The sequence below is a fragment of the Manis pentadactyla genome, chromosome 10 (genome assembly GCF_030020395.1).
Source record: "Manis pentadactyla isolate mManPen7 chromosome 10, mManPen7.hap1, whole genome shotgun sequence".
Lineage (NCBI taxonomy): Eukaryota > Metazoa > Chordata > Mammalia > Pholidota > Manidae > Manis > Manis pentadactyla.
The window spans coordinates 60,388,148-60,460,236 of NC_080028.1; the positions used below are offsets into that span (position 1 = coordinate 60,388,148).

The 72,089-nt window shown below is 40.0% G+C and overlaps 1 protein-coding gene across 3 annotated transcripts; it reads right to left on the minus strand.

Moving 5' to 3' along the window:
- Positions 1 to 25,396: 25,396 nt before the first annotated feature.
- On the minus strand, positions 25,397 to 55,602 carry MDM1 (Mdm1 nuclear protein). Of its 3 annotated transcripts, XM_057486852.1 has the most exons (15): positions 55,447 to 55,602; positions 54,352 to 54,466; positions 50,139 to 50,512; positions 48,956 to 49,090; positions 45,213 to 45,377; positions 43,962 to 44,065; positions 43,784 to 43,883; positions 39,101 to 39,130; positions 38,598 to 38,773; positions 37,271 to 37,570; positions 36,406 to 36,518; positions 36,204 to 36,313; positions 29,384 to 29,633; positions 27,697 to 27,756; positions 25,397 to 26,473 (listed from the first exon to the last, which is right to left on the minus strand). In XM_057486852.1, the coding sequence occupies exons 1-15, from the start codon at positions 55,462 to 55,464 to the stop codon at positions 26,361 to 26,363; spliced, it is 2,163 nt and encodes a 720-aa protein (XP_057342835.1). In that variant the 5' UTR covers positions 55,465 to 55,602; the 3' UTR covers positions 25,397 to 26,360. The 3 variants fall into 3 exon arrangements, with proteins under 3 accessions (XP_057342835.1, XP_057342836.1, XP_057342837.1); XM_057486853.1 differs by lacking the exon at positions 39,101 to 39,130 and having other exon boundaries at positions 25,398 to 26,473; XM_057486854.1 differs by lacking the exon at positions 54,352 to 54,466 and having other exon boundaries at positions 25,398 to 26,473; positions 55,447 to 55,578.
- Positions 55,603 to 72,089: the final 16,487 nt, after the last annotated feature.

The window sequence follows — 72,089 nt, forward strand, 5'->3', positions numbered from 1 at the left end:
AAGGTAATTGCTGGCATTTGTTCCACCAATTTTATGGGAGTGGTTGAGGCAAGGACTTGATTGCTATGGATTGGACAATAATTTGGGGATAAAGAACTGGGGCGAGAGGAGACAGAATTGTTTTAGGAAGCTTGGTTGAGGTGTTCAGAGGGGAAGACATCCCACGTTGAAATGGAAGCTGTGTGAGGGTAGGGGTGTGCTCTCGTGTTCATTGCTGCTTCCTCAGTACCCATAACAGTGTCTGGGACCTAGCAGATGCTCAAACCAACCTGTTCCCAATATCCCTGGTCTGATAGAGCTGAGAAGGACCTTTGAGATCATGTGCCTATTCCCCTAAATTTACAAAGAAGAAATCTGAAGCCAAAGAGCCTGAACAATTTGTATACAGATAGTCCCATAGCTAGCCAGGGGCAGAATTATGCTAGAAACCCAGGGCTTTTCACTCTTACTTCAGTGTTCTTTTTTCCTATACCATGGGGCAAAAAAATACAAGAATGGCAATGAAAGGGAGCAGAAGTATTTCATCTTGCCATTATAACAGGATTTCAACACATGGAGAGGCTGGGTAGCAGGCTTCCTCAGTGAAGAAAACAAACTGCAAAGCAGTATGGATAGCATGACCCCATGTTAGTTAAATGAGAAGAACAATCTAGGATACCCTTTTGAAAGAAATTGGGAATCACTACACTGTTAATAGTTTTCTCTGCAAAGTTTGATTGAAAGGGACCTTTACTTTTAACAGTATGTACTTCTGCAGTGTTTGGATGTTATCTAAGGGCATACATTGCTTTTGTTAAAAGAAAAAAAAAAATAAAAGACATTATTTTAATACCTGTAGAGAAAAGTCCACTCCTATTAGAACTGTACAATGCCATCTAAGTAGGAGATTTTTGGCCAACATGTAGAACAAGTTTTGTGATAACACCTGCCACAGCCTGGAACAGCTGTTGATGTTTTCTTCAAATACCAGAGGGATCTAGAAGAAAAATGGGGGAAGAAGATAGAATTAGTACTACAAAGTGGGAGAAAGAGAAGGTGGTGGGAAGAAATAGGGAGGCATTCCCACTACAGGGGGACAGGGGGCGAAGGTATGCTAAAAACAACCTCAGATTATCTAGGAATTAATAACATGAGCACCTACAGAGAAAGAAAATGACTCAAAGGTTTGCATTATTACGAACAGAGGGTTTCCTGCCCACTCCCACCTCTTTGCCTGCTCACATTCACACATGCATGCCTAGACTCTGCCCGGCTCCTGCCGCCTGCCCAGTTTGTAAATTGCTAAGTCCCCTGGAGCTAACCTCATTAAGGCTGCCTGAGGCTCCAATGAAGTGATGCATGCAAAGAGCAAAGTACAGAGCAGACTCATAATAAGCAATGTCCTGGTGGCCGAATGGAAAGGCAATAATGCATACACCTTGGGGAAATTCACAGATTTATTTCAGGCTACACATACATTTTCTCTCAATTAACATCACTCTATAGCATCATGTGGAAGTGGGAAATGCTGGGCGTACATGAGTCCTGACTGAAGATGCTGCTGGGGAGGTTCCTATGCAGTGGTTCTGCTTTTTGGGAACCTGGTGGGCAAGAGATTATATAGAGGCTTGTTAGTCCAAGTGCAGGGGGCACTCTCTTTTCTTTTCCAGGCTCTAAAGTAATAGGATCTTTTTGAAAGTTAGTGAACAGAAGTTTAGAACTCAGACAGCTTTGAGCATAAAACTTTCTGCTTAGATACTACTTAGTAGTAATTGGATACTGCAGATATGTTTCTCAGTGCTCCTCCAATGAGGTCCCTTTCCTAGAATTGTTTCAAAAACCCAAGTAGAACAGGACCCCAACTCCGCTCTCTCCACCAACCCCACACACTCCTCATCTCCTCACCCCCCAAATTAGGAAGTGTAAAAGAGCATTGTTCATCACCCAGCTCCAGGCCCATAGCAGCCCACTGAAGCTTTCATGACAAGGTGAGTTGGTATTAATATACACTGACACGTGAAAAGGTAAGACTTTCACACTCAATGTAATGACAGAAGCAACTTGCTTTCTTCAGAGGGGAAGAAACACTAAGAGGACTTCCTTTGTTCTTTAAAACAAATATCATAAATTATTAAAATATGCTATAAAGCCATAATATTTAAAGCAGTATGGTACAACTAGATGAATAGAAAAATGGAAAAATGGAAAAGAACAGTCAGAATTAGAACCAAATTCCTACAGGGATTTGGTATATGACAAAAGTAGCATCTCAAAAAAAGTTTAATAAAGATGGACTTTTTAACAAAATAGTGCTGGGGCAGTTGGGTGGTCACATGCCAAAACACAAACTTAGATCCGTAACTAACACAACAGTCATCAGAATAAACACCAAATAAATCCAAGATTTAAACATGGGGAAGAAACAGAATAAACTGTAAAAATACAATAAGAAAACACAGGTGAATCCATTTGTAACATCAGAGTAAGGAAAGCCTTTCTAACTATGGCTAAAAGTCTAGAGGTTATGAGGGAGAATAATGATGCACTCAATCCATAACAAACAAACAAAATCCCTCTGAATGGAAAACAATAATAATAAAAGTAATGGTAGCAATAATAATAATACACCAAGAGCAAAGTCAAAAGTTAAGGGACAAACTTGGCAAGACATTTGTAGCTCCTAGCTCAGGAATGTAATCTCCCCACTATAAATTTTTCACAGAAAAGGAATATAAAGACCTTTAAACACACAGAAAGTTTTCTCAACCTCAGTCATAAAAAGACAACTGTAGATCAGAACTACATTAGGAAACCATTTCTCACCTTCCAGATTGGCAAAGCTCTGATAGCGTGATGACATGCTGTGTTGGCAGGGCAGTGGAGAGAGGCTCTTAACACAATGCTGGTGGGAGAGTCCTGTGAAGGACAATTTGACAGTAACCATCAAAAACACATTTACCTTTCAACCTAGCAATCCCAGTTCTGGGAATTTCTCCCCAGAAATAGTAATAGCTACATGAGAAAAAATGTCATTTGTACAAGTTTATTCACTGTGGTGTTGTTTATAATTACAAGATTTAAAAAATCCTAATATCCATTGAGATTATTTTAACACCCTAAATGTTTATTAGTGGTGGCTGATTAGATAAATTATGGTATCACTAAAACGTGGAATATTATGCAGATGTAAAGAGTGAAAAGTGAAACTTGCAACAACTAGTAAATAAGTCCTAGAAGTCTAATGTGCAGCATAGTGACTATAGACAAAAGTATTGTATCATCAAACTTGCCAAGAGAGTAGATTTTATTTTAACCACTGAAAAGAAATGATGATGTTACATGATAAAGATGCTACTTATCACTACAAGGCAAACATATTACAATATATAAACATATCAAATCAACATGTTGTCCACCTTAAATTTATCAATGTTATACGTGAAATATATTTCAACAAAAAACAAAACACATGTAATAAAAAAAGAGCATTTATTCTGTATACTGATATGGAAAGATCACCAGGAATGATATTGTGATGTAATAAGAAATATATATATTGGTCCCTGGTCCCTGGCAGAGATCTCATCTCCTAAAGCCCTCATAATTTCCTGAGTGGCAAGAGTGACAGGAGCATCTTTTGTTGCATTATCTGGCTTTTGTCCCTGGTTCCTGACACAAGAGCTTCTAAAGATCCTTGGATTCTCCAGAGTGATGAGTGTCTTATTGCATGCTAATGAAAGAAATGCCTCTAGGTGGGCCCCTCCAGGGAGCGGGGAGAGGCTAGAGATTAAGCTAATCACCAGTGATCAATGATACAATCAACATGACTATGTAATGGAGCCCCCATAAAACCCCTAAATAAGGGGTTCTGGGAACTTCCAGGTTGGCGAATGCATCCATGTTCCTGGAGGGTGGTATACTCCAAACTCCGTGGCGCAGAAGCTCCTGTACTTCAGACTCTTCCAGACCCTACCTTACGTACTTCTTTATCTGAATATTCATTTATATACCCTTTATAATAAACCAGTATTAATAAGTCAGTTGTTTTCCTGAGTTTGTAAGCCTTCATAAAAATTATCAAAACTGAGGTGGCCATCCTGAGTACCCTCAAATTTGTAACCAAGTCAGACCACGCTGTGGATAACCTAGGAATTGGCATCTGAAGTGGGGGCAGCCTTGCAGGACTGTGGGGTATGCACTAACTCTGGCAAGTGTCTGAATTGTTTAATATGAGCAAAAACCCCACATATTTGGTGTCAGAACTGTTCTTGGGGTAAAAACAGATCACAATAGTATACTGGGAAATTTGTTGAGGAGAGTGAAACTTTTGTGTGAGAAAGGAGAATATAACTATATTTCTGTTTGCTTATATTTGTGTGAGAAACAACTCACTGGTCCGAACTTAGTAAGTGGACACAGAGTCAAAAAGAACAGCAGAGCAAGGCTTTAATAGCGGTCTTGCAAGATCAGGTTTCTGGTGAACAGGCCCACTCACAGGATTACAATAAGCATTTTATTCCGTAGCCTGTGAGTCCTCCCCTGGTTCCTCATTGGCTGAGTACTACAAGGTTCACATTATTTCCCAGATGTAGCCTAAGCCAGTTACATCCGTATTAGGTTTTCTTTACATTTGTCTTAATTTTATTGGCTGATTCAAAACTTTCTCTGCATTTTTCAGAAGTGATGCCCAGCCCACTGTTTCTCAATCTCCCTCCCCCTCCCAGCCTGAGTGACTCCCTGGTGCATGTTCTGACATGTAGGCTTCTTGTTAATACCCTTCTCTTTGGATGTTAATTCCTCTGGGAATAAGCCACATTTACTTTTATGCCATTTCTATCAATTTACATTTAAAAAGTATGAGATGAATACACAAGAAACAAAAATGCTTAACTAATTTGGAAGGAGAGTCAGAGTGGATTTGGGGACAAGGGTGGGAATAATAGAAATATATACAAGTACATATGATGTTGGGGTTTGAGTTTGTTCTCCTCAGTTCTTGCCCCACCACAACAAAGAATTGAAGAGCAGAGACATAGTAGTAAAGCAGAATGAAAGTTTTATTCAAATATACTCCAAAGGAGGAGCAGGCTAGAGTCAAGGTAGATAAAGGCAGGTTTATTTGATTACTCTCCAAGGGAGGAGTGGACCAGAGTCAAGATAGACAAAGGCAGGTGTATTTAAGGCCAAAATGTGCGTACTCAAAGAAAGGGGACTGTGGGCAACCTCAGAGAAGAGGTGCATTTAAGGGCTTAGAATTCTGTCTTTTAAGGCTTTTAAGAATGGGATAAAGGTAAAGAATTGGGGAGCACAGGCTTATCATTCAGTCTCATGATGTCTATCTCTGGTGAGAGATAATATGTCATTATTCATAGTCAGTCCCCTAGATGATTCCGTAGGATAAACTTCCTATTCTTCTCTAAGATAGTGGCTACCCCCAAGCACTGGGAACTTATCAGTTAAGACTGCTTGACTTGCAGTTTTAAGTTGTTGACTGATTACCAAAGAATATGTTAGGAATCTAACTCCCCAACTCCCTTTTAAAATAGAATCTTAGCCTTAAGATAAGTCCCTCCTGTTCTTATTATGCTATTCATGCTACATTTTTAGGAAAAATAATCGTGATGCTTGCCACATATGTCTGCCCTACCTCACCTGTATTAGCTAGAGCAAGTCTCAAGGCCAGCACAGATTCAAAGCATGTGGAATAAACTCATATTGCAAATGGTGTTGACTATGTGAGTCCTTTCTGGCTCTCTGGCTTTATCAGATTAATTCCCTGAGTTCATGGTAGGTCCCACCCTCTTTTCATCCCATTTCATATCTAACACACACACACACACACATATATATACTCACACATATATATATATATACTCACATATATATGTTTATATATATACATAAACATATATTGATATATGAGTCATAAGAAATACATATTTAGTCATTCATATAATGAAATATATATTTCCCAGGTATATTTTGTCTTCATCCATAGTTCCTGAAAACACTGCAGTCTTAAAGGTGAAATGGGTGTTTTTTCATGTTAATGAAAGACTTTTGGACCCCCACCCAAGGGCAGAAGCTGGAGGCTGAATCAGCCAATGGCCAATGACTTAGTCAGTATGACTGTGCAATGAAGCCCTCTCAAAAAACTCTTAGAAGAGTTTATCAGTGACTTGGATCCTGTTTTTCAGTCAGAGAGAGCTTCTAATGCTTGGGGAACCAGAACACCTACATGTGCCACCGAGCCAGGCCCCAAACTCCATGAGGATAGAAGCTCCTTTATTTTTGACCTTGCCTAATGTATCTCTTCACCTGGCTGTTAACTTGTACCCTTTATTAAACTGGTAAACAGAAGTATTTTCCTGTGAACTGCAAGCCTCTCTGGCAAATTAATCACAACAAACCTAATGGGAGGTCACTGGAAGCTCCAATCTGTAACCCTTGAAAGACTGGCATCTGGAATAGGGGTGGAAAGCAGTCTTGTAAGACAGATCCCTTAGCCCAGGGAATCTGGTGCTGTCTCCAGGCACATAATATCAGAATTGAGTTCTCCAAAACTCTGGGTTAAATTGCAATATTTCCAGAAACTATCACATGGCCTTAGTCCATCACCATATAAATAGGTGATTACAAAGAGGGTGGGGAGCTTATGCACCAGGACCAGAGAGGTTTGGTGGGGTCCTTTTGTAGGTGGGTCACAAGCTACACAGGTAAGCAGAAGTAGACAACTGCTTGTTAGCAACAAATGGGTTAACCCACTTTATTTCCCCCTTTAACTGATTCTAGCTTCAAAGGTTATTTGTCCCATGGTAGGAACATATTTTACCTCTGGAGTTACACCTGGTATAGTCAGCAAAAGCTCTGAACTTGAAATCTGTCTTCATGGGTATGATGCTTGAGTGGGCTGCTCCTAGAAATGGTGCGGAGATACCCAGAAACTCCCTTATGGATTGTGGGGAGGCTCTGGTGTCTGCTGCAGTGGGGGTGTGATAACTCACCCTTCCCTCCAGCAATGGTGGATGGTGTAGCTTCATCCATCCAGGAACCCCCTATCCATGGGACTACCACTTGGGGAGCCCTTAGTGGGAAATTGGTCTAAGGTAAAGCACCTCCTAGATGGGTGGGCTCTTCCCCAGAACTGGGGGAAGGTGGAGACACCAGAAGCAGTGTAATTAGCCCTTAGCAAGATAGAAGGCTGCTTAGAGGTCCTAAGTGGCCATGTGGCAGCTAGGATTGTGGGATGTTTGTTTCTCAAGATAGTGGAAAGGGTTATCAAGGAGAGAGACACACTTTGGTGTTGCTTGTAGGAACTGGGCAATGACATGTGATGTCCTTAAGAAAGAGAGACAGAGAGAAGACAGGTCTTGCTCCTGGAAGATACACTGGCTGCAAAAGAGGAGGCAACAGGAGAATCTGCACTGCAGGAGGCTGTGGGGGAGGGGGAGGAAAGAGCCATGCCTTCAGCCCCACAGATGGCAGAGGAGATGTCAGGGGAGGATGATGGGGTAGAGCCAAGGGCAGAACTGTTCAAAAGGACACTGTCCAAGGCACCAGCCCCTCCTGTATTAAAGACCTACCCAGTTGTAATTAAGAAAATAAAAACACAACTGTGGGCTCCTCAGGGAGAGGACCAGCCCCCTCCCCAGGTTGTGGAGCACTCCATGCTCTGCCCCTCTACCAGGAATGAGCTGGTGGAGATGAGCATCTAGTTTAGGCAGAAGCCATCAGAACCTCTGCCTATGTGGCTTTTGCATCTCTAGGATATGGGGGTGGAAAATATTGCTATGTAGGGCTCTGAAATGGGTACACTGGCTTCTCTGATGACTCACCCTTCCCTCCAGCGGTTGCAAAATGCCTGTCATGCCTCAGGGAATCATGCACTACTAGATTGGCAGACAGCAGCCATGAGGGAAGTTTGGCATAACCAGGGTGATTTACCATACTTACTCACTAGCTGGAAAACATATGCAGAGCTCCAGCAGGTGTTATGGGAGTTCAGCATGAAAAATATCATCTATAATATGAACCCCCAGGGCCCCATTGAGGAGTTGTTCACCATGGGAATGAGAAATTTGGTGCTTCATACAGCTCCCCCATCTCTCTTTAGGTCTCTAGTGACTATTCTTGCCCGCCCCCACATAGGGCAACCCGTAAGTGAGGTACTCGTACTTTAGCAGAAGTAGGGAAGGTTGACACAATGAGAGCATGGAAGGAAGTATGGGCCCATTCCACAGGAGGCCAATAGTTGAACTGGTAGAGAGTTCAGTGCATTCCTCACATGGCAGCCGCAGCCAGGTGGTGGATCCAGGCCTCGGGGACTGTAGAAGAAAAGAACCTTAAGGGTGATAAGATATGTGTTTTAATGACAACAGCATAGGAAACTCTTGTCCATCAGGTAAGATGCATGCAGACGAGTGGTCCTGTGATAGGACAGTGATAGGAATGGGATCTCGTCCTGGTCTAGTATACCAGACCTTCACCCCCATCCCTGTGGGAGTTACAGATGGGTCAATATATAGGGCTATGGGAGGTACATACACTGGCCATAAAGATAAAATAAAACTTCCCCATAAGATGCTCTTACCTCCTGGACATTTTGGGTACACTACTGTGATTTTGGGGGGCCACTCCACTGTTACTCCAAGAACACACAGGAGGCCAGCTTCCAAGCCTTTTCCCCAAGGTGCCAAAGGGCCAACCCTCACTGGTCCATGTGTTGGAATCTCCAGGGCCAAGTCCACTCAACAGAGTTTTCGGAGTTTAACCCAGTTGGGGCTGGCTGCAGATTGCTGCTCTGCTGGCCATATCCTGGCTTCAATAAAGCCTCTTAAGTTTTCACATACAGTTGTGTAGGAGAGGCAACAATGCATGTTAGCATATCCACAGGGCTCAAAGCTCATTTCGGGGCTTCTCATTCCAACACAGTAGCACTGTCTATAAGCAAACTGACCAGCTGCATAGACTATAGTCTCTGACCTCAGGCCAGATTTCAACAAACCATTGTTTCTCTCCATCATGCCTGCCCTGGTAGGATTATATGGTACATAAAACTTCCACTTTATCATTAATTCTGCATCCATTCTTGTAATGCATGTCCATTAAGGTGGGTGACTTGATCACTCTCAATAACCTGCAGCTGGCCATAGGCTACAAAGAGACACTCTAAGCCCTTTTGGTCATTTGCTGATCTGCACGACATGCAGGAAAAGCAACCAACAGTCCATTAACTGTGTCCACACAAGTCATGGCACACCGATATCCTTCTGGTATGGACAGAGGGCCAATACAGTCAGAGGCCGCCTGACAAGGGATATTGGCCCCTTTAGTATTGTCCCAAGTTGTTGCAGGACTTGGTGTAAGTCCCTCTTAGACCACATCAGGCACTCCTTCGGGGCTCTGCTGACTTCTTCAAAGGTCAATGGCAAGCCCCACTGACAGGCTACAGCCCAAATTGTCTTTTGTCCTGCGTGCAATAAATGCTGATGTAACCACTGGGCTACATCAGAGGCAGGCTTTCCTTCTAGCCAACACACCTGGGCCAATGTGTCTGCTTCATCAATACCTGGGATGCCAAAGGCAAATGGCCAGTCACATGATATATGGTAACTGCCTTAGTCTGACCAGAGGCCCATAGATTTTGCCACAGCTCTTTCCCCCAAAGGGACCTGTGACCATCCAGTTGGCATGGTACCATGTTGGTAGCCACAGGGTCAAGCCCCAATAGACAGTCCAGCTGTCAGTGCAGACAACTATAAGGGAGGGCTTCTGGGTGATTATGAGCCATACTGCCTGCAACTCAGCCCATTGACTGCTCTTCTCCTCTCTGTCCTCCATCCAAATTGTCTCAGTCTTAGAATGGAAAGCCACAGTCCTCCACTTTGGGGGCTGCACATGACTGAAGCTATTTGTACACAAGGCATCTTCAGGTATAGGGGCTTTTTCCTCCTGATAAGGACTCTCAGCTACCAATGGCTCAAAAGCAAGTTCTTCCTGCTTTCCACTGGTATATGTCACTGGTCCCAATAAACACTGGAGTTTTCCACTTCAGAGGCTAGTAGAGAGGGCAACTACACTGCTGTTAAGTATATGCCCCATTGGTGATGTGTGACTCTGTGGCCTTTGGGTCCAGTCTTGCACCCAATTTACAATGAGATAGGTTGTTATTACCTTGGTCAGTACTGTTCTGGGATGGGCTCTGTAGGCCATCAAGGCATGGTAAACAGCAGCCAGTTGCTTCTCTGTCAAGGTGTACCAGATCTCTGCTCCTTTCCATGGTTGTGACCAGAATCCAATAGGTTGGCATGTCCATTCAAACTGCTGCTAAATGCCCCATCCATAACCATGTGAACATCTAGCTCACAGGGCCTTGATGAGTCCATTACACTCAAGGCTTGTACGGCCATGATAGCTCACTTACCAGCAGTAAAAGGAACTGTACATGTTTCATCCCAGTTCCACCTGATGGCCTTTCATACCAACTGGTATAAGGGCTTCAGAATTTGTGCCAAGTGTGGGATAAACACTCTCCAGTAACCCAAAAGACCCAAAAACTCTTGTAATACTGCCACAGTGGTAGGGTAAGGAAAGCCTGGACCTTGTCTATTACTGTTTCTGGGATAACTTTAGTTTTACCCAACCAGACAACCCCCAAGAACTTCACTGACAAACAAGGTCCCTGAACCTTGGTGCTGTTTGCAGTCCATCCTTTCTTCTGTAGATGTTGCAACAGTCTAGGAACTGCCCCTTCTAAATCTGCAGGAGAATCAGACAAGAGTATAATATCATAATGTAGTGATACAGCCACAGGTTTATTCCATGTGGCCAAGTTCTGGGCTGCAAGTCCATGACAATGGTGGGACTGTGGAGGTATCCCTGTGGAAGGACACTGAGTGTCCACCGCCGGCCTTTCCACATGAAGGCAAACTGTTCCTGACTTTCCTGCTCTATGTCAATAAAAAAGAAAGCATTAGCAAGATTCATGACATAATGATACGTTCCCAGTTCATGGCAGAGTGTGTCCATAGGGCTGCTATAGGGGGGACAGCAGCACACAAAGGGGGTGTGACTTTATTCAATTCCCTGTAGTCTACAGTCATACCAGGAGCCTCCTGGCTTTTTTACTGGCCACACTGGAGAATTAAAAGGTCTATGAGTGGACTTTATGATACCCACCATCTCCAAGTTCTGTAGAGTTTCTCCAATTTCCTTGTGCCCCCCAGACAATTTATACTACTTAGTATTTGTCACCTGACAAAGTACAGGCAGAGCTACAGGTGGGTGCTTAGCATGTCCCCTCAGAACTGCCTTTACCACACGTACCCTTAGTCTGAACTCACCTGCAGTGGTCTATAACCACAGGCCCTGCAGGATATCAATCCCCAAAATATATTCAGGGATGGGACAAATGTACATAGTGTAGTCCTTTGGAGGTAACAGCCCTGTCTCCAGTGGAATTTGGGCTCTCTTCTAATTGCCTTACCCCAATTGCCATGGATCACAGCAGGGGTCCCAGGAGAATGCTCAGGGTTGCCATAAATCAGAGAACATTCAGCTCCTGTGTCTTCCAGTGCCAGGACATGTTGTACATTTATCCCCCAAGATGGGGGCCTTGACCCCCTCTCAGTCAAACTGCAGCACCCAATCATCCTCCTGTGGGGGTGAGGGCCTAGGTGGAGCCTGAGTACTGTCCCCCAGGAAGTCTTGCCAGGACACAGGCCAGACATGGGGCTCTGACTTTGTGTCCTGGACATCAGGGGCTGGAACTGCTACTCTGGCTTTAATTGGTGCCACAGTTCTAATAAGATCCTATTGGGCTGCCCATCAAGTTGTTTTTTTTTCACCACCCCTGCTTTTATCAAATCAACCCATATCTGGGTCCTCAAGACCTTCAAGGAGCCCTTTGCACCTCTTCTTTCAGTCATAGCCCATATTTCCTTCTGTGCTCTTATTGTTTCAACCTCCCCCAGATATGCTAAAATACGAGTACCTCACTTAGGGGTTGTCCTATGTGGGGGCGGGCAAGAATAGTCACTAGAGACCTAAAGAGAGATGGGGGAGCTGTATGAAGCACCAAATTTCTCATTCCCATGGTGAACAACTCCTCAATGGGGCCCTGGGGGTTCATATTATAGATGATATTTTTCATGCTGAACTCCCATAACACCTGCTGGAGCTCTGCATATGTTTTCCAGCTAGTGAGTAAGTATGATAAATCACCCTGGTTATGCCAAACTTCCCTCATGGCTGCTGTCTGCCAATCTAGTAGTGCGTGATTCCCTGAGGCATGACAGGCATTTTGCAACCACTGCTGGAGGGAAGGGTGAGTCATCAGAGAAGCCAGTGTACCCATTTCAGAGCCCTACATAACAATGTTTTCCACCCCTATATCCCAGAGACTCAAAAGCCATGTAGGCAGAGGTTCTGATGGCTTCTGCCAAAACTAGATGCTCATCTCCACCAGCTCATCTGGGTATAGGGGCAAAGTATGGAGTGCTCCACAACCTGGGGATGGGGCTGGTCCTCCCCCTGAGGAGCCCACAGTTGTTGCATTTTTTCTTTCTTATTACAACTGGAAGGGCCTTTAGTATGGAAGGGGCTGGTGCCTCAGGCGCAGGCCTCGGCAATGGTTCTGCCCTTGGATCCTCCCCCTCTTCCTCCCCTGACACCTCCTCTACCATCTCCAGGGCTGAAGGCACCACTCTTTCCTTCCCCTCTCCCACTCCCTCCTGCAGTGTGGCTTCTCCAGCTGCCTCCTCTCTTGCTGCTAATGTATCTTCCAGGAGCATGACCTGTCTTCTCAATAACTGTCTCCTTTTCTTAAGGGCATCCCATAGGTCATCACTCAGCTCTTCCAGGTGACACTGAAGTGTGTCTTTCCCTGGATAATCCTTTCCACTATCTCAAGAAACAAAAATCCCACCATCCCAGCTGCCACATGGCCACTCAGGGCCTCTAAGCTGTCTTCTATCTCACAGAGGGATAAATTCCACAGCTTCTGGTATCTCCACCCTTCCACAATTCTGGGGTGGGCCTTCCTGTCCAGGAGGTGCTTTACCCTAGACCAATATCCCACTAGGGCCTCCCTAAGTGGAAGCCCCACAGATAGGCGGCTCCTGGGTGAAGCCGCACCATCTACCGCAGCAACCATTGGGCATCCACGAGTCACACCCATGAAGACAGATTTTGGGTTCAGAGGCCCTGCTGACTGCTGCCAGGTGTAACTCTGGGGGGGAAATAACTTCCCAGCCCCGGCAAATTACCTTTGAAGCCAAAATTAGTCAAAGGGAGAAATAAAGTGAGAGAAACCCATTTATTGCTTATAAGCTGTTGTCCACTTCTGCTTGCCCCTGTCTTTCTCAACCCGGCTGCAAAAAAGGACCCCACTAAACCTTCCCAGTCCAGATATACCCTCGTTCCCCCAACCCCTGTAATCACCTATTGATATGGAGATGGACTACTTCTCTCCACCCCTTGGAAACACCTATTAATATGGAGATGCACTAAGGCCAGGCAAGAGTTTCTGGAAATACTGCAATTTTACCCAGTCTTTATTAAAGTGGATTGTGAGAGTAACCAGTCTGGGGCTGTGTCTTTGGTTTTGAATGCTTCAGAGTGGAAAGGCATATTTGGGCTGGTGCAAGACACACAGCTCACTATTGAACAATCACAGATTGGCTATATGTGGTCCCTACACACAGTAGGTTACTCCTGAGAAATAGCCAGGCTGGTAGACTGGATAAAAGCCACTGTGAGGTCTGTTAATCCTGAGAAGGGGGACTGCCCAACTCCCCCTATAAATGCCAAATGGAACACCCAGATGAAGTAGTTAATATGCTTCGTATGCAAGCCATGTGATGTTGGATTTATGCTGATTGAGATATCACCCACTAAATATTCCTGTCACTCAGGTTATGGTGAATGCTGTGATTAAGGGGTCCCCTGTTATGTGGGCATCCCATGTAACTTACTGCTAGAATGAACAACAATTCAAGAAGCATTATCAGATTTGTTATCTCAGCTTTCCCATATGGGTCTTGCTGATACCAAGAACATTAAAGTAATTAAGAAGATGGGGAGGAACAAAGGGGAGAGTCAAGGGACTCTTCCCTACAGAGTGGAAGTCTTCAGATGGTTATTGAAAAATGGGATGAATGAAGCAGACATTGATCGGGTTCAAACAAAGGTGTTAATGCAGCACTACTGAGAGGCTGGGTGGGCTAATGGGTCCAGCTGTTGTTCCCCCAACATTACAGAGGCCCAAATTTGCTCTGTTTACCCCAGACTGGGGGGATTTTAAAAGCCTGGAGGTCAAGATTACAATGAGAAACCTGACCAGGAACACCCTGAGGTGGTGGTCAGACAGGTTAACCAAGTTAAATTGACAAAAGGGCCAGAGTCTTCTGGCCACACCCCAGCCAGGGACCTGAGGCCATTTGAACATGTCTGGATAAAATGGCCAGGGAGAGGTGAAGAAACTTACCTGGGCCTCCTTGATACTGGAGCCCAGTGCACTGTGATTCCAAAACCCATTGGTGAAGTCTTACCAGGGGCTAAGGTTAGATAGGGAGCATATGGGGATGCAACAGCTGATGGGATTAAAGTGAAAGTTTGAATGAAATTTGGGGTATTTGAGCAGATTTTGTGTGAGGTGGCTGCATCTCTTTTACCAGAATGTACATATACACACAAATTGCACACATATTAATAAACATTTTGTGTTGTTTTGATTTTGAACCATGTAAATATATTAGTTATTCAAAAAAGAGATCACAATTTTAAATAAAGATTACATTGGCACAGAATAAGAAATAAAGACTGAAAGAAACCCTATGCTTCTTTCTCCTCTCCTTATTGTAACATGTAAATCACAGCCTCCTATAAAGCTCTGCCCAATACCTGCAGAATATCTTGTTTGTACTTCTATCACATGACCAAAGGACAGGAGCCTCCACTGCAGGACAGGCTTGTTCAAGGATCCTCAGGCACAGTGATTAAAGAAAGACCATATATAAAGGACGGTCAGGACATGGGTGTGTAGTTGGGGGTGTAGAACCACTGTAATCCTCCTCCCAAGAGAGGGAATCTAGGCTGCCTCCTGCAGGAGTGCTAACAAAGCTGGACCCTACAGTCAATGGATGCAACCAGTGGATCCAATCTCACTGCTTATTACTTACATTTTCTGAAAGGGAATAAACTATAAGGCTCAAAACTGAGATTGCAAGGTCAGCCAGGTTCAGATTCCAGCCTCAAGTAAACCATTTATGTGGCATGTGAACGTAGCTAAATTCCTCCATTCTGTAAGCCTCAGTTTCCTCATCTGTAAAATACAGGTGATAAAAGGGAAGGTTATCCATAGACGGCGCTGAGCACATTATCTGGCGCATGGTAAGGGCTTGGTAAGTGGTATCATTAATATTATTATTTGGCCTGTGCTAAAGGGGGCTTGTTGTCCTGTATCTCACCAGGCAAGATACCATGCAGAGGCACTACCGTTTTGAAGAAGGGCTACCAAATATCTTCAGTGTCACCCGCTCATTTTATTTTTTATTTTGACTCATATTTAAATTGAACAGTAAAGCCTTCATTGTTCGGCTCTTATTGGAGCCAAGCATGTAAGGTGTGAGTATGAGTGTGGCAAGTCTTCCAAGTGAACTCACTTTTTATGCTGTGGGCATAGAGGGCTACACCTTACAGCAGGAAGCAGGCCATGTCTAGCAAGTGAACCACGTGTGGAAGAAAATCTTGACTAAGGTGGGAGCACTTATCTATTTATCTTCTGAGACATAGCAAGCTCTCACAGGCTGGTGCTTATCTAGGAATCCCATTTAGGAAAATTCAGCATATTTAACTCCAGTGATATTTTATGGCCGTTTTGCAATTTTAAGAAGGGGAATAAAATTTAGTTAAGACCTTTGTTGGAATCAATGCACTTGATTGGCCTAGTTTCACAAACTGTTTGGCAATCCTGCATATTCAAACATCAGCAGCATTTGCAATCAATGTGCATGCAAGGTTGTTTATCAAGTCCTGAGCAAGACTGACTGAAGCATCAGAGAGGATGGGGGAGGCTGCTTTGATGGGGAGGGGCAGGATGGAAAGGGCAATGAAATGAAGTAGAGGAGCTTTGTAGTTACCCACTGAGCCCAGAACTGATTTAACTGCATTTCCAGTTCCTCCTCTGCCTCCTACTAGTTTTGAGAACTTCAGAAAATGTCTGTTTCTCTCTCACCTCAGGGTCCTCCTCTGCAGAATGAGAAAAACAGTAGCAGTTATCTTACAGGTATTGAGATCATTCACACAGAGTATTTAGTACTAGGCTCAGAATTGCCATATTTAACCTGATAAGGTTTTCAAATAGAAATAATACCTCTTACTTCACACAGTTATTGTGGTACCAAATGAGTTAATTTGTGTAAAACACTTAGACTGGAACCAGGGGCATCATAAGAGCTCAGGAAGTATAGACTCCTGTGACAACGAAGACCCTGCTCCGCCTCCCATAATTACAACCCAGTCCTACTTGGGGGAAGAGGAGAGGCTAATCAGGTAGTGAAGTTTTAATCTACTCGATAGTTCGGCTAATATTTGTTGATTTGGAACCTTCAAAAGTAACAATGTCTTATGGTTTGACCTGATAATTTAATTTGAGCCCCTTTTAATTTAAACCTTGCTGTCTCAGAGAAGCACGTGGAACTATCCCATTGCAACCCAATCTCATATGAGATGTTACAAAGTTGTACATTCAAAGGCTGTACTTTTAAACTGCTCGGGGGCTGGGTGTTTCCATCTAGGTCACCACTTTGACATTTAGGTGGCTGCTACCAGGTGAGTGGCTGCGTCTCAGCGTCAGGCTCCAGGAGCAAACAGCTGGGCTTCCCTCAGACATGGCTGAAATATAGAAGTATATTATACACTTAGTAAAATTATTTTTACCAAGCTCTAATTGCTTATTGAAAACAAAGTGGTATGTAATTTAGAATAAGATATTCAGATACTTGTTTTAAGTAAAAATAAATACATGGGGCCACTCTAACTTCTCCCTTAAACTGAAACAGTTGAACTGCTATCTGTACCTTTTTGACTAACCTTGGTTGTCTTTATTCTTCCCTAACAAAAGCCTTTAAGTTTTTGACTTATATTTCAAAGGTCCTGAAGATTTTATGCAGCTCCTCCTGATTTTAAAAACGAGGTTCTCTTGCATTTAACCATCTGCCATTTAACTATCAGTCTGTTGCTGATCTGAGAGAAGGCTGTAGGTGTCCTTTGTCCATTTATCCATGACAGTGGAAAGGAAAATACATGGTTTTGGTGTTAGGAGATCTGTGTTAGGATTCCAACTTATCTCAGCCTCAGTTTTCTTACTGGCAGAAGGAAGACAACACTCATAACATTGTTCAGAAAATTGAATCAAATAATGCAAGTAAAGTATAAGTCACGTAAAATACATTGATTACAAAGGGGAGGCTTTGCAACACAGAGAAGACAAGTAGTGATTCTACAACATCTTACTATGCTGATGGACAGTGACTGTAATGGGGTTTGTGGGGGGGACTTGGGGTAGGGGAGAGCCTAGTAAACATAATGTTCTTCATGTAGCCAGAGGTTACTGAGTGTTTGCTGTGTACAGGGCACTGTGGAGGAATCCTAATGGGCCTACTCATTTAATCCTTGAAGGAGGAACTAAACACAGACTTAGAGAAACTCAGTAACTTGCCTTGAGAGGACATCAATGTCAAAGTAAAGTAGGTCTAACTTCACAGCTTATATGCTTATATGCTTACCCACTGCATCCCTTATGGAGATGTTTTTTCAAAAAGAGATCATGAGTTGGTTAATACTGTGTTGTTTATCAAGTATTCAGAACTTTTAAATCTAAAAGACATGGAGAAGTGGGTCTCAACGAGTTCATACAGAGATACTCCAGATGGTATTAGGACTTTTCCAAGAATTCCAGTGGTGAGTATAAAGTTCCGGCTGCAAGCTCAGGTGCACAAAAAACACAATTTCACTTATTTTATAATGGAATTCATCTTTCTTTTAGGATATTAGTTTGGCCAACTTACTGAAATTTAAGATGCATACTCTCTTTGATTCAACAATTTCTTATTATCTGTATATGCCTTTTATGTATAAACTTGTGTCCCCTCAAAAAATTCACATGCTGAAGTTCTAACCCCCAATAACCCAAAATGTGACTCTATTTGGAGATAGGGTCATTAAAGAGGCAATCAAGTTAATCAGGGCATCTGGGTACTGGTTTCTCAGAAGAAACCTACCCAGCCAGTACCTTGATCCCTGACTTCTAGTCTCTGACCGAGAGAAACATTTCTGTTTAAGCTACCTAGCATGTGGTTCTTTGTAACGGCAGCCCTAGGAAACTAGCACAATACCCTAGAAAAATACTTGCCCATTTTCACAAGGCAGGTATTTGTGGGACTTCATGGACTCAGGATGGCAGAGCAGGGAAACACAGTACTGCTGCAGGCACTATGAGCACCCCTGTGCCTGCTCCCCAAGCCCTTTAGTGCATCCCTGCTGATTGCCATCTGCAGCCCTGCTCTCCTTGGCTGGAGGGACTTCTCATCACTTCCAGAGCAGACGTTGCCAGGGCATTACTGCTGTCAATGCTGTTCACCACCCTCCCCACCCCCGCATCCTCCACACTGACTGACGGGAGCTCCCTCATCCCTCGGGGCTGAGCACGAGCTCAGCTGTGCTGAGCTCCAGTTAGTCAGCATGGTAGCTGGGTCAGTGACACAACCCTTTCCCAGACGCTCCTCTGATTAATCTCCAGGGTACATACATTGCTGTACATGCAGTCTTCAGGGTGAGGAAGCACCCTCTCTCTTTGTTCTTTCTTCTAATTCTCTTTCAAGTCCCATTCAGGTGGCGGTAGGATGGAGTCAGTGGAAAGCATACTTGCGGTGCAGACCAAAAGATGCCAATGCAAGCCCACCGTCAGGCCTGCCAGGGTTGCCCTCCTGGCCCTTAGGCCACTGCTCTACTGCCTTTCTCACTTGCTAATTAAAATTTCTTAAAATACTAAGTTAAAATAATTTTTATTCCTCCCAGCAACCCTCACCTCCTTTAAAATAGAGCAGTTTTAGGAAATGTGATAGAAAATAACAATAATAGCTACAATTATTAACTTTTAACTATGTGCCAGCATTAAGCACTTCATGGGCATGAAATTATTTCATTTTCACAACAGCCATTTGAGACGACTTACGATGATCATCCCTACTTAATACACTCATGAACTGGAGCTTGAAGAAGTTAGGTAACTTGCCCAGGATCAAACAGCTAACAAATGGCAGAACCAAGATTTAAACATTCTCTTGTCAGCCCCAAGAGCACAAGCTCTGATTAAAATGAACACTGGAAGGTTATTGGTTTTTCAGCTTCTTTGTTGTCTTAAGATTGCTAAAGAAATCTATCATAGCAAGACTTGTGGCAATTGAATCATTTACCTAGAGAAGAATACGGTAATATGCTCTAATACATTTGTTCTTGTATCATCACTATGTCTGGATTTGAGATGCCTGCAGAGGCCAAAGAAAAGATGAGTTCTAGAGTCATCAGCGTCTTGTGCCCATGGAAAACCAGGAGACCGATATGGCAAATGTTCTTTAAAGCAGGCAGTTTGGGAGAGGGATTACCATACAAGATTTGTAATATTTTTATTTTACTCTCAGTGAACTGTGAATGACACACAGCAGGCAGTGTGTTGGTGTTTTCATGAACACAAAGGTAAACACACACTCATGCACACACACAAACCATGCATACCACATTTTACTGTAACTTAAAGCAATGTTTTGCTATTAGAAACTAGGGAAGAGAGTTTTAACAAAGAGACCCTGACCCAGGAAAAAGGAGGCTTGTTGGCTGGCCACACAGCCCTTCAGAGAGAAGGAAATGAAAATTGCTTGTCATAGAAAATTTGAAAATCCATGAAGCACAAGTGGAAAACTATCTTTCTCCTTACACAGAATTAACAAAAAGCAATAGCTAAATCTAGTATATTCTTTGTAGCTTGCAACTATGACTTGTTTAAGATTAAGTGGGTTATGACCTAAAGAGACACTAAGATTAATGTAATATAATATCTAATTTTTGCATGCAGTTTTAATGAATGAATGAACATAATCACTAAAATTATAAAATAAGGTTATCAGATGTTTTTCTAGAAGCTTTTCCAATCAAAAGATTTCAGTTTCTCTGTTTTATTTTTATTATGTTATTTAAGTAGTGACTAAGGAATTGTGCATGTGGACATCCTAGTCCTTGCTACACTGTATTGCTATGTTTCTTCAAATTAGAAAAACAAGTCTGAGTAGAATTTTTTTCTTAATCCCCACATTTTGATTCCAATGATGAAAGAAAGTGATAAGATCTTAGAGCATTGATCCATGATGTTTGTAAAATCTTAGCAGCTACAATTCTCAGTAATTAATTTAAGTCATCAGGCTAGAGAGTTCGTTAATGCCAGATTCTACTCTCTAATTAGTAAAGCACTTTGGATGTTCCATCTTTGCAAAGTTACAAGTTAAACTTTATATTATTGGTTCTTTATGAAACTAAAGTGTTAGTGTTGTCATACAAAAACCTATTTTCAATTTTCTCTGGTTCCTCCAGAACCTTAACTGTGTTGACCTGAATAATTTTTAAAGGGAACATTGAATGCTAAGGTACTCACTGCAGCTGGGCAAAATTTTCTTGAGTGACATATCCCAACTCTGTCATGAATTTATGTGCAAAGCTTCTACATTTCCCATAATGTGTAGCAATTTTAGTTTATATTTTTTTCTTGAAATTATAAAACTCTGAGTTTCACTTAATTCATCTTTAAAAAAGTAATAACTTGTAACAAACATAGGAAATCTTTGCTATTGGCCATACATTCATTCAGGCACAACCTTGTCTATCTTTCCTTTCATCAGCAATTATTGTGGGTCCTTTATCTCCACATTGCCTGACTCATACCTGATAACATCTCCAAGTCATGGTTACACTAACACAGTTTGCATAGATCAGGTAACTGATTCCACCTTTTCAAGTCGCTGAGTCACAACACTGTAGTCACGGTCTTTTCTGCTCTACCACGTATTGGAAATTGACAAATCATTTCAGCACCCCTGCCCCCAGCTGCCTGTGTGTGAACTGAATGTAGGTCATCACGGACAGGGCTATGATGTGAGATACCACAATTTCAGGACACACTGCCTCCTGCTTTCAAGATTTAAACTGAGTCTTTCTAAAACATGCCTTTTCCCCCATTGTTTTAATTAAAATGTGCCTTCAACACAGCAGAACTGACATTTTGGACTGAATATCAGAATGGCATACAAGAAATTCCTGTACTGACCTTAAGTCACTGCATCTTAAATCTTACAGATGAAGAACACAGGCTCAAAGAAATTTAACCAGCTTGCTCAAGTCGAGTTGGAAGGTGACCATAGGTTACTATAACCCCAAAGCCAGTAGTTCCCAAATGACCTGAATATCTGAGTCACATGGAATATTATGCATACAGATTCCCAGGCCCCATCTCTGGGTAATTCCATGAGTGGACTGTGGATGGTCTTCCTCTACAGTCTTATATGTGCTATTTGTGGCCTGTTTTTATTTTCTAGGTGGACTTCAGCCGAGAAATGCTCTATTTTTAGAAGCCAGGGAAGATGTGCATGGTCTGTAGCAGCTTATCTTGAGCAACTTATTCTCTCCTTTCTGAACTAGACTGTTTCCTCCATCAGGTGAATGATGCAGATAGAAAAGCAGAGATGGGTGCCGTGGCTGCAGTGGTGGCTTTCACACTGCACCTGGTGGGTTCGTGGGGAGGAAGCCCTGATGTATAGCTTTCCTGATTTCTGTGGTGTAAATACCCCCACCACAGCAAATTTCAAACTCCTGAGGGTTTAACAGCCCCTCTAATAAAATTTCTCATAACAACTGACCCAAAAGCCAGCTCCAGGGTACACCTGGGTATTGAGTATATGGGGGGAAAGTAAACAATTTCCCAACATTATCTAAATTGTCCATTATGTGGTTAGAATTGGGTGTGAACCCCCCAGACATCACTCTCTCCCCTGGCCTCACACTCTGACTTCCATGGGTGTCTCAGGGCCCACAGTGCTCATCTCTCACTCGGATTCCAAGGGCATGTTCTATGTGGGGCTGCAGCACAAGGACTAGTGGATGGGGCTTTCAGTGACAGAGCAGTGTGTGCCCTCGTTAGGATGACTGCTCTTTCCCTCCCACCTGCCTTGCAGCAAGGTTGTACTATGGGCAGGTTGCCCTCTGCTTGAGAGAGGCCGCCAGCCTTAGTGTGCCTCGTAGGGCCAGGGTGGGAATGAAACATAAAATAGGGCTTAAGGGAGTTGGCTGTTAACCTGAGTGGGAAAGAAAAGGGCAGGGTCTTTAGGTGTTTCTGTGTCTTTACTCACAATAGGAAAGATATACAGTCAAATCAAAGTGTAGGGTCAACATTAGATTGCAGTCTACTAGGACAGGGCTGAAGTTACCACTGGCCTGCTTTTAATCCACAAGTTCAGCTAGAGGCGCAGGCTGGCTGCTCAGACCCTGCGCATGACCAGGCCCCTCGGGGCACAGCCACAGCTAGTCCAGTGACAGAGACTGTTCCTCTGCCGGGAAGTAGCCCTTGTGCAGCTGACTCATTTTGGGAAACTGAGTGCTGACAGCGTTTTGATAAAGACTGGGCCCTGAGCATGCTAACATGACTAACGCCACCACGTGTAAAAGTACCAAAAACATATTCCAAAGCCAAATGGAAATTATTCTAGGATTACTTACTAGTTTATTATTATTTGTTCCTTTGGTAAATTTCCATAAGTCAGGATCAGTGTTTTTGGGGTGACTACAGCAAAGGTAAATACTCCATCCTTGAGCTCCCCGGGTAACAACACTGTGCTGTATGTAAGGACAAACTTGTTTTGAATGTTAACTTATTTTCATTCTGGTTGAATCCATTTGTACACTAATTTGATGCCCATATACTCTTTTCCCTGACTAAAAAAGTAGACATTTCATTCATCTTCTAAGATGGCAAAGTTAAATTGACTCCCAAATGAATCAGCCCAAGAGAGAAGTAGTGATCACGGTAGGGCTCACCATTTTAGCAGAAACACTTCTGAGAAGGCAGCATGGGTAGATTTTGAGTGAAAAGACCTAGATTTAATTCACCAACTATTGGTCCAGTTATTAAATCTAAGAGTGTTTTCTTGTCTGAAAAATAGATATTTATGCTTAAATTTCATGATAGCATTTCTTACCATGTACTAAGTATATTTATCATGTTCTTTATCCTTAATCCTCAAAGTCATCCTTCAATAGTTCTTAACTTGCAGTTCAGATTCCTGCAGAGATCTAGAGATGAGACCAGAAATGAACATGCAAAGCCTCTTCCATATGTTTATTTGTGCATTTGTCTGGGTTTTCAACCAGGAACACATGGGAATCTCAGCATCTGCAGTGAAGATGGGAGGAAGAAAAGCATAGGAGTGTGCGTTTTAGAACTCACCCCCCACCCATGATTCTGATGTCCCCGTCCCAGTCTAGCTTGTGAGATACCAGTTGTGACAAAAAGACCCAACCACCAGTTTATAATACTGACTTCAGTGCTGTGGGTAAAACTGCAATATTTCCAGAATCTCTCACTTGGCATCTCCTTATCAATAGGTGTCTCCAAGGGGTGGAAAGAAGTAGCCCATCTCCGTATCAATAGGTTATTACAAAGAGGAGCAAGGGAATTTCTGGACTGTAGAGGTTGGGTGGGGCCCCTTTTTGCAGCTGGGTCACAAGAGACATGGGCAAGCAGAAGTGGACAACTGCTTGTAAGCAACAAAGGGGTTTCTCCTACTTTATTTTTCCCTTTGACTGATTTTGGTTTCAAAGGTATTTTTTCCTGGGCTGGGAGATAGATTTTCTCCCCAGTTACAAGTATATACTGTGTACTCAAAAGTAAAATTATCTTAAAAGATGAATAAAAATTGAATTACTTAGTATTGTCTAGAGAAATCAAAGCGTGTGTCCACACTAACTTGCACACAAATATTAAAAGCAACTTTATTCACTATAGTCCCAAACTGCAAACAATGCAAAAGTCCACCAGTCGGTGAATGGATTAAAAGGGAACATACATGTCAAATATAGATGATTCTCAAAAAAATGCTCAGTGAAAGCCAGTTGTAGAAGATAGTTACATTTATATAAACTCTTGCAAACTAGTTTATACTAACAGAAAGCAGGACAGTGATTGCCTTGGGAGGACCTGGCCTGGAAGGACAGACTGAACTGCAAAGGGAAAGATTTTTAGGATTGTGTAAATGTAATGTGCCTTGGTTGTAGTGTTGGTTTCACAGATATATACATTCTTTCCAAAATCAATGAGCTGTAAACTTTTTAATGACTGAAGTTTATTAAACATAAAAGTATGACTTAGTAAAACTGATTTAAAAATTAACAATCCCAGCTCCTAAATGCTAGTGAATCTCATGCAACATTTCTCACGTAAGTAAAACTACTTACACACCAACTCAAAATGTCCTTTGAATTGCTCTTTCAGTACGAGTGATGGGCCAGTACTAATCTCTCAACACTATTCTCTCCCCTGTCCCGTTGAGCAGGCCTTTTAGGAGCTGGTCAGCAGTATACTACAAGGCTGAATTGTCATGCAGAGGCTGGGGTGACCTCGGCCTCATGAGAATCCCAAGCCATCTAATACCTGACAGATCAAGTTAATGTGGTCTGACTTATTCTAATGGCTGTACCCATATTTTGCAGTCAGTAGCTTAGGTAAGATAGGCTGTGAATTATACAGAAGCCCCCACAACTAAGCAGTAATTCCTTCTCTACTGTAGACCAATTGTCAGCCATTGAAAACTCTGTCCTGAACAACTAATCAACTTTTGAGCAAGACCAAGCTTCTAGAGAGACAGTAAGTTCCAAAACTATTTTACAACTAATATGCCTAAGTATATGTGTATAGAATCCAAGATAATTTGTGTTCTAAAATCCAATTTCACACTAACTTCTAATTTTTGTTTCCAACTTTAATGTCTTGGTAACTTTTTTTTATCAACACACTATTTTTAGAAGTCAGTGAGATGTAAGCAAGTATTTATATGCCCTTAGTTCTTTATAACCTCATGATAATGATTAAGATCTATAACAAACTAACCTACTGTGAATCAGTGATTTACAAAAGCACTTCCAACCAAATAAAGCACTTTAAAACAGATGGCCCATTTGTTTTCAAACTAATAGGCATGAATACTGTTTATCTTCAGTACCTTCTACATATTTAGATTTTTATGTAATATTTATGAAATGCATATTTTTTAGAAAGTCAGATTTATCATGATTTGTAAGAATAGAATAAGACAACAGTAAGTGAAGAAGAGAAGTCAGAAAGTTTGTGTGAAATTTTTAAAAATGAGTCTGCCTTGGAAATTCTGTATTTTTCCTGTTTATGAAAAAATATTGTGGACTCAGGTTCCATGCATTTGGGCAGCTGCAGAAGTGTAATATTTGACTAATCTATTATGAGTAGACTGTTTCTAGAAGATAATAACTTGTTCCAAATAATAACTTTCTAGAGAAGCCAAATACTTGTAACATTTGAAACAGAACTGAAACCCTTGATCAATTTTTATTTCAAAATGCTAGTTTTAATTCTCCATTATACAAATAAATTTTCAAAATTCAGACACTATTCAAATATAAGCCAAAGTCCTTATATAAATACACACAAAGATCAAAAATATACAGTCTCTCAGCAAATTTTGTTACATATATAATAAAAATATATACAGCTAGTATTTTCAGTCTAAAATACAATTATCTTAACACTGAAACCACACACAGAAGGTGACTAAAATAAAAAGCAACACATGGCAAAAGTTATAAGGAACAACACATTCATTTTATGATAGTTACTATTATGAAGATACATAAAACCAATCTTTGCGGTAAATATACTTCACACTTAAATCTTAATTTTTATTTCATTTTATTCATCTTTTAGCATGTTTTCTGGATAGGTGAAATCCACAGTTCTACCAGCTATCCCTGGCACCTCGAACAAAAGTTAGAACATGGGAAGAACTATATAATCTATCTCTTTGTACTTAAGGATCAGTGTGAAAAAAATTCTTTAAGTTAAATTTTTTGAATCTGTGTTAAAATTTTGCCAAGTGAACTGAATTGGCTATTGAAAAGTCAAACAGTTTTTTTTAAGTAGGAAACATCAGAAAACAAAAAATCCAGACACTTGAAGAGTCTTAAAGTAAAGCAATAAAGGAAATTAACGCCAGTGGTTCTCAAGACAAAAGCAACTCAACTTGAAGTACATTTAATCATGTTTTGCCCCAGAAATTCTCCTTCCTTTTCTGAGCTCGTGCCAGAGTTTGAAAAGCCTGAAAACTAGAAGCTGCAGAACGTGCAGAAATCTCAGATAATCTGTCCTCATCTGCAATGAAAGAATTATATTTAGTGCAAAAGATGTATCTGATAAAATACTGTTCTATAACATTAACAGAAAATTAAAAGCATCAAGCATTGTAATGTCAGTATTGACCATCTATTAAAATACAAGATACTAACATTTTCAGGACAGTTCACAGTAATTTTCCAAGTTTATCATATTTAAAAACCAAACATTAAATGTTAAATGAGCATTGTTTCCTTCCTGAAATCCCACAATGTTATTACCTAAACTCATGGCCTACGATTTCAGCATTACTTGGAAACGTCTCATCATTGTACTATCTTGTCCTACTTTAAAGGGCACAACTGTTTTGAGCAAAAAGTTTTTTTAAGCTTTTTAAAAAACAGAATGCTATACCTTAACATGGTACTTACATCATATTTCTAAAATACTCTAACTTAATGTAGAAATAATGTTTGACTCTACTATGCCACCTTCATTATTACTGAAATTCTTCATTCTGAGTAATCAAATCTATTATTAGATTATCTGTAAACACTGTTCTTCCATTAAAAAGAAAACAGAACTGGATTCAAAGTGTCCAGATACATGCATTTCAAAACATAACTTGATTTTAATATGTGTGAACTTGTAATACATAAAGTATTAATTCAAATTTACTTTCAAACTCTAAATTAATAACTTGAGAAATTTCATACTTCTTAGAATGAACTAAATTAGTAATTTCTATTTTTCACATCAAGAATTCAAAATTCATCCTTTGCTATTATAAGCAAATGAATTTGTCAAAATGAAAACTACACAAGAGAATAAAAAACATTTTCCCTAATCATGTATTTTAAGAACTGAAAATGGACAAGAATATATATATATATATAGGCATTTGAAAAAAAATGACAGATATAATATTCTGAGCCCTCAGAGCCCCAAATTTCTGAGCTCTCAGTTCTCCAGGGTGGAAAACAGAAAGAGTGCTGACCTCAGCTGAGATGCCAGGCACAATCTCTTAGCATCTGCTTGCTCTAGAAAGATTCTTCAAGGCTTTAGTTCCCAGTTTACTCATTTGTAAAATGGGGATAATTTTACCCCATTAGAGTTTCAAGGACCAAATGAAATAACATCTGTGGAAGTACTTTGTAAAATATGAAGTGCTAATTGACTGTAAGGTCAATATTATACTATTATAAACTACTACGTAATAAAACCTCATACTTTCATCTTGTGTTAGCTGACTACTGAAATACCTTCATCATTAAAGGCTTCATGCTGAAGCAACTGGAAATCATTCATCCTTGTTTTTCCCACTGGAAAAAGGAAAGCAGAAGAAATCATCCTTTAAAGCCATCCAACAGTGTATCTTATTTACAGTAAACTCTTAGTGAAAGTATGCAGTCAGAAATTTCTAGTTCTTTATCTTTAATAGAAATTACTACCAAAGAGTCATTCATTAATTTACCATGTGCTTATTAGCAAATACATAAATAAACAACAGAAAACCTCCTAGAATTCTTTTCAATGGCAATATTGATCTAATTCTAACTTTAAAGAAATATAGTAGGCTTATGTTTAGAGATGATAGACGGCCTACCCACATTTACAAAAATGATAGAAACCCATTGTACAAAGAAACTGGGAAACAAGAAAAGAGCAGTAAAATTTCAGAAAGTTTTGTTGAAAATTGTGAAATTGAAAACAAATGAAAGGGCAGTGAATGTGCTATCATCATACCTAAGCAAGCTGAATCCTCTCCAGCAGAGGGAAACCAAGAAGCAATCAATCTCTTTTCCTAACGGCCCAGGGTTTAGTACTGACTATCACTGACTGTTGGAGTGAAGATAACACTGAACCAGGAAACTGGCTGAAAGTTTTTTTACAAAGTCTGCCAGATCCTTCTTTAAATTTGTATAGCTGGGTAACTTCCCTTTCCCAAAAGAGGAATGGAGGTTTTGTCTCTAAGGAAAATTTATCAGAGCTACTTTGAAGGACACCAGTTTTAACTGAGGGAAAGAGTACCACATTCAAAACATGGAGACTATATATATCATTTACCTCTTCAAAGAGATAAAACATGCCATCATGAAATAAGAACAGGATGCTGTATAAAAGGTGTATGCAGTGTTAAAAAAAATTATTAAAAATTAAAAATAAAGTAAAAAAGTTTTTTTAACTCAAAAAAAGGGTAGAAGATAAAAATTAGTAACCCTTCAAAATTCAAATAAAAAGAGATAGAAAATAGAGAAGTAAAATAAGAAAATAAGATCATATTCAACATGTCCAACATCTGAATAATAGGAATGCCAGAAAAAGAGAAAATAGAGATGGAAGAGAGGAGGTTACTGACTAAATAATTCAAGAAAATTTCCCAGAAGTAAGAAATTGAGTTTCCAGATTTAAAGGGTTGAATGAGTACTAGCAAAATGAAAAGAGATCCACTTTAAAATTTCAGAACATCAGATATAAAGAGACAATCCCAAAAGCTGCCAGGAAAAAAAAGCCACATACAAAAGATCAAAAATAAACAGCATTAAGCTTCTCAACAGTAATAGCGGAGGCTAGAAAAGAGCAGAGCACTGCCTAATAAAAGGAAAATAATTTATGACCTTGAACCACATCCAGGCAACACTGGGCAATGTCTGAAGACATTTTTGGTTGTCACACATGAGGAAGAGGTGCTACTGGCATCTAGGGTTTGTCTACGTGCACATGGGAAAGAGCTTGAGACACTTTGCATTTACACAAAAGTGAACTGAGGTACGGAACAGTTGAGTGTTCCAAGGATATGATTTTTCCTAGTTAAGAAATAGATTACATTAAGTAAAAAATTAAGTAAATAATCTGTTAACCCATATATAGTAAATGCTTTTAGCCTTTGTAGCTACCAGTATAACATTTTCATTTTAAACAACAGAAGATTAAAACCAAACTAAATACCATTATGCTGAAATTCTGGATCTTTCAGAGAGCCCTGAATTCGACGAGAAGGATGCCAGTAGGACGGAGCATAGGGTGGAGGAGACTGCCCAGGTGTGTTTGTCGGATATTCTGGAATTTTTGAAACTGGAAGCACTGCCTCAGCAAATTTAGGGATATTGATTTCAGAATCTTCCCTCAAAGGCAGGGGGTCAACTGTTCTTATACCAGCAGGTGGAGAAGTCAGAAGGGATATAGCACGACTTTCTTTCTAAATGAGAAGAAAAAAAAAGATACATATGTGTGTGTACATATATAAATAAACCAAACATTTAAATGCAAAAGAATATAACCATAAAAGAAGCAGGGGATAATATGCAGAAAATACAGGTAACCCCCAAGTGGGGAAGATTTTATAAGCCTAACAACCAATATAGATAAACATATTTAGCTATAAAATACATACATACACACACACACACACATATACACACACACTTAAAAAAATAAAAATTAAAAATTTGAGAAAAATATACAACTTACATGATTGATAATAAATTATCATTGTTACATAAATACTTCTTTACAAGTAATAGGAAAAAGTAAACCTACTTTAAAAGTAGGAAAGGGGCATGTATAAGCAATTCATAGACACACAAATTCCTTCTTAATAGTACTAATTAAGGTACTAATTTTACACTTGCCAAATTATAAAGATTAAAAAAACCAAACTATAATACCCAGACATGGCAAGGATGTAGGAAAATTGGCACCTCACACAGTATTGAGAGCACAGTCTTTTGGGAGAACTGGCAAAACAGCAAAAGCCTTAAAATTTTGTGTTCTTTGACCACACAGTAACACTTGGGGAGTATTTACAGAAAAAGAGATAATAACAGCATGAACAAAATGTAACTAAAGGATGGATTTATTTACAGAATTTTTTCAAAATAGAAAAACTAAAAAATAACAATATGCACCTAGTTTTAATAAATAGTTTTCAACAATAAGCATCTGATTAAAAAAACTACTGTATAATACAGGTCACATACCATGTTGGTATTAAAAATTAAATTATAAATGATATTTAATTATATGGAAGTATGTTCACAATATACTTCTAAGTGAGAAAAACAGATTGTGAAACCTTATCTACAGTGTAATAAGCAAAAATATGCCTAAATAACTCAAATTATACAGATGTCTTTGAATAGTAGGTGTGACATCATTTATTTTTTTTAGTTGGTAAGTATTTTCTATGTACCACAAGGATAATGTATCACTACCCTAAAAGTCCTGTAATTTTACTTTTTGGGAGAATGCAAATCAGTAAAATCATATATAGTTCCAAACTTTCCTGATTATTCCTTTTAACTGTTGCCTTTAGTTATTAACTTTACAGTGCAATATTCAAAACATTGCTTTCTGACCTAGGGTAACATTTTCTGCAATCAGAGAGCCTACAGTTTCAAAGTGAAGATGGCCTGGGGTCTTTTCCCACAAACATATTTTTAAATCAGAATCTAAGATAAAACCACAGATCTTCTCTCGGTTGCTTCAACTACAAATTTCACTTTGAAAAATTGCTTGACTTTTCTTTTTCTATATATACAGAATTTGAGATCTCTGTCAAATTGGCTTTACTATTGCTAAAAAGACCTGAATGGAATCTCTAGAATATTTGTAACACATGGGGTTCCCAGGTTTAATTTAACTGACCTCTTGATCTGTTTTTGAGCCAAAAGCCTCCTTACTGGCCTCACTGCTTCCACTCTTCACCTGTACAGTCCAGCGAGTAGGCAGAGTGATTTCATCATGTAAATCAGATATTTGCTGTGTTGCTTCAAATTCTCCAAGAGCTTCCTTGTGCATGAGAACAACATTCCCCACTCCTTACCCGGCCTCCTTTCCCAACTGCATCCCTTACCCCCTCCTTTCCCTCTGTAGGCTCCAGTCATAAGGGCCTTTTCACTCTCTTTAAAATGCTCACTGATGTACACTTGTACTTACTGTCCTTTCAAACTAGAAAACAGTATCTGGCCCAGATCTCTGCAAGGGCACTTCCTTCATTAGTCAGGTTTTAGTGAAAATGTCACCTCCTCAGAGGTGCCTGTCCTGATGACCCACCTTGGAGGTCATTCACGACATTATTTCATTCACAGAACTTACTACTTCCTGGAATTGTATTTGCAAAAATTTATCTATTTCTCTCAGTGGAAAAGTAAGCTCCGTTAGAGCAGGGATTTGGCCTTGATTACTAACAAATCCCCAGGTCCTAGAACAGGGCCTGGCACATACTAAGAACACATTAAATATTTAATTGAGTGAATAAAAATGGAACTCCTACTCCTGACAGTTCTCTCCAAAGACAGCTCCTGCCCAGAGTTCTGCTATTCAGTGCATGACACCCCCATCAAACCTGCTAGACAAGCCAGAAACGGAAAAGTCATTCACGGTCTCTCATTCCCCGTATCCAACCCAGACTCAAGCCTTGAGATTGTTCCCATTACACAATTCTTCAGTTTCCTCCACTGCTGTCTATGCCCACCCTCCTTAGTCCAAGCTATCAACATATCCTCCTAGACTACTGCAATGGTTTTTACTTTTTAAGGTAGATACTTTTTAAGGTATCTACAGTTTACTCTTGCCTTCCATGGCAGTCAGAAAGGTCTTTAAAACATTTTAATGGCTTCCCATTGCTCTTGAGATAATGATAGAAATTCTCTATATTGTTCTCTTTTGCAGCCTCATATTGTACCTGCTCCCTGCCACACACTATACTTGGCTTTGTTCTTTAAAACCCATAAAATATTGCTATGCTTCTAACCTTTTAGCCTGGTTAACTCTTTCTCTTCCTTTGTCTCTCAACTCAATTATGACTTCTTCTAAGAAACAGCTTTGACCTCCAAGAAGCTTGCTGGCCTCTAGGACTAGGTCAATTCCTTCCAGAATATACTATAAACTTCTTTGAAACTCTGATTAGTTCTAATTATACCATTTTTTTATATGTGTGATTCTTTCTTTAATGTGTATTTCTCTCACCAGACTGTAGGTTCCATAAGATCATGTACAGAACCATGTCTACTTCTGCTATCATTACTGCACGTTTATAATAGACAAGAAACATCTGCTACATGAATAAATGAAGTGAGCTAACACACAATTGGGTTTTTAATATCATTCATAAAATGTGAAGATGATACTTGATGATCAAATAGCACGAAAATCTACTCTGAAGTTTTGTTGAGATGGTGTTGTTTCAGGGTTAAGAAATGTGGGCTCTGAAGACAGACTGCTCAGGGCCAAATTCTACTCCACTATTTGGTGGCTGTGTCACCTCCATTTCATCATCTAATGAGAATAACAACAACTTCCCAGAGTCATTATGGAGACTGAACAACATATATAAAGTACTTACTTAGCACAGGACCTAGAACACACTTAGGACCTAGAACACAGTAAATGCTCAGCAGTAAAGCTAGCTATTATGATCACCTCCATAAAGTTACCCAAATTGTTGCTGCCCCATAATTTTCCACAATTCAAGGTATGTCATTACAACAGTAGTGAAAAAGATTTCCGGATATTATGATAACATATTCTCCCTGATTCCTATGGTGAAAAAAGATGGAGAGTGTTATTAATCAAGGGCAAGTGAATAATGGTAATAATTTACTGGGAATTGAATGACTATGGATTTAATTTTACTTTATTAGCTCCTGTAAGAAAGCAAGGGGAAAAATTATCGTGCATATCAAGTTTAATGAGACTATGCCTACCAGCAACCAAGGGGTAGACAAAGGAAAATAACCAAGGCCAGCTCCCTGGCACTGTCCCTGGTAGTGCTGGTGGCAGAAAACCCACATGGAAGGAGTTCTGATTAAATTGCTAAAAAGAAACCTTCTTACGATAAAGGAGCTCATAATTAAAATGTTTCAACTGTATTATGTGCACTATGAGGTAGAAGTTGGCATTAAAATATTAAAGGACAATATTACTCTAATTTATTTAAATGTATATATTTTTGTCATATTTATAATATAAAATCTGAGTTCATTCTAACTTATTTAATCAATAAATTAATCCCATAATAAATGAAAATAATACATATAAATGCAGATGCAAAAATGGATTAGAGCTATTCATTCCAGATAAGGGTAGTCAGCCCTGTGGGCAAAGCTGAGTTAAAGGCTCACCCCTTCCAGGTGGCAGCCTGGATGCCTGACAAGGGGTCAGAACAGTACATGGGGGCAGGAGACTCCTAACATCTGATTTTGATCAATCCTACAACTTTATTCCTACATTTCCTTTCATAAGCCCATGTATATATAAGCAATGAAAAATAGTTTAGGTATTCTACCACTCCAGTGGCATTCAACACAACTTAATGGGTACTTGCTATGAACTGAGCTGTGTTCTAAGTCCTAGGGTTTGGTGGGGGGTACTAATCCCATCTCCCATCTCTGCAACATCTGAAACTCCACTGTGCCCTCTAGAACTCATGCACAGCCTTCAGCAAAATGCCCTTAAAGAACCTCTTCCCTGCATGCTCTTTAACCACATTAGCCACTTACTCCCATGATGGTATGTTAAGCCTTCTCATTACTGGTAACTGCAACCTCTCCATAATCTCAATTTCTGACTACCACCTCCTACCACCACCAATTCCAGCAAGTCCTTAAATCTGCCAGACCTTCCACTCATTGATGCTGTCATCTTTGCACTGTAGCTTACCTTCTCAAATCCTAGTTTCCCTCTCTAACCAACTCGACTTCCATGCCAGTCATTATAAGCACTTCCCTGACCCCCTCTCACTTTGCCTTACTCCCTTGACAAAACATGAACCTTAGTTAAATCCAGCTCTCCACCTATCCTGCAACTCTGCAGCCAGATGTGGCTGGAGAAAAACACATGACCCATCCTGACAGGTCTTACATCAAACTTGTGACTGCTAACCTCAAACGGGCCCTTAAGGTTGCCCTGCACTAGCTTACATTTCCCTCACCCACTCACTCTCCCACCCTCTGAAACCACTATTTCATGCCTCCTTATCTTTACTCAAACCAGCGTTTTCTTGCCCAGCTCATTCTCAGCGAGGATCTCTCTTCTTATACTACCAAGAAGCCATTGGAAGAGACTCTGCCAAGGCTCCCGCCACATCTTCCTCTATTTCATTGGCAGCGCCCACTCCATTCCTCTGCTCCCCTTCACGGGAAAATCTCTCGAGCTAATTCCCTGGCGTCTGTGCCCAGGCCCTCCTCCCCTTCCTCTGGAACTCACTTGCACCCAGGCTTTTGTCCCACCCCACCACCAAAACTGCCCGTTGTCCGGGCTACCGATAACCTCCATGCTGCTGAATCCAGTCATCAATCCTCTTCCCTTACTGACCCATCAGCAGCACTGTACACCCCGTCCTTGACACTTTCAGGACACAACAGTCTCCTGTGTTCCACCACCTCACTGACAGTTCATCATCAATCTCTTTGCTGGTTACTCCTCAGCTTCCCAGTATCAAAAACCTGGGGCTTGGACCTGTTCTCACCCACTCTCTTCTAGCTATAGCCGCTCCCTTAAGGAGCTCCCCCAGGCTCAACACCTTCCATACCTGTACCACCTACATGACCTACAGCTGCAGCCCGACCGCTCTACACTCCACACTCACAAAGTCCTCTCCACTCAACATGTCTACTCGTATATCTAATAAACTTCTCATATTGAAAGAGCCTAAAACAGAACTCTCACTTTCCCAATAAATCTTTCCCTCACTCTGTTGTCCCTGTCTCAATTAAATGGCAACTCCATCCTTATTACTCAGGCCAAAAATTCTGAGTCATCCATAATTCTCTTTTTTCTCACACCCCGTATCTTTTTCATCAGCAAATATTTTCAGCTACATTTCCAATGTGTATCCAGAATTGCATTTCATTACATGACCTCCACTGCTACTGCTATGATCCGAACAACCATCATTTCTTGCCTAGATACTGTATTTCACTCTGGCCTAGTTTCACGCCTCTACTCCTGCATCCTACTGTCTATTCCCAACATAGTAGCTCGAGTGACCTTGGTAAAACCTCTGCCCCTTCAAAGGCTTGCCATTCTGCTCAGAATAAAATTCAAAGTCTTTGCTATGACCTACACACAACCTAGCTCCCCATTATGCACCTGAACCCATTGCCCATACTGTTCTCCCTCTCTTGCTCTCTGCTCCAGCCACACTGACGTTTCGGCTGGTCCTCAGCATCAAGTACCCCCTCACCTCAGGGACTTTGCACTTGTTTTTCCCTAGAATGCTTTCTTGAAATGCATATGGGTCAGTCCCTCATGAACTTCAGGTTCTGCTCAAATGCCACTCTCTCAGTGAGAACTTCCTTAGTTACTTCCTATTCACTTTCCTGCTTTATTTTTCTCCTGAGTACTTATCACTATCTGTTTTACCTTGTTATCCTATTTATTGCTTCTTTCCTCCACTAGGATGTAAGTTCAATGAGGGCCCAAATCTTTGTCTGTTTCTTTCACTGCTATATCTCTAGTGCTAAGACAGTACCTGGAACATAGTTGGAATACAATTGCCACATAGAGGTGCTTGATGAACAATATTTTTCTTCTCTCTTCCTGTCGAGTCACTGACAAGATTTGAAAATATATCAGCAGAAATACAATGCCACTACCAGAAAAAACAATTCAATATCTTTGCCTTACTAAAAGTAGGGTCATAGCACCCTCTCCACATACGACACACAGAATTTTCTAAAATCTGAACCTATCATCCATTCATTCATGTGGTTAAAATAATCACCTCCTGAAGAGATGATTTTTTCCCCCAAATATAAATATTTACCTTCCTAAGATCACTCTTCACAGTTCCTAAGCCATCCTGACAGGATGCTCTTTTCCTCTGTTCTGGGACTGACGGCTTCACTTTAGATGGAGACACTAACACAGCACCACCTGGAGAACGTAGAGGTGAGAAGTTTCAGTTAAAATAAATAATCATGTAGATAAGCAGGTGACGTTAAGGCTGTCCAGTGTTTGCTTATTACCAACAGCTGGAGTGGTGAGATCATGATGAGTCCGTTGGATTCCACCCAGTTCTCTCAGCTTCGGAGTAGGAAGCCTGCCTCCTTTTCCTGAAGATACAGAAGAAGAATCCGACCTGTAAATTAGACCAATCTTTTATGAGGCATTTCCTCCAAAAAATATGATTGAAAACACTTTGCCACCACTGTGCAATAATTAAATATAGAACTTATAAGGCCATTGTGTTTTGGAAAAAAATAATAAATACACATGCAGTTAGAAGTGACCAAATGCTGGAAAGGAGGGAAGATCACTGCAAGTCAGCCACAGCTTAGCAGAGCTTTCTTCCACTAAATCAGCACCTAAGTTTCACATTAGCTACAAAACTCAGGAATGAATGTAAAGTGTGGACAGAAAGCACAACTACCAATGGCAGAGACCCACTTCCCAAAGCATGTTGCATATAAATCAACAGGAATTAGGTAGTTGCAGAGATCACTTATTTGAACACAAAACATTATCTTTTCTTCCATTTTTGGTATAACCATCTGATACTAAAAAATACCAGTTATTTTCCTCAAACCATGAAGAAAGTCATTCTTCCAGACACATTTACAAACTAAGCAAATCATAATTCGCAGGACACAAATGAAAATAACTCTAACTGCTTGCTCCCTAAGTAGCTCAGTACTTAAGTGTTCAATTACCAAACACTGGTGACTCAAATATAAACCATAAAGAAATGCCTACTTTATGACATTAAAGTAAAATCTGCTCTTTATTAGTCATAAACCAATAGTGTAAACCACTATTCTTAGTGACAAAACAAAATACACATTCACAACGTACAATACTGCCCCTATGCACTGATTAATTTAAAACTCTCACCCTTCTTTAATCTTGTCTGCCTTAGACTTCTCCTGTACTTCTAGCTTCTCTAGCTCTTCTGTATAAACCTGCTTGTTCCTCTCCCTTCCCTCCTCCTCCTCATCTCCTGGCTGTTTCTCCACGTCTTCGTTGGTGTTCTCCACGTCCCAAGCCAGACGCCTTCTAACAGGTATGGGAGGTGCATCTGACACGTCCAGTTTCTCCGTGGTACTCTTCCGGGGCTGCTCTTCCAAGATAGGCCTTTGGTCCTCTTGTTTCGTAGGAGGACATTTGTGCAAAGTTTTATGGCTTGTAGGATCTCTGCATACCAAGATAAGTTTTAAAGTTGAGTAGTTTGAAGATTTCTAGTTATACTAGAATAAGTCCATCATTCTGTAGTTAACAACTATGTTTCCCACAGATATTACCTCCCCAGATACTGAAGAAAGAAATCTTGCTAGGAGTTCATTTGACAGTATAATAAAGTTACAATTGGGAGTTTCCATCAAAATATTCCAAAATAAAATATATTTATCTCCTGTCACTCCTATCTTCACACATACACACCTGCACCACTGTTAACAAAACTCATCGTATCTCTTAAACCAGCAATTTTACACATAAACTAGGAACCCACATGGTCTGAACTATTCAGTTACTCCATTAGGATTTACATACAAAATCAAGTATACTTGTGGATTAAATAAGCTGATTCAAATTTTACACTTTAGGTAAGTTAATCTTTTCAAGATATTGTTAAAGAACAGGTTTTGTGATGAATTTTTTAAATCAGATGTCACATAATTAGTATTTATAGTTCATTTGATATATAGTATGACTATACTAAATACTATAACAACTAAAAATTATTTGCTACAAATTAATGTGTTACTTCTCTTTTAAAAACTTAAATCATGATCACTTTAAAACCCAAAACAGCAGAGAATTCTCCCATAGAATCAGGGCCTAATTTCCACATTAACCACAAAATCCATTAAAGAATGATAATGGGTATGTACTAACAGCTTATTTCTTAAGTTCTTATTGTTGTTGTCTTTCTTCCTTTTTTACATGTTCTCTAGTCATGTCTATTCTACTTTACGTGCTAACAGGGAATATTATAAAATCCCATCTTCCAGATTTATATTATGTATTAGTTATACACAATATAAAATAAGTATGCACAGCCTTACTTTTCACAGATTAAATAGAAATAAAGCGTAATAAATGGCTGATGTATCTCCATTTGACTAGAAGATAATTTTGAGTAGTCATGACATTTTCCTTTAATTCCATGTTCTGCATAAGCTACAACATACTTTCTCACCACCCACAAACAGCATCTCACCCAGCAAGATCTAGAGCTCTAATGTTGCTACTAATGGTTCCTTCTGAGCTTGTGGTCGAGGAGACATCCCAACAGCAGTTATTATCAGACAGAATCTGATTCAGGTGGTCCCGAGAAAAATGTGTTCCCTGAACTCGTTTCCTATAAAACTCAGCCTTCTCTCGGAGTTCTTTAACCTACAGGAGAGTTCAGACACCAAATATTACTGAAAATCCTCCTTTGAAATATCACCAAGGAGCATATCAAAGACATTGCACAAAGACAGCCAAAGACCAAGGAGAGAGGAGGTAAAAATAGCCACATACTTTCATCAGACTATTGTGCATTTTAAAGCAGAAATTAAAACAGTCAAGCTAAAGCACAATGCAGTTATTTTATTTCAGGCCAGCAGGCAGGGAGAAATGTGTAGCAGCTAAGAAAAATACACCTACTTCTTATTTCAACTGAAATATCACAAGTACTCTATGCATATTACAGTTTTTAAAAACTCAAAAGCAACCAACCTCCGCATACCACATGGCATTTAGAGAACCCTAGGGGAGGAATACAGAAACATACTTAATGACAGGTTAATGCCATAGTTGAATACTAATGGGAATCAATGAAATACCTTATTATTCTTCCTTCTAAATATACACCAAACTTGACAGTCAATATTTCAATTTTTTTTAGTATTTTTGGTAAGATGTAATTCAGTAGCCAAGATTATCCTGAAAACCAGTTATATTCCTACATGGCTGGGATGCTATCAATGACAGGTAACCTAATTACTATTCCTATTTCCACATCTCTGGAAGACATGTGACATGTAGCCCTAGCCCACCCAACCTTTACTTCTGTGCTTTATATACAACTGCTGCTACTACAGAAACCCTCACTGAGAGAGTTTAGAGGCTTCCCCCTCCAAATTCCTCAACATTCCCTTGGCATCAGCAAAGCCCCAACTTTTTAAAACTGTGTATATAATTTAAAAGATTATCCCACAAAATAACAATTACAATATATTCAACAAAATGAGAATATAAAAAAATGTTCTGATGAACTATAAGATTTGAATTTCCTAATAATGCAAATAACATATTTTCATATGAAAAGGAGCCTTTCATATTCTTTGAAAACGTTTCATTTTATACTTCATACTGCCACCTGCTGGCTTCCCTAACTACAATTCCACAATGTTAAAAAAATTAAGTTGTAATTTAAAATGCAGTTTAAAACTATCTTTACTATGCTTGAAAACCTCCATAATTTTTCCTATCAAAAAGACAGAATATTAACATTAAAAGGACATTCAGATACTTCTGCTAAAACTGCTTTTCTTTCACTTAAAGGCAAATAAGCAAATAATGAAAGTCAGCATCGCAAAAGCAGCTGGATAAACATATCCTCAGCTCCTTAAGAGGATGTTACTGAATGCAAAGGGATGAAAATGTTACAACTGTAAGGAATTGGCCCAAGCAAAGGACACCACCTGCCGTGGTGGCCTGAGAAACCATATAACTCCAGCAGAGTCCTACTGCTTTAACCAAATCTGAAACATTCCTAAAGGACAATTCCCAATATTGTTTTCTTCACTGTCAAACAAGGTAGCCATGTTCATTTATCATTTCCGTTAATTCCTATACTTGAAAGAAAATTATGAGTAGTGGTTTTCCCACTTAACGGGAAAAACTGAGACACACGGGTTGAGTCTGCTGCACTACTGAGCAGAGTATTCTGAATGCACAGAGGTCTTGTTATAAAGCGCCTTGATATAATCCACATTTTATTTCTAGTAAGTCCTCTCATGTTTCAAATGTTTCATGGCTACTCCATCACCTCCATGATAAAATCTCAAGCCTTAGTGTCACTTCCTCCTCTGTTCTCCAAGTCCTCTGTGCACATCCCCATTAGTACATACTTCTACATACTTCATTCTACTGCAATTAATTGCCCTTGTCGTTCTCCTCCGTTAACCTAGGAACTCCTTAAGGTGAGGGAGAATGTTTAAATTAAATACTGACTCCACAACCTACCCTGAGTGTGAACTAAGTGCTAGGCCTGAGCTAGACAGATGAGAGCCAAAGATGAGCAATAAGATCCCTGCAGCACTCCACATGCTCACAGACTGATAGAGCAGGTTGGCCTCCCCTCTGTGATAAATTATCATCATAATATTGGTTTGGCCCATGCTATAACAAGTGAATGAGAAAAAATTGGAAAGCATGGTCCCAGAGGGGAGTCTATCAGTCCTGCACCATGTGTTGGGTGGAGTAGGAAGGAGGAGCAGCAGAGAAGACTGCATTCCACCCATGCAGGAGAACCTTATGGCTCAATGAACAAGACAGTGGGTGACTATCCCTCCTCCGGCACAGTACACACTTTCATATGACATTAATATTTTTAAAAGGAGGTAGAGGAGAACTTAGAAAAATTCTATAAAGCCTTAGTTTATTCAGTTCTATTTGTTACTGACATTCAAAACCCAATGTTTTAAATTTACTTTATGAACAATCTTGAATGATCTTAGTGCTAACATTGTGTTTAAAAATACATGATTTTAAACTTCTAATCTTAAGCTAAGATGAAAAAAGAGTAGGTTGATATTTCCCAAAGTAAGGTGTTCTACTAAAAAGAGAGAGAAAATTGATGGTGTGAAATCAGTATTAACAGCAGTCCCTACAGCCAACAACTGGGCGACTAAAAGGGATATGAATAAACCATTCCAAATTCAACTGAAACAACATGTACACACCCCTTTTTCCAGGTAAAGTAATGCCATCAGATTATATGATATAAACGTTGTAAGTAGAATGTTTTCATTTCTGAATTTCTTTCCTCAAACTAAAAATTCAACTAAGTCATTTAAAATTTATACACACAAAATCCAAACTCAGAAAACTAGGGGGTTAAAATACAAACTCATTTTTCCCAAAAATCATCCCTGCAACATAAGGAGTCAGCTGATACTCCAGCAATTCTTTCAATGTCTATCAAGCTACATAAAGAATGTCTCTAAAATTTGGGACTTTATCTTGAAATAAAGTCATATATGTAGAAGACACATTAAAGAAATTATCTCAACTAATGTAGTTTGTATGAGCAAAAGATGACCTAACAATCAAAAATTTAATTTAACAGATTCAGTAGTTATTTTGAGGATGGGACCTAACAATTACAATTGCTGGTTATTATTATCTTTAAGTGAGCATTTAAAAAAAGCAATAGTGCCAGTGGTTGAATGTTGGAGACAACAAATATACAACCACTGGACAAATAAAACCAATAACCATAATGTTATGTCAATAGTTCTTGCGTCTTATGACTAGACTATAAATATATTCAAAAAGTATAAAATTTCAAACATAGAAGGAAATGAAGATTATATATGACTAGAAAACAGTAATGATTCAAAGTGCATTTGAAGAGTTTGAGTAATATTTCTTCATGATGAAATGTTAACAGTGGGAAAATAAGGGAGTAACATATTTAGATACCTCATAAGCTGCCATATATGGTAAATGTCTTCTAATAAAATAAAAACCCAAAATTTATGTCAAACATGGCCCATATTAAATATCTGTGACCTGGTCAATTAAAACTGTTATCACCATCAATGATCACTATCTTCTTAGCAAAAATTTCTTATTCTTTTCTAACTCCTATTTACTTTTTCAGTTATTTTTCCCATAGAGGTTAAAGCAAACTATACCACTGATATAAATATTTACAACCACCAACAGCAATTAGTAAAACAAAACCCTAGAAAATGTCACCTTACCAAGATATCATAATAGGTAACCTTGAAAAGACAGATCTTAAATTAACAACAAAACTGTTCTTTCATCACAGCAGGAAAAGGACTGTCACTATATCATGACTTCAGACATAACAATCCACTAAATGTTTAGACCTAAAGCCTCAATACTAACTCACATTAGTTTTAGGCAGTCTCAGAGACAAAAGGGATAATCTTTCCAAAACCCAGCCTAGTGAAGCACCTAAACACAACAGGCTAACACCTATTAACTGACTATACAGTTCCCTGCCTTGGACCCTAGCTTTCCCTCAATCCCCATTGACTCCTCAGAGTTCTTTGTCAATGTCTAGCATGGTCATACACAGCTCAGGAGTTCAACTGGCTCAATTCCTCTCTTCCCACATGGCTGCACTCAATGCTATATTTTTTATTTGATTTCACTAAGGTGGATGGATGTATTTTTCCCCCAGTAATATCTGGAACAGCTTTGAGCTTTGCCTTTAAACTTTGCCTGTACTGCCTCTGAGCCATGCTCAAGTAGGGAAGGAGAGAGCACCTCGTAACTTCCTCAAACAGCATGTGGAACACAGGAGTCTTGCCAGGACATAGGTCTGGGAGCTGCCAGGGCAAAGAGCCAGTAGCTTAGAGTGCCAACGCCTCCCCCCAGAGGCTGATTAGATGTAATTGTTAGCCATGCTTTAAAGCATGGGGCAAATAAAAGATTCCTTCCCCATCCAGATTATCACTCTGTTTACAAAGATGGGGGAAGGAGTGTTTATTAATGAATAATCTAAACTAAAATGTTTTAACTTATCTTATTCACACACAAAACCACCAAGATACGGTTTCAAAGATGTTAATTATACAATAAGCAAACAAGCTCCACTGTTTATCCTTTAACTATAAGAAGCCAGGACTAAACTAGCACTTCCCAATTCTAGATCACCCTTTCCCTCAAATCTTTCTTTAGGATCCTCAGAATTTCTCCCATATGTCAGGGTACCCCAACACTGTAACTGAAACCTCTATCAGTACAGGCCACTCCTTCCTTATACCTATGGACTATACTAGTACACACTTGACAGTGCGTGCCACTGGCAGATAAACTGATTGTGAAAATTAATCTTCAATTGGGAGAGTAGAGATGTGGATGTCATTAAAAAAATCTATAATGCTATAACTCTATAAACTGAGTCTTATTAACATAATGAAAACATTTATAACTTTAAATACTTTAATAGTAATAATATTAATCTTTAAGGAATTAGTTGATATAAAAAGCACACTGATAGATTATATCCTAATACATACAACTTCAAGTTTCTGGAACTTTTAGTGCTATTGTATCACACATCTTTAAACTGTAATCTCTATTACTAAATGAAACTCATTGTGAAATCAAACTATGATAGAGGCTCAATGGGCTACTGAGCTTATGTACACTCACCTGATTGGGTACATTTTCCTTCACACGTGTCCAAGCCCCAGCTTTATATAAATACTGGGCTGGGCTCAGAAATTTTGCTCTGTATTCAGAATTCACTTTCCTAACAGAAATGAAATGAGAGTAAATATTTCACCATGTTGATCATCTAAACACCATGTTTTTCTTATAATATACATACCCAAGCCTTTGATGTCTCCAAGGAGTAAGTTTCTTTTTATGCTGGTTTGAGTCTTTTGCTTCCATCTCTGCTTCTAGTTTCAAAGGGTCATCTGTTTTATTACACTAAAATAAAAATAAACATTTTATGCTTAAAATGTTACTCATTTAAGTAAAAACATAGATGTTACAAGTATACTTAGATAGTGTATTACAATTCTGTCTTTGGAAGTAAGTCTTGATGACTAAAGACACCATAGAAATCACAAGAAATCAATAGGCAAGTTTTGAAACTAGTACATCTGGTTAGTTTTTTCAAGTATAGCTCAGGATACAGTTGCATTTTCTAACAATAAAAATCTTAGGTCCTTGGCTAGGAAAATATATTTTTAAATTAACAAAAATCTAAAGAAATAAACTTGAGGCTAGTACCTACTGAAGAGTGGTCTTACATTTGCCCTTGATATTCTAAATTTACATTTAATTGTGTTATGTAATTAAGTACAATATCCCAATAAGTCAGTAAACACATTGTTGTACTGAATAACAACTCTTTCTTTTCTCCCTCAGAACACAGGCCTAATAAATAAATATATAAATCATTTTATTTTTAGTAATATAATTTCTATTTTTAAAGTCCATAAAGTATCAGGTATGATATTCCTGAGGATCAAAAAAAATGGACTTATACCCGTTACCTACAATTTATCATTTTAACCCAATGCTGCAACTTAATAGCTACTGTGTGAAACAGCCATAATTTCACAGAGAAGCAGGTTAGGCATACCCTGGGGTAAATCATGCGATACTGGCCACAATTTGGCATGCTTAAACTTTGGTTTAAAATACATGTGTGTATGTGTTTTTGTGTTTGATTTCCATTGTTTCTTTAATTTAGAGTATGTGTTTCTATCACTACTACTACCCCTGAAGCTCACATTACTGTAAGGCCAATCATGATATGAGACATAGTAGACTTACCATACTGTACTGCTAAGCATCCAGCACAGTATTACATTGAGTTATTCACACCTGTCTCCCCACTAGCTCACGAGCTCCTTAGGGCTTAGTGAGGTTATCATTATATTCTCAGTACCCACCCAGTGCCTGGCTCTTACTAAATGCTCAATGAACATCTGACATTTTATGAACAAACAAGTGAACTAATAAACTAGCTAAAAACAAATCTCAGGTGGTGGTAAATGAAAGAAAATGTGTAGAGTCTAAAATCATGAGAATTTTATTTTGTTTGAAGTTAAGAGTTGACAAATACCTTCTTTTCAGGAGATGTTTCAAAATTTCCATTCTCTTTCAAATCATTTCTTAATTTTGGTTCTTTCACTGGAGATAAACCCTTGAAATTTCTTTTGTATTCAGTTTCATGGATGATTGAGTTACCTTTGAATTGTGGAACAAATTTGCTTTTATTGTGGAAGACCTTAAAACAAAAATTAACTTAATTTAGCTTCTTTGTTGGTTAAAGATACAGAACTCAGTTCATCAGTTGCTTAAAATTTTTCACGTTTAAAGTTGAATTACAGGATACAAAAGACCAAAATCATATATGGCTGTTTGTAATTTTATTTATGTCTAATAAACATCCAAAGGACAACAAAAGCAAAAATAGACAAATGGGATTGCATCAAACTAAAAGTTTCCATACAGCAAAGAAAATAATCAAAAGTACGTAAGAGACAACTTATGGAATGGGAAAAAATGCTAACCATACATCTGTTAAGGGGTTAATATTGAAATTATAAAGCTAGCTCAAACAACTCAATATCAAGAAAACAACCTAATTTTAAAAATGAGCAAAGGGGCATAAAAACAGACACACAGTTTAATGGGACAGAATACAGTGCCCAGAAATAAACCCATGCATATATGCTCAGTTAATTTATGACAAAGGTGCTGAGAATACAGAGAAAGCACAGTCTTTTTAATAAAGCACGTTGGGAAAACTGGACAGCCACATGCAAGAGAAACAACCACTGCCTTACATCACACACAAAAATCAACTCAGAATGGATTAAAGACTTGAATGTAAGACCTGAAACTATTAAATTCCTGGAAGAAAATATAGGCAGTAAGCTCCTTGATGTTGGTCTTGGCAATGATTTTTTTAATTTAACCCCAAAAGCAAAGGCAACAACAGCAAAAATAAACAAGTGGGAATACATCAAACTAAAAGGCTTCTCACAGCAAAGAAAACCATCAACAAAATGAAAAGGCAACATACAGAATGGGAGGAAACATTTGCAGATAACATATCTAATAAGAGGTTAAATCCAAAATAAAGAACTCAAAAGAAGAGCAAACAATTTATTCTAAAAAATGGGCAGAGGAACTGAATAGGTATTTTCCAAAGAAGACATACAAATGGCCAACAGATGCTCAACATCACTATCATCTGAGAAATGTAAATCAAAACCACAATGAGATACCACCTCACACCTGTTAGAGTAGCTATTATCAAAAATACAAAGATAACAAAAACCCCTGTATATTGCTGGCAAGGATGTGAAGGGAACCTCTGTATATTGCTGGTAGGAATTTAAACTGGAAAACAGTACAGAAGTGTCTTGAAAAATTAAAAATAGAACTACCATAGGATTTAGCAATCCTACTTCTTGGTATATCCAAAGGAAATGAAATCAGGATCTCAAAGATTCTGCACTATTCACAATAGCCAAGATATGAAATCAGCCTACATGTCTATCAATGGATGAATGAATAAAGAAAATGTGTGTGTGTGTGTGTGTGTGTGTGTGTGTGTGTGTGTAATGGAATATTATTCAACCTTAAAAAGGAAGGAAGTCCTGTCATTTACAACAACACTGATGAATCCAGAAAACATGTGGTGAGTGAAATAAACCAGGCACAGAAAGACAGTGCGATCCGAAAAAGTTGAATTCACAGAAGCACAGACTTAGAATGGTGGTTACCAGGGAATAAGGGGTGAGAGAAATGGGGAGATGTTGGTCAAAGAGTACAAAGTTTCAGTAATGCAAGATAAGTAAGCTATGGAGAGTTCAAGAACAGCATGGTGACTACAGTTAATAATACTGTATTATTTACTTGAAATTTGCTAAGAGGGGACATCTTAAGTGTTCTCACCACAAAAATAAAAGGTAACTAAGTGAGGTGATATATGTGTTAATTAGCTTGATTGTGTTCATCATTTCACAATGTGTGTGTATATCAATATCATGTTGTACAGCATAAATACATCATTTTCACTTGTCAAATATACTTAAATAAAGCTGGAAAAAAAACAAAAGGTCAGCTTTCTATACTCATAACTATGCTTTGAATAATTTTCATTATAACAAAATAATGCTTAAGCCAAAAACTTAAGCTATATATCTTTGCTCCCCAAAGTTTCCTACCCTTCCCTCCCATCAGTTTAGTAACACGATAAGTACATAGGCATATTTTAATAATATGAACAGACATTAGCTTTCTAAGGCAATTCTCTTGTCAGCTCTGCAGGTTTTCTTCCTCCTTGATATGAATTATTTTTCTTTCTCTAACAAAAGGAAATCCTTAACATTTTGAGTATCTGACATGTTAATTTGTCCAGTGTTTTCTTTTCTTATTTTTAGCTTAAAGCAAAGAATCACATAATTATTATGCTTTTATTTTTAAATGTTTCCTTTTATCCTTAGTACTTCATAATATGGTGTCCATTTTATGGCATATTACCGCTGATTACAAGGAAAGAAAACGGAAAAGATATGGAGCTCAAATAAGGTGTACTAGTGCTTTATAACTGAAGAGTACATCTTCATACATACCAAACCCAAACAGTGTATCTTTCTCAGTACAGTCCAACCACAAGGAATTCTCTGCCAAAAACCGTTCTGACTCCTTTGCATATTAATATAAGATATCCTTTCAAAAAACAGGTGTCTGATAAAATAGAATGGAATGGCTCCTTCTGCAGTTCCCCCATCAATAAGCATTGAAAGTTTCAGACACATAACTCTTCAATCCACAGATCCTGGAATTAATGTGCTTTGAACTAACAAAGAGCACTTGCTTCCCCCAAAAATTACTTGAAACCCTCACTAATGAAAGCAATAAAACTACTAGTGAAGGTATTGCTAGAACTTATTTTATATTGTACATTTGGTCCTATAAAAACCATTTCTATATAATGCTTTCACTGAATTATGTAAAACTGTCAGTGGAGCTTTGATTTGAATCAGCTCTGGCTTAAAGGTGAAATGCTGTATGAAAACTGAATCATCATAATTTTCAAGTTGTAAAGTAATTTTGTAGGTGCACCTACTAGCCAAGAAAACTTGTGAGCCATATCAGGGGATATTCTAAATGGAAACATTTCCTACCTAGGCCTAGAATATGGTTAGGAACATAAGGGCAGTTAAGAGCCTCAGAACTGTCTAGGCTAGTACAACAACAGAGTATGGACTCGTAATGGTGGTCTAATGCCAAACGTTATCCAAGGGTGTAACATCACACTTAGTTATCATTACAGCTTTTGAATTTTATAAATATAGTTAAACTGACAATTGTTATTACTGTTCATCTGATATAAGGACACAATTAGGTATCTTATGTTACTTTCAACTTATTGTGAATGATTAAAATATCCAAAGCAGTTATACCTGTCTTAGAAAACAGAAAATATGTAATATATTAAATTTAAAAATGCAACAATATAAAATAAAACCAATTTAATAGTTTTTAATTTAAAAAAATTCACAGCATGCAAAAACTTACCAGTCCCTAGTTTTCATTACCTTGTGTCATACTTAATATATGTGATGGACCTGGCAACAATGGTCATCAGTAGCCTAGGACAGTATAATATCACTGCTATAAATCAGAAATAATGGAATGGCTTTAGCAAAACTCTCATTTGCACTTTTCTAGAACCTACCTCCAGGACTTCTTAAGTATCTGATTTCTTTCAGCTCTTAGTTCTATGTAAATCTGCATCACTAGATCAAATGACAGTACTTAAAAAACATACTACATCCATTAAACTACCTGATTGGCTGCAAAAACTGGAGTAGTTTCTTTAGGGGTCTTCCAAACAAACTGCCTTTGATATTCAGAATTTCTCAAGATATTATGTGAAGGAACAACAGTTAATCCAGCTTTCTTCCGCAGAACTCTATCCAACTGCCAGGGGAAAAAAAGAATCTCACTCAAAGTCATTAAAAATTTCTATTCAAACTTTCCTTACTGTGGTAAAAAACATGTAACATCTACCCTCTTAATAAATTTTAAGTGTACTTTACAGTATTAACTATATGCATAAGTTGTACAGCAAACATTTTCAACTGATAATGTCCCTTTTAAATTGTCAACTTATTCAAAATTCCTGTCAATACTGTCAAGGAATTATTGTGTATCTCAGAAAAGGATAACATCTCTCAGCTCTTTCCAACCTCTCATTCATAATTAAATCTATTACTAAAAAGCAACAGCCCCTTGTTTTACCCCCACACTGCTTCTGGGTCACCCCTTCCCCTGCCCACCAGACTTACACATCACCTTTTTAGAGTCTACTGTGCCCCTGGATTTCAAAACAAGCAACGGATTCTTCTCCAACACTCCTAAACACCTCTCCGGGGTTCCAATCAGCAGTGTACATGAAATGGGGAAAAAGTAGTGGAGTGGAGGAAAATGTGGGAGGTGGTGAAACTGCACAGGTCCCTGCAGCCTATGCTTACGTGCTCACAGGGACCTTCCACAGGCCGGGGGTGACATAAGAGAACAGAACTGAAAGATCTTTGAGATCCAGTCAGGACTCTCCTTCCTTTTGCATTTTGCCAATCAAGATTCTGTTTGTTTATACAGTAAGAAATTGAAAGGGGCCTTGGTAGAAGTCAGCTCTCCACTCCTGCCAGAGGTAATGGCCTACTCCCCTTCTCTGTCTCAACTTGATCTCTCCCTTAGGATTCAGAAGCTGATAGATGATGAATAAAATCCAAAGACAGGCTGTCCATCCAAGGAAGGGATATCTTAGTATAACAAGTACAAAATGGTGACTATTAAGAGAACTGATTCATAGTAACTTAAGTCAACAGCCTCTTATCAACTATTCTGTAAGATGTTACATAAGAAAACAATGGAAAAATTTTAAGCACAAAATGTAGTATCACTGAAATGACAAATCTACAAAATTTTCTATGCTTTTGAAAAGAAATACAATGACTATACCTACCTCATTATCTGCATTTTCTGGAAGAAGCTTGGTAGATTTTTCCAGTTCCACATTTTTATTATTAACTGGCGTATGGTTTGCTATTACATCTTCATTATTTCCCACAATATCTGAAGCCCCTTCGGCTTTGGAGTCTACAGGGTGAGATCTGCTTCTCTTGGGAGCCCTGGAGGCTTCTAGTGTAAGAACTCTTTCTTGGTTAACATCTTTTTGTTCTGCCTCTTGTGCTTCTGGTGTTTCTGGGGCTCCAGGTTCTGGTGATACAACCACATCATTCTCTGAGATAGTTCCATTCCACTCAAGAGATTTTGAAATCTGCGTGTCATGATAAGGGACTCTTCTTTTTGAAATAAAACTCGGCTCTTTCATGATTCCTAAAAAATTTAATATAAAAAATAGTATAAAGTTACAAAGACAACTTTTAATAACACCTATGAGAGGAGAAATAGAATTTAAAATTCAGTTGAGATACACACACATAATATCCTTCAAGTTACAGGACAAAATAAGTAGTTTTTCAACATAAGATCTTTAATTCTGCTTTAAAGAAGTATTAAAAGGTAGACCATAAAAAAATAAAAAATTGGAGTCACAGTGTTCGAGTTATCCTAACACAAGTCACTAGAATCACAATGGGATGGGATGGGCCTGGCAGGCCAGGCAGGACACTGTTGCCTCCGTTTCTAATTACTTTCCTGTGCTACTTAACAGAACAAGAGGCCCTGATGCTGTAAAAATTTGGAACTTATCACAATGGGATGGGATGGGCCTGGCAGGCCAGGCAGGACACTGTTGCCTCCGTTTCTAATTACTTTCCTGTGCTACTTAACAGAACAAGAGGCCCTGATGCTGTAAAAATTTGGAACTTTTCACAAAGCTTCTCTTATGCAAAGCACAACAAGATGAGAAGGGATGAGATGTCGTCATGCCAGATCCTGGCTCTACATGTGCCTCGATTTCCTGAGAATTAAAGAGAATGAACCCTTTTAACAAGAGCTGAGATGCAATTTCTCTATATTTCTGTCTGACAAGCCAATGTCCAAAAAACCTAACCTTCTGCACAGGTAAGAGGAGCTCTGTGGAATGACAGTCACTGAGACACTGCCCTAGTTTGGGGCCAGGCTTTAAATAGAAAAAAGACTGCGCAGAGCTAGGAAGAAAGATTAAGACCAGAAGGGAAAGGAAGGAGAAAGTGTACAGAGAATCTGGTATTAGGTAAGGCTCAGAGTTCTTTAGCCTCTATCATGGATATTTTGGTCATCGAGCTCGGGGTCCTTACACTTACAAGGCTTCCCTAGACCCATGGTCTTCAAACTGGGTGCATACATACCTGGAGGCACACAAAGATACTCCAGGGGGGTAAACAGAAATAAACCACTTAAGGGAATCATTTTCCAGATTCTCACTTTCATATGTGCTAGTTCCTGACACTGGTCTGCCTAGGAGCTGTGTCCGCCATCTGCAGTAGTCATCTCCCACGGCTCTTTTCATATTCAGCCTTTTCCCAATTCACAAAAGACAAATACGCTTCTCACCCAGCTCCACAGAATTTAAAAAATCTCAGAGATGGGGAGGACAAATAAAGGGACAATTCAAAAAACCATCAGGGGAGAGTATTTGACAACAAAGCAAAGAAGGTAGAGATAAGAAATAACAAAGGACCAGTACCTTATTTCACCTAGCTCCAAACCGTTCCCATCTATCTGAGAAGTAAAATTCAAGTGTAAGAGGGCCGTCATGTGAAATACACATATGCATGTTAACACATTTATTTGAACTGAAAAATAAACTTGAGTTTTTTCTCACAGAAAAGAACTCTACCTTGCCTCATTAACTTGACAGGGAGGACTGACTTCACTGATTATATGATAAACATTTACCATAAATTGAATGAACTACACTGGAAGCTCCAAAGTTTTAACAAAATATGTTTCACACAGACACAACAGTCAATACACCAGAAACCATGTCCTTTGAAACTACTTGTTACACTTATGATTTTTAAAAATTAAATATCAACTTAAAAATGCAAAGGAATACAAAGACTTTCTAAATTCTTTTAGGGGATATAACAGCAAAGAAGTTTGAAGACCACTGCCCCAGACTTCTCTCTGCTTTAACACAGACAGGGGCTTCTGGTAGAAGAGCAAAACGAAGAAAGATTCTTGAGTGGTCTGCCCTCATCTCCCAGCACCAGCAAAAATATAGTGTGGTGAAAATATACACCATGTTAACAGAACATCCAGCCAGTCTGAGGTAAAACTGCTCCTGTTCCTTGCTGGCCTCCCACCTCCCTTTCGGGACATCCTGGAGTTCTCACTCTGCCCCACCCCACACCTGATGTCCCCATTGACATGCTCACCTAGACTATTCCTGCTTTCCTAATGCACCATCCTCCTAAGTGGCTTTGCTCCCTCAGCCTCATTTCATTACCCTTATCCTCAAATGTAGCTGATCTAAGCTAAAATGTTATGGAGACAACTATCTATTTTACCAATTCCCCAGTGTCATAATTTTAGACTAGGCCCTCAGAGGGCTATTCTACGTTTTTAAGAACAATTTCTTTGGGATTCTTAATCTGATACAGCCTCAGATTTGTGGACTTTCTCGTCATTTGGAGAGGATTCCAAGCATCACCCTGACCACGGACACCCAGTCTTTGAGGTCAGGCTCCAGGTAAAGGATCCTGATGCTACACAGGAACCCTAAAAGAGTCACCCATTCCAGCCCACTCTTCCTTTTGTTCTGTTTCCTAATCCTGGAAATATTCTCCTCATTGTACTAATTTTCAAGCTTGGGAAAATAATGTTTATTTCCCATAAGCCTTTTCACTTCCTGGCTTCAAACATCTAACATTTGAGTACAATACAATTAATGAAGGTTGTTTTAAAGAAGACATCAGCAAAAATAATTTCTGAACCTCTGAAGAGAATTCAGACTTCACATTGAGAATTAAACTGAGAAGACCTCCTTAATAACAGCTAATATTTACGCAGCCCTGTGCTAAGCAGTTCACATGTTACATCCTTTAATCCTCACAACCACTTGAGGCAGATGCTACCAGGAATCTGAGGTTCAGAGTGGCTACCATTGCCCTGGATGTCTGATTCCAAATCCTGACGTTGACAATCTAAATTCTCATCACTATAATTATTCCAACTAACTAAGTTCTCACTGAGCACACAGTATTATCTCCTGTGTTTTACATACCACACATCAGGCACTCTCACATAAGTCACTTGAGGGACACCAAGCACCCATCTGTATAAGTGCGCCTGTCCCTTAACAGGCAGCATCTCATTTAATCCCTCCCAGTAATCCTGTGCAATGGGCTTGCTAAATCCCACTTACTGAAAGAGGCCCAATTTACCCAAGCTCACACAGCTAATGTAGATTCCAACTCAGGTTTATTCATTCATTCAAAAACTAGTTTCAGTAAGCTCTAGAGTCTGTCTACGCCCTGTGTCACACACTGAGCAGGAACAGGGTGGGAAAGATAGACAGAGTTCTGCTCTGAGATCTCATATTCTAGTGAAGGAAAATTAAACAAGCAGGTAGAATAAAATCAGTCTGTCTCTTTTCCCCTCTGCCATGCCCTGGGAAACCTTGGCCTAGCACTCTGACTTCCCTGGGACACAGAAGGAAGTATGTGTGTTGACAAGAATGTGGCCTCTGAACTCATGGGCTTTGAACAAACAGACGTGATTTCAAATCAAGGTTCTGCCACTTACTAGCTGTGAACGTTGAGCAAACTACCTAACCTATGCAAGCAACTGTTCCTTAAGACCTTGGAAGTATTCCTCCCCAGGTACCTACTCTCAGCTTTCAGGACCTGGATCAGATATCACCTCCTCAGAAAGGCCTTTTCTGGCTATTCAAGCTAAAGTATATTCAATATCCATCAATCCACCCATCCCCCAAGTTATCTAGCACACTAGCCTACAATTTTTATAACAACCTGAAATCTCCTAGTTTACTTATTGAGTTGTTTACTGGTTTTCCCCACTGTTATGGATTTTTGGCTATATCCCTAGAAGCTCAGAATAGTCTTTGGCCAATAGTAAACCCTCAATAAATATTTATTAAAAGAAAAAAGAGTAAGTCTAATTGAACAATGCCAATTAAACAATGCCTCACAATGTTTTAAGAAATCATTTTGCAAACTTAATCTGAAGGTTTCTTCAAGTTATAAACTATGAGTTTGTTAACTTACCTAATTGATCTGATCTAAGTCCAGCCCATGGGTACCTTCGCCCCACTGAGGGATTATAGGACTCTGACAAATATGACTTTTTCCACAAAAAGTTTCTCTGGTATTCACTCAGCCCCTGTAATGCAAAATACAATTTGAGTACAATACAATTAATGAAGGTTGTTTTAAAGAAGACATCAGCAAAAATAATTTCTGAACCTCTGAAGAGAATTCAAAGACTTCACATTGAGAATTAAACTGAGAAGACCTCCTTAATAACAGCTAATATTTACGCAGCCCTGTGCTAAGCAGTTCACATGTTACATCCTTTAATCCTCACAACCACTTGAGGCAGATGCTACCAGGAATCTGAGGTTCAGAGTGGCTACCATTGCCCTGGATGTCTGATTCCAAATCCTGACGTTGACAATCTAAATTCTCATCACTATAATTATTCCAACTAACTAAGTTCTCACTGAGCACACAGTATTATCTCCTATGCCTAGTACCTTTCTAAATTCTATGAAGTCAACCAAAGAAAGACAAATGTCCCTCCCATTCTGATACAAGCCCTTAAGACGGTAAGACAGTCTTGGTCTGTGGAACCTCTGGTGAACTGTTAGGTTGAAGGGTGCTTGACCCTGACTGCTACCAGCAACGTGGAACTTTTAACAAACGCTTAACAAATGTACAACTATGAAAAATGTGTATTTCTTATACCTTGTCTTTATCTTGCCAAGATCCCATTTCTCAAACCTTTAAAAGACATATGCACTTTAAAGTTTTAAAGGTAAGATGGGGGACGGGGCTGTGGGAGGGCCACAGGTGTCCCAGTCTGAAGCCACCTTAGTTCCCACTAGGAAGTGCCCTCCTTCTGCTCCTCTGCGCCCTCCAGAATAAATCTCTCAACATCAACCAATTCTTCCACACTACAATTCAGGAGTGTGTGTGAGCTGAGGGAGTTAGCAAAGGGGAAGGCATCCTCCAGGAGCGTGGCTGGCAGGCTCTGCGGGGAGGAAGGGCGCGGCACACAAAGCCAGCGAGGCCCCCGCGCCCCACACCCGCCCCGCCGCGGGTCCCCCGAGCTGCCTTCGGGTCCGAAGACCCCGGCCTCACCTTGAAGCGCACCGGCATATCGCCCGGCGCTGCAGACCTCGCCGCTCCGACAGTTAACGGGACAAAAAGCCCCGTGGGGGGGGGCGGGGCGACAACAGCCGGTTCCCTAGCAAAAGCCTCGGCCCGGCGTCCCCGACTACGCGCCGGCGCATTCCACGCTTCCCTCCTTGTGCCCCGTCGCTCCGCCTTTCCCCGCCCATTTTGGAGTCTAAGAACCAATACAGACTTGGAGACCACGGCCGTCCTTCAGGCTGACCAATCTTGCCTGAAAGCGGGACGCCCGCCTCCCTTGCCCGAACCGTCGGCTGACAGAGATGGCGGGCGGAAGGCCGGCCAATGAGGCTCCACGAGCCGCAGTGGGCGGGGCCCCGCGGGAGCTTCGTCCTGGAGAGCGTTCCATGGCTCCCGGTACCTCGGGCTCGCGAGCAACAATGGGTCTCCGTGCTCGTGGAATTCGCGCGTCGCCGCCTTCGCCAGGCCAGGTTCTTGACGTCGTAAAACATGAAGGTGTGTTCATCATTCCAAAATGTACTACGGAACCGAAGGTTTTGTCTTTCTGAAATGAAAATGTTCGGGTCTATTCTCCTGAATAGCGGTTCTTAAACCGACAGCCACGTAACACTACTTACTGTCGCACCGAAAGGGATAGGCCAAAAAGTAAGCATAGTTCAGGCAGGCCAAAAAAAGTTTTTTTTTATTGAACCTCGCAAGATGGACGGCTGACTTCCAGTGATGTTCTTGCCTCTCACAATCTACCCCCACTGCTCCCTCTACCCCCCACCCCCGCCAAAAAAAGATGTGCGCGGAACTCCTAGGTTAGAAAACATTAATGATACTTCATGAGTCTCAACTTCCAAAACATCAGCCTTGTCTCTCCTTCACCCTTTTTTAAAAATAAAATTCTGATTTTAATAGCTGCCATCACCAATAAATATTTCTTAAGGTCCTGCCATTGACAGGACACTGCTGTCCCTGAGGATGGGAAAGAAATAAATTATCCAGACAGTTGTCTAATATACTTGGGGAGAATCAACGTATATTTATTCAAAAATAAATCAGTGTCTAATTTATCATGTGCTAAATTTCCAAATGAGAGGCATAAATGACAAGGGTTATAGGAGTTGGAGGAGGGAGTCATCCTTTAGGGCAGAAGTGATTAGAAAAAGCCTCAGGAAGAAATATTCAGACTCAGCCTTGAAAATTAGAAGAACTGAAGTAAGTAAAGAGGAAAATGAGACAATCGAAGGGCAGATGTCTGAATGAAAGGCTGCCAGGCTTCTTCCAGGAACAGTGAAAACAGTGCTTTTCTTTCACTTTTGTCATTTGTTGACTGGAAGAAAGTATATCCTCTTTTAAACTTTCAAATATTAATAGCAATCCTTGATGTTCTCCTTTAAGCATTTCTGCAAAGGTTTGTCTTCCTGAATCCTAATTGATGTCTCTGTTCTTCATCATCACTGAGATATTTAAAAATTCATTTGAAGGAGCCACCTGCTATCTGAAACAAAGAGAATATTAAATTAGTCCCTATGCGGCCCTGTATCCAGGGGGCCCTTGATAAATGTTAATTGGTGATGACAGCATTTCTGTCGTGTAAATTAAGAATGGCACAAACAACACTCACTGGAACATAAAACAAAAGTCCTCTGCAGTGAAGCAGCCCAGATCTTACAGGGTAGGAAAGGTACAGCTCTGGTTAGACACCCAGCTTTATTGCCACATAAGGCTAAGGTGATATCAGTAAAAGTAAGCATGTAGAACGTGGCCTGTCTGCTACCCCAGGGCAATGATAACTGCAGTAGAGTTCCCTGAGCAGGTAATAAATGGCAAGAACAGCAATAGTAAAAATAACTTAGTCGCAACTTGAGTTTGCGGAGTTGTGTTATAACGACTCAAAGAAGAATATTTTACTTTGTTGTTTTTAAACAAAAGCCTACCTCGGTTTAAGAGACAAAGATGTAGACATGGAAAATGGGACAACCTTGGTAAATGGGAGTTTGTAGCCTGTGTTTTACCAGCCCTTACACTTCCTGCTACTGCAGGAAAGACCCAGTATCCTACAAAGTTCCACCCAAGTGTTTGGGGATGTCCCTAGGAGGTGCCTCACATAACTTACAGCTACCACGTATGAGTATTCCCACCACAACACTACCACTTGTTCCAATGGCCACACAGCTGTAGGTGTCACTCGTCCTGCAAGGGGGCGGCCACATTGGCTGGGTACTAGGCTCCACTGGGTGCAGAATGAGGTCAGACTGCCCACCTCTTGGTGATGTGCAGCTAAGCACCTCTCTCCCTGTTTTGTGTTAATCTCTATTAAGTGACAATCAAATTGTCTTGGAGATTTTTTCCATTTGTTTAGCCTCCCTCTCCTAAGGGAAGCCCATGAACTCTAGGCCAGAAAATAATTCCTCAGGTGATCTCACTTTGTGCTTCTCTCTTCCAACTGCTAAGGCTTCTTACTGGGACGAGGTGCCATACCTGGCTCCCTCTTCCCTTTGCTGATTTCTCCATTTATCATGCAAATAGATTTCTGCCTTCTACCTGTAATAGACTGTAGGCAATTTGGCAATCCTTTTGACCCAGCAATTCCACTTTTATAACTTTACCTTACCTATATATTTGCCCATATGTGAAAAATATTATTTATTTAGTTGTTCACTGCATTGTTTGCAGTAACAAAAATTGGAAAAAACTTTAAAGTCCCATCTACAGGGGACTAGTTAAATACGTTATGGTTCCTCCAGGGCCCAGAGCAAAAACACACTGAGCCGCAAGTCCAGGTGGCAGTGGAAGGTTCTGCTCCTTGGGCTTCTGACCCAGCAGATCCAGGTATCAAGTACTATATCCATCAGGGTCCAGCTGGGAAAACAGAAACTACCAGAAGCACTTCAACAAAGAAAACTTAATATAAGCTATCGGTTAATGAGTTATTGGAGAACTTTCAAAAACTAAGAAAGGATGGCAATTCCACGAAGCAGCTTACACCCCTGAGACTGAAGGAACAGGGGAAAATGTTGAGGTCACTGGGATGTAGAAGCTTGCCTTAGAGTCCTCAGAGTTTGTCAGACCTCTGAGAAGGGTCGCCGCCCAGCTGGTATTGGTATCTCTGAGGAGACAAAATGAGGCTGCCTCTGGGGGCAACAAAAAAGAAGGGGAAAACTGGAGAGTGCAACCAACTGCCACGGGGAGCACAAGGTCGGTGTTAAGGTGCTGCTGAGAGGAAAGCAAGCAAGAGAGCATTCCAGTCTCTCGTGCCCACTCTTAGCAGGCCTACCAGGAAGCCAGCAGGGTCCAAAGAGTGCGAGTGCCTGGAACAAGATACAATAGCTTATAAACTTGCACACACCCATACAACCCTTTGAAAAAAAACCAGAATCTTTTGATGAGCTAACATGAAAGGATCTAAAACAAGAAAGAAGCAACGTGGAGAAGAATGTGTATAGTATTTCATTGGTTGGGATAAAAGAAAGACAAAAGAAAGAAACAATGATGTCATATAATGGCATCATTCACAGATACTGTTGCCTATATGCATCATCAGTCTAATTCCGTTAGCAGCAGCTATGAAAATGGAGAACATTTTATGCAACTGACTTACATGGAAACTTTAAGGTATTGATATTTATTGTTAGGGCTATTCTCTTTACATAAAGTAACTCCACTGACCCTTTCTAGATTCACTTTGATTTACATATATTGCGATAAGACACAAAACATCAAAATCCTTTAAAGCAACTTTTATTTGCACTTGAGATATAAATATACTACTCATTCTATTAAAAATAGGAAGTTGTTCACTACACAAACCTAACAATCTCCCATCATTTTCTCCATAGCAATTGGAACATTGGAGAATTTGTATAGTATTTGAATTAGTATTTGTATTTGCCTTTAACTATATTTTTATTTAACAAACAAAAATGGGTTACATATAAGCAAAACACTGTCAGACAGTCAGGGTTGAAGAAAGAAGTTACGGAGATGAGTAAGACATAGCCCCTGCCTTCAAATCCGATTACAATCAAATGAGAGAACAGTACACAAAGAACACAGGAAATGATAGGAGGAAGCAAGGAAGGGCCTAAATGTGAGCATCCTAGTCTTCGGAAGATGCTTTTAAATCCACCCTGGGAAACACCTAATCTAGCAGACCTTTCCACTGCTCTGTTGTTCTGCCCTAGGTAGCTGCATCCAGTCCAGGCAATCTTGGGGAGGATTTAACTAACATTCCCTCAAGATCAGTTCCAAAAAAAGGTAAATTCTTGCTATCTGTTGTCTTTCTTTTATTCCTTGTTGCTTCAGAATTCAGAGTAAAACTGTTTTAGAAACCACCATTTTATCATCACAGTGATACATCAGCTCTCTTTTTGCATACATAAAATTTTTTCTGAAATACCTTGCAAGGTCACTAACATTCTAGTTTCTAGGCTACGTAATGGTCTTGAGCTCTGTAACTTCCTCTCAGGTCACACTGACATGGGCTTTCCTTGGTGACTCTTGAGCCCAGCCTCTTCCAAGAAAAAAATCAGTCTGACAACAGCTTTCGTCATGGTTTTTCGTAGGTATTAACTGTTTTTTCTTCATATGAATGAATTTCTTATTGCACAACTGAAGAGAAAAATGAAAAATTGCTGATAACTTCACATTGTCAATAAGAATCTGTGATTAAGAGTTACCAAGAGCCAAGTGCAGTTTACCCCCAGACTTTTGCCATGGATGCCTTTCTTGACAAAGAAGTGTCTGGCTTTTGAACCATTGGGGCACCTTTTGGAGGGACTCCAGATTCTCTTGACAACACAGACTTTTCTTTTTTTTTTTTTTCTTTTGGTGAGCCTGAGGGACTCCTGCCATACAAGGCCATGGCTGAGTAAAGAAAATAATTTTCAGTAAGGCATAAACCACTGCAGACCTTACGTACCACGATGATATGTTGTGCCTCTGCTAAAACAGGCCACAGAGAACAAAAGTTGGGGGCACAAAATTCCTTTCATTTTAACACCTTCGCTGTTGATGATTCTGTTATCTAAAAATTGCCTTCCCTTTTCTTCACTGATTATTGTCTTAAATCTCCATCCCTATGAAATCACCTGCAGGGACACAAATTGTTCTAGAATTGCTAACTACAGCTTTAGAAGCATTAATTCTGTGACCACCTAAAACCAGATGTCATGTCTTATGGTCAGGTTAGAGGACAGTATACACTGCCTTCTACCCTATACCATGTTTCTACCTTTTCCCAAAGTAAATTTTGAAATATTCTTTTATCACATCGTTAATGTGATAAACTCAATAAATGCAGGTCAAGACTAAATACCTGTTGTTATTCCTTCTGAAATCACTGTTCTACTAGAATGCTATATCAAATATCAATAAGGGACCAAGAATTTTTCAGAACATAGATCAGTTTTCCTCTTTTCAGTGACTTATAATTGTTGATTCCTAAGAAATATTCACTTGGATTTTGCTGGGGCAATGAGTTCGTAAAATCTATCATTTTGTTCATCCTTCAGTCTCTCCACTTCTAGTAAATGAGTTAATGATATTTGACAGGCTAGTGAGCAATAGGCCCAGTTATAAAATACTACGCATATAAATTTAAAGAAATTATTTCAGTATCATTGAATACAACTTATGGAATAAGTTTTAAGAATCATGCTCACATACTGAGGCTGACTCACACCAATTCCAGCCTCCTCCTCATGCACTGACTGCAGAAGCTGGAAAGCTAAAAAAAAACCCTTTGACCTTAGACATCTTTGCAGGGGAAGTTCAGGTATAACTTATATTCTGCTGATTAGAAACATTTGCATAAACTGAATTAGATGGAAGGCAAAACACAGGCACCCACTGTGATCATATAAATCATGGCGGTAACAGCAGTGGCATGTTCCGAGTTGGCAGCTCTATCAGCAGCTTCCTGATCACAGCAGAAGCGACAGGATTCTGGAGGCAAGGCTTGTCGCAGTGACTGTCAACTTAGCAAGGAGCTTCCTGGTTCTACAAATTTCCTGACTTTAGTGAGTCTATTCTGATGTGGAGTTTACTTCATCAACCCTTCCAAGGATTCTGTAAGCTACTTTGTGTCAATCATCATTGCCACAATAATGCCATAAAACAAAAATCCCCAAATGCAGTGGCTTAAAACAATAACTATTTATTATGGTTCCTGAATCTAGAAGTTAGCTGGCCAGTTCTACTGGTCTAGGTTGGGCTTGGCTGAGCTCACTGAGCTTGCTTATATATTCGTGGCCCACCAGTGGGTTGGCTAGAAGTTGGCTGGTCTCCATGGTCTCTGCTAGGACAACTCTCACTGCTCCATGTGGGCTCTAGGCTTCCAGCACACCAGCCTGGATCATTCTAATGGAATGCGAGAGGAAGAGTTCTACAAGGGAAAGCAGAGTGTGCAAGGCCTCTTGAGGATGAGGTTTAGAACCAGTACACCATCACTTCTACCACATCCCACTGATCAAAGCATGTCAACAGGCCAGCCCAGATTCAAGAGATGGAGAAACAGACTCTAGCCCTTGAAGGGGAGAGTTACAAAGTACATTGTGAAGTAGGAATGAAAAATTGGGGCTATTATAACAATAAATCTGCTTCAACACTGAATACCTTGAAAATACCCTTTTCTGTTTTGAATAACTAGAATAAATTGTCTTCTGTAGTTAAACTATGACTAATACAGTGGTGGTCTAGACACAATCATTTATCTCTAGTTCCTCTTCAAACTCTATAATATGGCAGTAAATGAATGAAACAGGTATAAACTGGTAAAGTCAAAGAGAATGGCAGAGGAGACAACTCCAAAATAGAGATGTCAACAAGTATCAGTGATATAGAGAACAGAGTCTGTGGCAAGCAGGGTTCTCTGGGAAGTAGACACCAAGATGAAACTGAATGTGCTGAATGTTTATTAGTGACCTTGGGATCAATATCTGTGGAAGGGAAGGCCAGGGGGCAGGAGGGGCAGAAGCAGTCATGCTGTAAGGCAGGCCTGACCACAGCCGCGGGCATCCAGAACTGAAAGGGCATTTCAGGGTTGTCCTGTGTTGAGCTGTAGTGGGCTTCCTAGTAAGAGTATGGCCTTGGGCCAGGTGGCTCTCTGCCGTGGAGGTAGTTCCCAGCAAGGCTGATGGCAGAGAGCAGCCAGCAGCAGCTCTCCTTCCTTGAAGCCTGCATGGACAGTGCCTCACCATAAGCACATTCCTGCTGATCAGTCAATGTTCCTAACAAGAGTACGCATTTGAAACCATAGGCAAAGACACCTCTGTTCCCATTGGGAGCTAGTTGCAGTGCAGCTATTAGAGTCTTAGCCCCTGAAACTTCAATGAAGGACTGTGCCTGTCAGCACTGGTACCCTTCATTCTGGCTCAAAACTGCCAGAGACAAAACACTAGGCCTGAATCTCATTGTGTCCTGTCCCTTCCTAGACTGTCTCCTAGAACTTAGCTTGTGGTGTTATGCTTTGACCCTGTGTTGGACCATCCACAGGCTTGTGCTTCCAGAGATTGTGGTGGCATTGGTGCCATGCAAACAATTAGGAAAGCCAGATGCAGGGGCCAGTAGGCCATTCCACTTATGAATTCCACAGGCAAAGGAAGAGTGGGAATTGGAGCTGGAGAGGAGCATGGGAACCCCCACCCATGAGGGGGTCAACAGAAACAGGAACTGGACCTGAGGGACTGGACCATTTTCTTAATATGTGTTTTATATTACCTATAGGCATATAAAACACATATTAAGAAAAATTGTCAATACTAGTGAATCAAGAGGGAAATAAATACTGGCTCCCTAAAATTAATTCCAGTTAGAGTCATTTATGAGCTGGCTACTACCATTTATGCCTAATTACCATGCAGCACAATTCTACATGTCATAAAGTAAGCATTCAGTTGGATTTGGAAAGCCAGCCTCTGCACTGTATGGACAGCCATTAGAGTTTGTCACTTCTTCCTTCTGATCCAAGGCTCACCCTGTAACACTTGAGGGCACATAAGCTAGAGGGCAACTTCATTTTCTTCTAGTGAGAGAAAACTCCGTGGGGCAAATCTATGTTTCAAATAAATGTTCTCTACAATATAAGCACTTTCTTAGTTTAGTTTGATGTCTTCTTGATCATGGACTTTGATCGTTAAGAAAGCAAGTGTCCATTTCCAATATATGCTTCATCTTAGTCAAACTTAGTAAGATATGTACAAAACACTTCATGAATAAAAGTGCTATAGAAATGTTAGCAGTTCTTGATGGTAGGTGCTCCTTTGGTCAACTTTGGAGCCACTCCTCACCTTTGCTGTTCTTGAACAGTAGAACTTAAATAGTTAACATTATTAATCCGTTAGTCTCAAATTTATTATGAACAATACCTTTTCTGATTATTATTATCTAATATTTATTGAATGCTTGCTACATGTCTTAAGACTGTGCAGTATCAGAATGGTTCTGTCAGGTGAACACAGCCACCGTAAGCAGAACAGGAATAAGGACTTCATACAGAGCTTACATGGATGTGAGAGAAACAGGGAGTAAAGGTCTAGAAGGTGGCAGTCAGAGAAGTGGACAAAGGGTCACTCATGTCTTCAGTCTGAAGCCCTGGGGTGTGGATGGAGAAACTCAGTTCATGGGGGGGAGTCCAAGAATCTTACCATATGCTACAGAGTGAGAGCTCATGGAGAAGGAGGTGAGCCCCTGGGCAGGGTGAAGCCCTGGTGCACCTTGGCAACTATTATCCCCAAAACAATGGTTTTCCTTCACTTTTTCATCCCAAATACTGCATAAGTCACAAACTTGAAGTCTCATTCACAAACTCCAACCCAGAACTACATAAGAAGAAGATTCTGGGAAAGGTAGTTCCAAGCCTTAGATGAGAGAGATGTTAGTTGTGCCAAGTTATTAACAGGCAGTGTTGCACACAGACAACTCTAATATCTAGGAAGTTAATGTTACTATTAACATTCTTTGGCAGTTAAAATTCCAAGATGACCAATAACTTGCCTGAGGTCAGGAGCTAATAGGTGGCATAGCTAAAATGCAAGACCAGGTCTGCCTGATGACCATGACCATACTTGTAACACCTCTTCTCTAATGGCCCTTCAAAATCTATATAAATACTGATTCTCTGTCGTGAATATTAATATTATTTCCTGTCTCTGTGAGTACCAGAGGCATACATTTTGATTATTCTACAACATTGTAGGTAAGAGATACAGATATCAGAACTAAGGTGATGTGTCAGGGGGTGTGTGTCTCCTTTGGGAGCTAGACCATTTCTGCTGCCCACATGTCAGGTGAATCTACAAAATCACATTAGGCACCCTACAAAATCACATTACCAGACAGTCTCTTTTCTTCCTCTAGTTGGAGAAAAATACCAATATCTACGCTCCTGAATTCTTTTGCACATACTATTCCTTACACAATGCTACCTTGAACTTGGCTTTTGGAGAGAGGCAAGGATGTGCTTTCTACTACCTCAAGCCAAGTAAGAAGAGCTTCAGAGGAACATTTGGAGAGACTGACACCTGCTCCATGGACTTTGTCAAACAGAAAGACTGTTACCTAATTTCTGCCTAGGGACACACAATGGTGAAAGATTACAACTAAAGTTGCTGGTTTAGTGACAGAATGACAAGAGATGCGTGCATTAGGAACAAAGCACACTTCTGCCCACAGTAGGGCAAGATATCTGAATTTCCTTGTGGGCCAGTTGGACAGATGGGAGGCAGCCAACCCTGGGTCATGTTTGCTCCTAAGAGTATTGCTTGAAGGGGAAATGTGACCTGCAGGTGAATTGCCAACAGTCCAGGTGCTAAGGGTGCAGTCACAGTGGCCACCGATGTGCAGCTGCACCCACACCGAGGGAGCAGCCGTCAGCATGCCCCTCAGTGGGCACACCTCCAAAACGTCCCTGGAGGGGAAGAGCCAGCAACTGTGCACCTGCCACCTCAGAGGAAATCATCAGATTACAGACAGCAAAAGCCACAAAAGGCCTCTCTCATTAATCCTCTCTCCTTCTGCCTGGCTCTGGAAAAGTCAGAAACAGTACCTAGAAAACCGGGTGGAGTAGAAGAACAAGGTAAAATAAGGAAGCAGAGGCCAATTATGCATCTCTCCCAACTCGGGCACAATTTGTGAGTGCGGGGGTGGGGTAAGGAAAGGAAAAAAGGGACTGGATCAGAGTTTTCTACTACATGTGAACTCTAAAAATCACCAACAAGAGGCTGTTCTTGTAACTACAAGTGACCAAGAGACTTTTTTTCCTATCTAAGAGTAACTGAAAATGTTTGAGACCTAACTGAGATTGTATCCAGGAATGGGATTTAACAGGGAGATATGGGAAAGAAGAAAGTTGATTTCTGCCTGACCCTATTCCGTCCAGCTTGTAAGCAAAATGATCAAAGCAGTATAATAGGCACAATAGGAGAACACGAAAGAACCTCACTAACTAAACACATTACAGCAGAATCTTAAAATGCCATTTAAGAGTTAAAAAATAAAACTGAGGACACCTCCCAGGAGTTAGAGCCAAAAGAAAATAAAATCCACAAAAAGAAATAAAAGACCATAAAAACCAACAGTTATTGAAGAGTTTCAAAATCTGACACTATAATGAGAATTTGAAAAATAGAAAACAGGAAAATAAATAAAGAGAAAGAAGTTACCCCCCCGAAAAAAGAAAAATGCAAGAAATCTCTGAATTGAAAGCATGAGTTTCCAAAATAAGTCCTTACCAAGAATATGCATTAGCTTTTCAGCAAATGTTCGAAAGCACCTTCTATGTTAGAACTGCAGCAAAGATTAAATGAGCAAAGTTCTCTGAATTGAAAGCATGAGTTTCCAAAATAAGTCCTTACCAAGAATATGCATTAGCTTTTCAGCAAATGTTCGAAAGCACCTTCTATGTTAGAACTGCAGCAAAGATTAAATGAGCAAAGTACCTGCCAAGGAGCTTGCATTCTACAGGGGGTAGACAAGCAATAAGCAGAAATAATAACATGATATTTCAGATGGTAATAGGTGTTATGAAGAAAAATAAATGAGGATGATGGAATATGGCATAATGGGGTGTGGGAAGGGATTACTATTTTAGATCAGGTGGTCAGGGACGGCTTCTCTGAGAAGAAAAGTGAGCAGAGGGAATGAGATGCAGATATACTGGAATGTAAGCACAGCAAAGGCAAGGTTCTTTGTCCACCTTGCTTGCTGATGTATCCCGACTACCTAGAATAGGGCCTGGCACATAGTAGGCACTCAAGAAATATTTGTTGAATAAATGAATCAAGACTTCAGGAACAGCATATGCAAAGGCCCTGAGACGAGAATATCTTAGGCTTGGTCAAGAATGCCAGTGTAGCTGAAGCAAAGGAAGCTTGGGGAAAACTGTCAATGATGACCTTGTAGGCCATGGCACAAGGATCTTGGATTTTATTCTGAGACAGATGAAAATTCATTGCAGGGTTTCAGAAATCAGAGCGTCATGATACAATTGATATTAAGAATGACCCTTGCTTCTGTGAGGAAAACAGACCATAAAGAGACAAGGGTGGGCACAGGGAGAGCACACTAGCCAGAAAAACATTAGTGGCTCTAAGTAGGCTGGTATCAGTGGAGATGGTGAGAAATTTTCAAATTACTGATAAATCTCAAAGACAGATTGGATACAACTTGCTGATGAATTAATTAGATGTCGTATGTGAGAGAAACAGAAAAGTTAAGGAAGAAGCCAGGGTTTTTAACCTGATTAACTAGAAGGATGGGAATGGGGGTTGGGGGGTCAGGGGGATAGGAACTCTTCCGTGCAAGGACCAGACGCAAGGGTGAGAAATTCAGGGTGATTTCGGATTTATTAATCTTCAGATGCCCGAAAGACAGACAAGTAGAGATATCACATGTTATTTCGTTGGTAAATAAATTTAGGAGGAAAATGCTTATTCAAGTTCATTTGCCTCATTACAATGCATCTATCTCAAGGGCAGGTCTAGTGACCCTTTCCAACCCTGAAACTTGACAGTCCAATGGCCCCTTCTTCACAGCTAGGGTAAAAACTAGTGATTGTCTCCTTTATGACTCCTATAGAACTTTCCTTCCCCACAAGGATTCCCTACTTTTTCACGTTGTAATTTCCCTCTTGCCTCTAGCTCCTTGTGGTCTCTCTTACTTTGGAAAAAAAAAAGTAGAAAAAACCCTTCATTTGACCATCCTGTTCTTTCTTCTTCACTTCCCTGACAAAATTTGGCCACTCCCCTCTCCAATCCCTGAGGAAGCTCTCTCTCCTTAGCCCTGCTTCCTTCTGCAGACGCCCCCACCCAAAGCAGCCCTTTCAAGGCTACGCCTGCAGCCTGTCCCTGGTCAGGGCCCCGGCACATGCTGCTGGCTGGTGTCTCCTTGGGGACCTCCTGCCATCAGCTCTGCTCTGAATTCCTCCTCCCTCAGAAAGCTCATCCATCCCCATAAACGCAGTTAACACTTCTGTACTGATGACTCCCAACTGGTATATTCAGTCTCCACTTCTTAGCAGAATTTGGACTTCCTAAGAGTAACTAAACAAAATGGTGGTCCAGCATAAGCACAGGAACCAGATGATGGCTTTAAATATCAGTTTAACTATATAAACTTGGGGTCATATTAACTTCTCATCTGTTATAAAATGTGAATGATAATACTACATATCTTAAACACTTTTCATGAGGACTGAATGAGTATATATGTGTAAAATGCATAGTGCCTGGCACATAGTAAATAATGTTAGCTCTCCGTATTGGAGATCCCACTATCAGTGCAAACTCAACTCATGCAACACCAAACTTCTCATTTGCTTCTCTCCCTTCTTTGGTTTCTCTAATTATCTCTAATTTCTGTAATATCTCTCTGGTATTCTAAAACCTTCAGAATTGAACATTTTTAATGATCTTTGACTCACCCTCTATTTCAGTTCCTTTATGCAGTCAGTTGACAGATAGGTCTTGCCAACTTTCCTACTAATCATTCCCTTGAAATGCCATTTCAGTCTTTTTGTTTCTTCTTCATCCCTCTGCTATGCCCCAGACCAACCCCCATCTCCTCACACTAACATAATCGGAACAACAACCTCCTCCTTAATCTCCATGAATTCGGCCTCCAACCCCAAAACTGTGGATATATTGTCTAAGTCCCCATCTGTTGTTCTCTCCTTCACTCAGAAGCTTTGAGTTCTCCTCTGTCTCCATTCCCTTCAGGTAAATAATCCTCTAAGCCTAGAGAACATTCCAGAACTTTCATAATACAGCTCCATTCTATGCAGTCTTTTTTCCTTCCATTCACCTGCTTTGTCAGCTCTGTCTCCCCACTGCCCCCAAACCATCTCATGCTCCTTCTGGCTTCTCTGCTTTCTTGCATGTTGTTCTCCTCTGAAATGCTTTCAATTCTCCCTTTTCTTCAGTCCAGCTCAACCTAAGCCTTCTCTCTGAGGTTCATAAACCCATTTGCTCTCATTCTATTACTGCAGTACCTGAAACCAGCCATTGATCCCAATTATATACTATAACATTTTCCCATATAATTTCAAATATATGTTATTTTTTGTGTGTATTAGGTTATAAGATCCTAGAAAGTTGTATGTTTGCTAAATTTCAGTGTTCCTATTCCATCCCTTCCCAATCCAACACCTAGGAAAGCCGTAAGTAAATAGCAGCAACTCAGGAAGGCTTGATGATAATATAATAATAACAACAACAACAATACTAATACATACTATACTGTATGTCAAGTGCTCATCTAAGGAGCTGTACATATATTGTTTAATCCTCACAATAATTCTATAAAGTAGAAATATTATAACCATTTTACAACTGAGGCACAGAGAGGTTAAGTAACTTTCCCAAGATTGATCACTAACCAGAGTAATCTTCACATACAGAAATACGTGAAGGAATGCAAAGTATAATCTAGTAAGACTATATTGAAAAAATACATTGAAGAGCCAAAGAAAAGAAATCCTATGACTTACCCTCACTTCAGTGAAACAAAATAACTATTTCTGAGTTGTGAAGGGAAAGGAATAAGAAAGGATCACATGCTTTAAAAAGATGCAATTTGTCATCTCTTTATTTCTCTGATTCTAAATGAATCACAGAAGAGATCTAAAAAAAAAAAAATCTGGCCCCACCCTCTATGCCCCCAACTCCTATTTTAAGAAAGGTCATTAGGATTGCTTTGAGAACTCACTGAACCCCAACCACAGGCCCCTTATGAAATAAGGATACATGCAAATTGGCAACTGCCTTGCCTATGTGGTGTGCTCTGAAAGTCATATTCTTCTCTACCCCTTTACAAGGAACTGTTCTGAATACGCACAAATAAGGAAGTGCTGTATTAACTGGTCTGAAAATCAGTCAAGTATTCCCCACAGATAACAGTTTGTCTGCACCTACCTGCAGTCTAGGTCTTCCCTCTTTAGAAAAGAACGATGTGGCTGCATGATCACCTAATGGCTGGCTCCATGGGCTGCACCACAACACCGAAAGCAGCAGCCCCGGAAGCTAGGCTCTTCCCACCAGTACTCAGCACCTCCCGGGGTGAAGAAAAGACTGTAGCATGACTCCAGCACAAGACTGTTGAGTTGAAGAAAGAACTGAGCAAATCAGTCATTTTCTTGCTGCCTAAGCAGGGACTTGTACCTCTTGGCTTTCCTTAGAGAAAGCCGGAAAAGCTGTGGCTTGTTACCTCAGAAAACTCAGCCCAGTGAGAGGCTGGCCCTTCAGAGTATCTACCCTGGTTGCCACACAAAGGTTTTGCAAATATGGTTTAAAGTACTTGAAATAGTTATCTTTGTTTACAGTACTGGTTAGAAAAATGAAATGGGAATTAAGAAACCTTGTAATGCATTACTTGATACCACCTTCTAGGTATTCAAATGTTTTTTCTAAGCTCAGATGATTTCCATATGGTGGAAGACTTCAGATTTAATTTTATGAAAGACCATTAACACCACTTTGAAACAATCTTCTATATGTCACTCTACCTCTAGCATAATATTCATGCATGAGGAGGTTTCAGCTGCCACATGCAATCCTGATGGCATTTAAGTGTAGTATTAGCTGTCTTGTCCCTTGTATCTATTCTGCCTTAATGGCTTCTATCCTCCGACACTGATGAAAGTGACTTGAGGCACGACAGGGTCCAGAGGCAGCTTGCCAGATGAAGCAGAGAAGCTGCAGAAAGCATCTGTTGTGAAGGAAGAGGGAGTGCAGTTCCCCTGACACAGGTGTGCATTCATGTCACCATGGTTTTTAATCTCCTCAGATACTCTTCCTGTAACCATACATGCCTCACAGAGTATATTCAAAAGAAACATGATAATAGCTAACAGCTGGAGTCTTTCTAGCACTTTCTTATCAGATACCGTCTAGTTTGCAGATTCCTAAAACAAAGAGTGTCTCTGTTGCTTAAGCCCAGAAGCTTGATTTATAAACTTAGTGTAATGACCCCTGTCAAAATTGTATTACCAATTGGTTTGACCACAACATATGTATGCAGTGGCTGTTGTATACAAGGATGCATTATTTTAATACATTAGAACCTTTCATTTGTCAACTTTCTATTAGCCCTGGAAATTGTACAATACAATTTGTCTCCTCTTGTTTTATTTAGATAGCTGCCAGTTAACCAATTGCCATCTTCACCTGATTTCTTTGGAGCTGTAATTCACATATTAAAGTGGAATCCTTATCTTTTATCTACCTTGGGTGATAAACAGAAAAGATCCTGTCCACAACTGGTCTAACACCTGTGTGTTCTGTCTCATTAAAGACAATACCCAAGTTTAATCTTAAACTATGTGTAATCAAATCATTACAGTCTTTCTGGAATCCATGAATGCCAAGGCATTTGCTCCACAAGACAGCCTGGAACCAAGGTGTAATCAAGCCTTTCACTGGTCCCACTGGACTGGACTATGAATCTCCCTTTCTTACTTGACTGGATCAGATAAATAGCAGCTGAACAGCATTTTGTCTCCTGAAGAATATAATTTCCTTAAATTACCATAAGGTACTAGCTGTTGTATACACTTGCAGCTTTTATAAAGCCATACACATCTCAGGAAGACCAAACTAATCTCAGGAAGCAACCCACATGTGTAGAAAGCCCATTGCAGAGTTGAAAAGACCCAGAAGGTGGAGTATGCAGAATCGTCCGCACAGTCACCTGCTCGGGGAAACTTGAGCCAATGGGACCTGCACAGCACTGTGGCTCCAAGCAGTGACAGCACCTTTTGTTCTCAGGGTCAGTTTACTGCCTGAGTCCTTCTGTCACCTGTCTCTTCCCTAGGGGCTGAGCTAACAGGAGATTGTTACATCTATCAGCAAGTCCATCTGGTTCACTGAAAATTTATCTCACAAATAGTAGCTAGTCAAAAGAGGGGGAGAGTGGCACAAAGTGGTCTAATTTCTGTAAGTACCCACCAAATTTGAGGAAAAAAAAGCACTAGCTTCCTTCTACTAGAGCAGCAACCTGTCAGGTAATGGATCCTTTCAGAGGCAGATATAGCCTAAATTAGAGCTGACATTTATAGTTTGTTCCTGGCATTTTATTCAGGTTAAACGTGACATGCTTCCCTCTTCCACTGAAAATGACTTTTTTTCCTAATCTTCATAACCTGGAAGGAG

Bases quoted from the DNA above. Each gene is read 5' to 3' on its own strand.
- MDM1 (XM_057486852.1), bottom strand. The intron at 44,066-45,212 runs GTATTTGTCAAC...TTTTTATTTTAG, and splicing joins AAACATCTCCTGAAAAGAAG to TGTAATAAAACAGATGACCC. The intron at 27,757-29,383 runs GTATTTAGTTTG...TCCTTTTTCCAG, and splicing joins TCCAGAATTTCAGCATAATG to TGGGAAAAACAAGGATGAAT.